The following is a 72,089-nucleotide window of genomic DNA, read 5'->3' as shown; positions in this document are numbered from 1 at the left end:
CGGTGTAAGTGCGAAGTTGATGAAGAATTCGATATTCATGTTTCACTTCCACTTTACCGTCCGAAGAATACTGCATGAGATGGGTGTTATTGCGCTGCCGGGAGATGCCGCGTTTTATCCAAGAGATAACAAATACAGCGTGCCGGCTTATGATAGACTTTGTAAGGAGTTTGGTGTTGTAGGGAAGGATTTCCGATGCACTGCGGGCGCTAACAATGGTTTGGGACATATTTGGGCTTATTGGGGGATTGGTGGGCACGAGCTAAGCAACAGGGAAGTTCATGCGCTGCAGTTGCGATGGGACACGGGATATCACAAAGAAACTCACGACAGTAGCACCTTCTTCGAGCCAAATGCCAAAACCACTAAGGAAGTCTGGGATGGGCCTCTATTCAAAGACGAGGGCGGTAAGTATGGTGGAGCTAACCCGCTGATTATCAAGATTACCAACGACGAGCAAACGAAGCAATATCTTAATTTCATACCCCCAGAAGGTAAAGGGTTAACCAAAGCCGGCCTTGCCCGTTTGAACCGCAGCATAGAAGCTTACGTGTATTCCATTTTGGGAGCTCAGGTAAACACCCGATCCAGCATAATTGGAAATACCGGCGCCGCAGAAGAGACGCGAGCCGAAGCTTTGATTCTATTCGAAAGTTCAATCTTGGAGGGCGACATTAGCAAGGGCGTACAGCGTTACCAACTAGCCATACAAAATTCTAAGGCGAGGTTGGACTATGCAGTAGCCCCGGGTTGTTGGTTAATGCCTAGTAATTTATCTATAAATACTGGTTCTGTAGTAGGATACAACAACAAACTGCAGCGAGCTACTAAGGATATGAAGTTTGGGGTGAATGACGTGAACTCTGACACTCTTAGAAGGCACTTTGTTGAACAGCCTAAAAAAGTGCACCATACGCGACCACCCAAGAAAGTGCAGCTAACAAAAGAAGTATACCGAGCGCCTAAAAAAGAAGAGGAATATGACCATAACTTACTAAAAGCCGGCCTAGCAGTCGCGGGTGTTGGTTTGAGCTATTATATATGGCGATGAACAACCCCTACGTAGCTGGAGTAGATTGTGTCTATACGACTTACACAGGCGAGAAAAAATATACCCTACCATCTTGGGTCGATGTCACGGGCATGTCCGTGAATTTGAACTACTCGGGAAAGAAGTTAATCCTTTGTAGTATTTGCATGGGTACAAACAGTCATGTAAACGTGGGCTTTAGGTTCCTGGATGAGAATGGCGTACTGCAGCCTATGCGTACGAAAACAAACAACAGGGAGCCAGTTCATTTTTCCACAGAACCAAACGCTAACAGCTTTGAAAATTTATCGGTTTGGACTTTTCACATGATCGCCGATTGTCACAGAAAGGTAAAGCTGCAAATGCGCGTAGATGACGGCGGGACGGCTACCGTGAATAGTATATACGATCAAAGGGATAATGATTACAATCACGCAACCATTAGCACTTTGACGGTGCTTAGCCTGTGAGAATCTGTGATTCTTAAATTATATGAATCCACACTTAATAGAAACACGCAATGTTTACTATTTAGGCCAAAAGGAGTATAGAAAAGGGGGTGGGTGGTCTGACGTTGGAATGTGGGTTGAAGTTGGGGGCTTGGGCTTGATAATGTGTACCATTAGCATTGGCGCTTTATATGGTGCGAACGTAGGGTTTAGGCTCGTTGACGAGAATGACCACCCACTACTACCTTATAGGAAAAGTGATAATAATAGAACCCCGGTCCATTTTTCGTTGGAGCCCCCTGCAGTGAGTGGAGAAGACTTAACGCCGGTTACTTTTCACATGATAGTCAATTGTCGACATGTCAAGCTACAAATTATCGCCCACGATGGTAATGCGCTGATAAACCATGCCATCAGTACAGACGCGATTTGGAATCATAAACCCATTAGCACTATGACTGCCATACCGCTAGTTCCGCATTATCAAGGCGGCGCGAATACTATCTTTACTTATCCCCAGTTGAGGACGCCTCGTGCACCCAACGACGATTATAAGCCGCCAGTAATACATAAGGACAAGATTAACCCCGCATCTTCTTCAGGAGTACCACCCCAATAGCGACGACCAAGATCCAAATGTTGTTACCCACGAACTTCAACAGTTCGCCGCCGGCCCTAAGTGCCAAGGAAACAACCGAACCCAGCAGCCCAGGAAGACCGGCTGCCATCTTTTTTCCCAAGTCCGTTAGTCCATTGCCTAATTTCTTTACGCCCGCGCCTGTAGCCTTAAGCGCGGATAGGATAACTCCTACTACGCTCGAAATAGCAACCGCAAACGCCAGCGGAATACCATACTTCACCAGAGCTCTTTTTACCTTTTCCTTGGTGGTAAGCCCCAGCTCCTTTTCCATTTTTTCCTTTTCCGCCTGTAATTCCGCAAGGCGTACCTCGAGGGCCTCCACTTCCTTTTGAGCTGCCTCCCTTTCCTCTTCGGGACGAGTCTGGTCCGCAACTACTTCTCGCTGCCGCTCTATTTGCCCCTCCAGGTCTTCAATAGCCTGATCTCTTTGACGGATTTGCTCCTCTTTAGTGTTGATTTCGGTAACCAACTGCCGCCGTTCCTCCAAAGAGCCGGCTATGGTGATATGCAAGTTTTTAGCTTCTTCCTTGCTCATATCCAGGTCTCGTAGGGCAAGATCGAAGGCCTTTTGGGCCTGGTCTCTATTACGTAGGGCATTGTCTCTTTGTTCTCTCATCTGTACTATTAACTGATTTTTGTCGTCAAGTTCTCTCTTTTGAGCATCGAGAAGTAGTCGGTTTTGTCTCATGTAATCTGCTTCCCTTTCTTCCAACGTTTCTTGTAGCCTCTCGGCGCGTTTTTCTAGTGCGACCCTTTCATTCAGGGCTCCCAACCTTTCTAACGCACTTCTGGTAGCTAGTTGAAAGCCTCTTAATCTTGCCACGTTAACCTTGACCGAACCATTTTCGTCGAAGAGGATTTGTGGTTTGGTCCAGCGGTTTTTGTCGGGATATCTCATGTCTTGGACGCTTATGAGGACTTTGTTTCCGCGTTCTGTGAGCCTTACGTCGTCGGCCTCGAAGTGGGAATAGCGCATTCGTAGCTCTTGCGTTGCCCACTCTACGGTTTCCCGCGCGGTTGCTCCCTGCTCACCCATGTTTCGAAGTTCCATGTACTCGGGGGCGGACTTACCTGGGTTCTTTTTGTGCCACATGCGATTTAAGGAGGTCTTGAAGCTTTTCCACCTACTACCGTACGTGTTTTCTAGGGCCATGTCGTAGATTAGGGGGTCGGTATCCGCGCCTTTAGTCCATGCGTCGTATTCTTCGTCGTTAATATCCATTTGACCTTCTTCGGTAAGGGGATCCAATTCGGGATCTATTCCTTCTACTTCCATTATATATGATAAGCTCAAAGTTAAACCCCAACGTATTACCTTAAGCAGGTTGGCGGACTGAAAGCAGAACGCACCTTTCACCGGGTCACCTTTACCCCCAGCAGCGCAAAACCAGGGGAAACCCTGTACGTAGGCGTACCCCGCCTAACGGATAACCTAGTATTGGTCCCTGGTACCTTGGCGTTAAGGTTTGACCTAGCAATACAACCAAACACAAAATTCGAAACTTACGTCGTCAATAACGCAGGCCGCAACTTGGTCTCTAAGATGAGGATTAAGTTCGCCGGGGAATCCTTGCTGGACATAAATAGGTACGATCTGTATACCACCTATAAGGACCTATGGTTAACGGCCTTCGACCGCGCACAAAGAATAGAGCAAGGAATTGGAAGCGTTATCTTACGTAAGGTTCGCAGTGATACTAAGACGCAGCCTACGGATTCTGGTGACGCAACGGTAGTAGCAGACGCAAAGCGAATAAAGACCGCCTATGGTATTAAGTATGTCATACCGCTGGACTTTGAAGTGATTACGAATCATGGCGCGTATTATCCCAGACAGCTATCCGAGTTACAGTTTGAAATAACCCTAGCGGATACCACAAACATCTTGCAGATGGACGCATCTGGAACAGCACTTACCGGAAGTATTCATCCCTATTCCGTTACCAACTTAGAGCTACAGTACGAAACGGTATACAGCGAAGAGCTGGCACGTAGCGCCGGCATGGAATATAGCGCTGGAAAGGCATTCCTTTACGACCACGTAGTAATGTACAAGACGTTCAGCTTCTTGGATAAGACGGATGAGGTTATCAACCAAAGCATTAACCTCCCCCGAAGAAGTCTCACGGGGTTGATGTTGGCGTTTGCCAAACCCTACGAGGCTGGTAAGCGCGACTCCGAAGCCTTTCACAACCCCAACATTACTAACGTCGGCGTGAATATCAACGGCGTTCCAAACAAGGTTTACTCCCAGGGGATAAAGCCCGCAGACGTGTACAGGGAGGCAATGCGCAAGTTTGGCGACCAAATTAGCCCTGAGGAATTCTTTAAGGACAAATATGCGTTATGGATTGACATGCGCACCATTAACGACGAAGACCTACATGGCCAGGGTTTACGTCTAGTAAATACGCAGGATGGTATAACATTGGAGATCAAGCGCACCAAGAACGCCAGTGCCGGCGACGGCGATAAGATAAACTGCTATATCTTCGTCGTGTCTGACGCGCAACTGAGCGTAGAAATGAATCAGCTAAAGAGCGTTGCCTATTGATAAAAAAATATCGTTGGTATATAATGCTTCGCGTATTTGAAAACAACGAAACCAAACTGCATTGCATAGTGCAAGGCGATAAACTTTATTTCAAAGCAAAGGAGGTTGCGCTGGCGTTAAACTATGAAAACACCAGGAAGGCGATTAGAGATCACGTTTCTGAAAAGTACCAGAAAAGGTGGGAAGATCTAAAAGGGGGAACGAATCGTTCCTCACAACCAAATGCTGTGTTTATCTCCGAACCTGGTTTGTACGAACTGATATTTAGCTCTAAGCTACCTAAAGCCGTGGAGTTTCGTGATTGGGTGTTTGAAGAGGTGCTGCCTACGCTAAGGAAAACGGGTAAGTATGAAATAGAAAGGCGGTTCGATAGTCCTAACAAGTTAGTCTTCAAAATGGAAAATGAGTTTGACCTGCATAAGAAAGTCGTGGACTACATACGCCGCTTCTACCCACAGATGCTCATAGCGCCCGGCTTAGGGGAATTGCAGGATTCTGACAGCAAACGCATAAAATGCTGGCAGAAGGGTTATCAAAGGGGTCAACCCGACCTCTTAATACTGAACGCGCATTTAAGGTATGAAGGGCTTTGCATCGAATTAAAGACGCCGAAAGGAAATGGCATACTCTCCGCAGACCAACGCAAGATAATTTCGCAGTATGACGGGAATGGCTACCTGACCATGGTTAGCAACGATTATGACGTCATCTGTCGTGCCCTTAGCAACTACGCGGAAGGCATGCGTATTCCCTGTCGGTGGTGCTGCAAACGCTTCAAGACTACGGAGACAAGTGCAGCGCATTTAAGAATATTTCATAGATATAATGATCGTCAACCAAATACACTGGCGCGACCTGATTTGCGGTAAAGCATACGAAATAAAAAATTACGTCGTCTTCGAAGACATCGACCGTTTACGGTTAGTCCTCAAAGACTTAGAAGGCAAGGAATATTCCCTTTGGGCGCCGGATTGCGTGCGGTACGTAATTCAGGGCGAGGAATTCACCCACTTACGCAGCTATGGTAAGGTAAATGGCCGATGGAAGTTTGACATTGAAATAAGAGTCACTCCATCTCCTCTTTGTAGTTAAGCGCCCGCTGCGCTTTAGGATCCGCGGAGCACCAATGCCCCACAAAGGATCCTTCGGAGAATACCCTGTCGCAATGAGGGCAGGTGTATTTTTTACGCGGCTTACAAGGGGTAATGCAGTCGGCAGGTGGTTCGCATGTAATACAGTCCATATATTGAAAGGGCGATTAGAATGCCTCCCAAAAAGGCGGCTGCGTAGGCTAGCATATATTACAAGGCCTTTTAAAAGGGGTTCTTATTTTTATTTATTATTATTGAGCATCCTTAATTATTCTTAATAATAATAAATAAATATAAGAATGGGATTTGAGGCTCTTTGCACAAACCCTACTTTACTATTTTAAGCTGCCTAGTAACCCTTTCGAGCTTTCCTTACGGCCTCATTGCTGGCATGCCAAGCTTCGAAGCGATCTAAGTACTCCTTAAAGCCGCCTTGACCGTCGTAGAGGCACTGCCAAATATGCTGGTCACTTCTTTGACAGCCGCAGCGCTCACAAGTTGCCTCCCAATGTTCCCTGTTCTCCCACCTTACGCCTTCTACGAGGTCAAACTCCGCAAAGCGCTTGTCGATTTCCTTCTTCCGGTGCGTTAACTTCCTTTGGGTTTCCTTTGGGCAACATCGAGCGGCAACGTCGCCGTGCTCCTCGCAAGCCACGCCCATTAAGTCATAATTACCGCGGCATCGATGTCGGTGCCATTCATCGTTCTTATCCTCCTCACATCGCTCACAAACATTTTTTAGACAGACACGGTTTCCTACGTGATAATCCAACATTTGCGCGCTGCTAAAGTGTCGATTACATTCCTTGCAACGCCTTTCGCGTGCCTCCTTAGCGCACACCTTCTTTTCAACGTGGTATTTTAACATTTGCTTGCTGCTGAACTCCTTGTTACACCGCTTGCACTCCATATATAATAAGGATTTAATAAGCCTTATAAGGGATACTTAATAAAGTCCTGCACGCTTTCTTTTACCCAACCGGCCATCGTCAAAAGCGCACCAAACCGTTCTGCACGCTTCAGACCGCACATTTCATCGTACAACTCCTGCACGCGCTCTTTCAACCGGTCTATCTCCTCCCTTTGCATTTCTATGGTGTCTCTTTTATCTTTTACGTCGGCGACAATTCTTTGTACTGCTTCCACTGGCTCCATCGTATATATAATGAATCCGAACCATATTCCCTGCAATGCTCTGATAGTAGGACCCACCGGCTGCGGAAAGACCCAGTTCATAGTGGAGGAACTATTAGGACCCTTTAGATACCGTTTCGATTATATCGTGCTACTCTGCCCCACCTACGTGAATAACCGCACCTGGACGGGTATAGGAGCGAAAGACGACGACTTCTTTGTAGATATCTTAGATCCTAACGAGTTATCCAGCCATCTTAAGTTCTGGCACAAGCAATTCCCTAAAGATACACAGACGCTCCTCATATTGGATGACATTGCCTGTGGGGACGACGTAAAAAGACGCACTTCCGAGCTCGTTAAACTCGCCTTCAGCGGTAGGCATGACAATATCAGCGTTTGGTTGCTTTCCCAGCAGCTTACCAGTGTCTCTAAACCCTTCAGGGAAAACATAGGCTCTCTCGTAGTATTTTATACTCCCAGTAAGTCTGACCTGGAAACCATCCTCTCTGACTACGGTGGTGAGATATCCAAAGAACAGCTGCACGAATACATGCGGCATCTAAAGACACACCAACATTCCAAAATGATCTTCTCTTTGAGGTTTCCGTACGCGGTTGGAATCTATGATTCCTAATGTATATGGACATTGAGCAGCTCTTAGATGAAGTCCCCGCGCAGTTAGACGAAAGTAACCTTAAGGAACAACTCAACATCCTCGTATCATCTGGGAAGTGCAAAGAAATGATAGGCAAGGAACTTACCCATGAGCAGGTAAATAAGTTGTCGGAAGAGGAAGTCAAGAAGTTCCATAAAAGGTACGAGGCCGCCCTTGCAAGTAAGACCACGGACGCCGTAGCAGACTCCGCTATCCGACTTGCCACTAAATTGCTTGGACTTGCGCTGCCCATAGACGACGTGGAGCAACTACAGAAGGACATAAGCGAGGACTATGTCATTGCTCAAGAACTTAAGATAACCTGCGGGTGGTTGTCGTTTAAGTGTGGTAAGTTAATGGCAGTCGCCTCTGCGGCTTTGCACGTAGCTCAGCATGTCGACTTGAAGGAGGTACTGGTGTCTAGGAAGGACTTCAAGAAGGACAGAGAAGTCGAAAAGGTCTTCCAGGCGGCACTTGCTGATGATCAAGTCGCCTCAAGTACTTAGTCAAGTCATTCGCGGGAATTACCCAGGTCGCCTTAAGTACTTACTTAAGTCATTCTCAAGTACTTAGTCAAGTCATTCGCGGGAATTACCCAGGTCGCCTCAAGTACTTACTTAAGTCATTCTCAAGTACTTAGTCAAGTCATTCGTAAGTACTTAGTCAGGTCGTTCGTAAGTCGTAACCAAGTTACTTGTCAAGTCCTTCAAGTCCCTTAATATAAGATGAGTGGCACCGAAGAACAACCAGAAAAGGCTCCCGTAGAAGATACCAAGATTACCAAGGCTAAATCTCCAGGCAGAGTCGCTGCCGGAAAGAAGCTCGCGGAGATGAATAAAAAGAACAAAGCCAAAAAAGAAGAAAAGGTGGAGGAAGAGGAATCCTTCATTAATCCTGGGTACGTCATTGGCGCGTTAGGAGTTGCTATAGCAGCAGGCAGCCTTTACTTACAATGGTGGGCTGCGAAAAAGGTAGAACCACCAACATATCACACACCTGTGGAACCAGCTGTTAGAAAAAGTAAGATCCCTGAAATGGAGTAGATTTATCACCCGTGGCGACCTAGATTTTCCTTCTCGCTTTGTAATATAATGTCGACCGCGTTGTTGAAAACTGTTGAAGAAGCAGCCATCATTACTTCCATTGTTGCGGGTATTGGTTGGGTAGGTAAGAAAGTGCTCAAAGAAGGCTTTACTGAAGACCCAAGCAAGAGCTTCGCTAATTTTGCTAAGATGACCGCCGCCGTAGGCGGGGCTATCATGGTAAAGGATTACCTACGGAAGGAAAAGTACCTACCTACGGTGTGATTTTCTAATATATAATGGCTAGTTTAGTCGCAGGTGGAGTTATTGCAGCTTTAGCATTCACTGGAGCTAATTATGGTGGTCAGTATTTGGATAGATTAGTTAGAGGTGATCGCAGCGGAGATTTAGCCGCTGAAAGGAAGAGACACGACTTGGCGCTGGAGAAATATCAGCGAGACGTGGCGTCTTGGAATGAAAAAAGACAAGCTTACAGGAATTGGTTGGACAAGAACTACCAAGATAAAATGCAGGCGGATAAGAACTTCGAAAATACGGACTACGCCTTTAAACTTTATGCGCAGGCGCACCCCGCGGTATTAACGGGGTCGAAAAAGCCTCAGTTTAAGAATTACTACCAGCCTTCTAAGAAACAAAAAGACAATGAATTGGTCTTCGTAGGAGTCGCAGGGCTGGCGGGAGGCGTAGCTTTGGCGTATCTGCTCTGAGCTGCGCTCAGATCACTAGAAGGGGACTTGTCCCCTGTAATATATGATCGTCCTTTTGGAAAGCAATAAGAATAACTTTACCACTTATCTGAATCCTCCCATCCGCGCGGAAAGGGTTCGGTTGGTTAGTTGCTCTTTGTACAATTCTTGGTATAATTTAATTAATGGCTTTGTCATCGGAACTTCCGGCACCAAGCCAAAGTTACCAGATTCCCTTTACACCCCTATAACACTGGCTAAGGAGCTAGCAAAGCATGGATATGCTCTTACCACAGGATTACCCCATGAAATGAAGTTCAAGAAAAATAGTGGAAGCGCTAATTTGAAGGACAGTTCATTGGTAGACCTCCTGGGTCTTACTAGCACCACGATAAATAGCGGCAGTACATATGATGTGAAATGGAAAGTCGCATCCTCTTACGAAGTCTATTGCGACTTGGTTCATAGTTACAACAATGGAGAAAAGTCTTCTCTTATGTCCAAGTTTCTGCCCAAAGGTAATCCATTTGACCCAGTAGAATACACTCCCATTTCTTTAAGCTATGACTTGTCTCATTTGGTAGAAAGCATAAACATCGCCATTAAGGTGGACGGAAAGACGGTGGATTTTAACGGACGTAAGATCAATCTCGTTTTGGAATTCATATAATGGGCCGCGTAGAGGACAAACTCAAAAGGATTTACTATGGACCTGAAGGCTATTGGAGAGGAGCGTCAGCTATTAAAAAACTCGCGACCGCGGCCAGGGTATCAGAAGAAACGGCTAAGAACTGGTTGAAAAAACAAACCCTCTGGCAGGTTTATCTTCCCGTGCCCAAGTACATTCCCAGGCCCAGCTTTACCGTAAATACCCCTAATGAAGTTCATCAGGCGGATTTGCTTTTCTTACCGCACGACAAGGTAAGAAGAAAGACCTATAGGTACGCTTTGACCGTAGTTGATATCGCAAGCAGATATAAGGACGCCGAACCCATAACCAGCAAGGATTCTGGGGAAGTCGCAGAAGCCCTGGGTAGGGTTTATAAGCGCGTCTTGAAATGGCCTAAGCTGCTGCAAGTGGATGCGGGGACGGAGTTCATGGGCGTGGTTACTAAGACCCTGAAGGACCACGACACTAAGATTAGGAGAGCCGAAGCTGAGTACCACAGGGGTCAGAGCATTGTCGAAAGATTCAATAAGACCTTGGCCGAGCGTCTCTTTGGGTACCAGTATTGGAAAGAGCTGGAAGATCCCTCCAAACGCAACAGGGAATGGACACAGAGGCTCCCCCAAGTCGTCGCGGCTTTGAACAACGAGGCGGCCAGGGCTACGGGAATGAAACCTAAGGATGCCATAAAAAAGAAACACGTGGAACATAAGTCCTACGTCAGAAGTTCGAGGGCGGTCTTCCCTCAGGAAAAAAGATTAGGTGATGTCACGGTCCGATATCTCTATAAGCCGGGTGAATTAGAAGGAGGATCCAAAAGAGCTACGGATCCTAATTGGTCTTTGGAAACTTACCAGATCCGAAGTGCGATAGCTAAGAAGGGTCAGCCCATCTTGTATTATCTCCATGATGGTCCCACGCGTGGGTTCTTCAAAGAAGAACTGCTTATCGTGTGATGTCCGAATGCTATCGTATGGATACCATCATCACACATCCACCTCTTACCGTCAAATGCAGACAGTGACACCTTCTCCTGTGTAACGTTGTGTATTTGATGTCCGTAGCTGCGCAGGCTGTTCATTTTATGTCGCTGTTCCTTACGCGTACGCAGGACCTTTAAGTATGAATCGTGGGTTATGTCCTTCTTAACCACGTATTTTTTTACACCTTTAGCTTTCTTTTCTACACCATCCAGCTTTAGCACGCTGTACATCTTGGGTTTCAGGCCCACGTATTCCACGATGGGTTTTCCTTTCATCTCATCCTTCATTTTCCCGATTACTTTCTTGTTTTTAGGGGAGTAAAGAAAGTGGTCGCGTGGGTAATCGCTGGTGTCGTATTCGTTGATGTCGGGAACACAGTCTTCGTAAATGTCTTCCGTCTGCACCTCTAGTATCAAGGAATCGGTGTCGGTGTATAAAAGGCAGCACTTATCACCGTATTTCAGTTTTAGCTTGTCGTAGTAAAACTCATACATGAGCAGCTTTGATAGGTCCAGCACTGTAAACCCCGTGTATACGGGTTTATTCAGAAACAGGTTCGCTTTCTTCATGTGAATCACGTAGAAGTTTAACATTTCTACGTAGCGGACGAACCCGGGCTGTGACACGTATGCTTCTGCTTCCTCTCTGGTGCTGGCTATCTTTATGCTTACGCGCTTGCGGATGTTCTCCATTGTCTTACCAAATACGCTATTGTTCATTAGTTTAAACAGATTCTTTTCGAAGTCATTCTTTGCCTGCGTACGCTTTTGTGTGTTAAAGTCAATGTAGGAGCGCATCCATGGTTCCTGTGTGAACTTCAAAACGCGGTGAATCTTCTTCACGCGTAAGCCGTGGCGCACATAGAACTGCAGGTTGCGGTAATGCACCACGTACTTTCGCTTGTCCATCAGGTTCATCGTTAGCTTCCTGTAGGGCTTGTAGCCAGGGCACATTTCCCTCTGCAGCGGACTCAGCTGCTTAAATGGTATTTCTATTGCTTCTGGTGCTAATGGGAACTCATTGTGCGCGTCGTGCAATTGCTCTGGGTATTCCAGGTCCACCTCCAGCACGTAACCTTTGTCGTCTTCTTTACCTACATTTAGGTAAAACTCTATGGGCTTTATGTTGTCCCATTCGAAGTCGCGTACAGGTAAGTACTGCGACATTGCCCAACCGTAGAGGTTGTTTGCGTCTAAGTAGAAGATGTATGTGGTTGGCTTCTCCGGGTCGTACTCCCCCGTGGGATTGTTCGCTTTTGCGTATCGTCTGCTGGGTCTGCAAACACCGCCGCGGATACCGTCTTCCATAAAGCGGTACATGTCGTATTCCGTTAGGAGATCCAGTTGCGCGTTTGTCTTCTTTAGAAGCGCACTCCAACTAAACCCAGGAGCCGTGTAGAAGTTCGCTGGATCCAACCCGTAGTATTCCATTGCCATCTTTCGAAAGCTTTGGAAAACATCTGCGAGCAGCACTACGTCTGAACGTAGGTAGATGTCGTGGTATTCTCCCATATTCTCACAGGAGTACTTTTCCCACACATCTAACGCATGCTGGTACTCCTCGTCCTTTATACCGGACTCGTTTAGGGTGCTGTAGAATCTCTCTTTGGGTGGTAGGGGTTCTTCGAATCGCTCCCAGGAATCCATGTATTCGTATGGGTAGACTCCTTTCCTTTCCGCGCCGTATTGACTGGAAATGGGGAACTCCGTGTTGTATTTAACCAAGTTTGCTAAGGAGTCCGCCATGAACTGCTGCGAGTCTAAGAACTTCAGCTTGCCCACAGTTACGGACATGTACCTTTCTTTGTTGTTGGGTATGCACTTTACTTCGGAGCCGTCTGTTCCTTGTAAGAGTAAGTGACTGTCGTAACCCCTTAAATTGTGAAAGAATACGGGTATTTCCATTTCTGGGTCTACTTTGAAGTTTATATTGCATTTCCAATGAGCCGCTCCTCTGTATTTACCCGTAATGTGGCAGTGATCTCTAACCTTATCCACATAGAAATCCTCAACGAATGCTTTATGACAATGAATGCAGTGGGTGGAAGGCTTGTTGGGCTTTTCCCCCTTCCTTGCATACCTGCCACATTTGAAATGAGCTTCTCCTAGATACTTTCCATCTTCGTCCCACGCTTTCTTGGCCCGTCTTCCAAACTGGAGAAGCGTATGTTGGCAAATGTGGCATTTCTTTGCCTTGGTAAAAGCCTCCTGGTTCTCTTTGCTAAATACCATCTTCTTTGGGCGTCTTAATTGTTCTCTTATCTCTTCCTCCTCTTCTCGCAATGCTTCTAGAAACTCATTAGCTGCGTTCTTACCTCGGTAAATTACAGGAGGGTCGGCCTTACCATCTGATCTGACTACTATGTAACCAAAGGAGCAGATCTCGTGTAATCCCACCTTATTCGTGGCACCACTTTTCTGCTCTTCCTTAGTTATCAACGCTTCAAAGTCTGCATATATCACGTAAGGCACCTGCATCTGCTTTTGATGGTCTGAGTACAATAGGTTCTTATCTGTGGGCATCTGGATCCGTTGCGCCACTTCTTCGACTCCGCGACATATTTCGTCGTGATCCTTTAGAGCTTTAACGCTGGTAAAGGATAACAAACAACAGTCGCAGAAGTATTTCTTACCTTTGTGCTTGGTGTGTCTGTAAAACAGTCTGCTAACATGTTTAACCCACGAATAATGTCCGCCGTGGTAGAAAAGGTGTATTCGTTCTCCTTTACTCTTTGACAACACTAGTGGTACTATCGTTTGGTCTCTGACTCCGTAAACGTTAATGGCTAGGTCATTTTCCTGCTCGAATATCGGTATGTCTGTCAGCTGCATTGGGAACTCTACGCCATCCCACTCCAAATCATCTGTTGGGTACTTGCTTGGTCTACATGGATCCTTATCTACTGGATACAGTGCGGATCGTATTGCCCACATAAAGCAGCGGTTGTCGTCATTCTTTACGTTAACGATTGCCTTCTTCCTTTCTACCCACACCGGCAGGGGCACGTAACTTCCTCCTCGTATTGGCACGTACCTTGCCATGCTAACCTCCATACCTTCTACCTCCTCCACTGTCCAACCTGATCCTTCTTTCGTGTAGTTAGACAGCGACTCCATTATTGCTTCTAAGGCTTCGCTGAGTGACCTATCCAGATTCGTGGACTCTAATATAACCAGTGACTTTGATCGCAGCATTGCTGTCGTCGTTGCCTCATCTTTTGATAAACTTACTTCTACCATTATACTCGCTTTCAGGGCTCCTAATTCTTCTATACCTTTTCGAAGCGTTCTCTTGACCTTCCTTTCTGACTGACGCCAAAACTGTCTAACATCAATCTCACCGTTACCGGGTATTAACACCGTTTCGAAATTGCTTTGGGATTCCATCTATATAATAGGAAATATCTTATACCTAATTCCAGACCCTTTTCAGATCGTCGTAGTCATACTCACAATCCTGACAATGCCAAAACAATTTAACCTTAGTCTCAAACTTCTTACCACATCCACAATTATAGCTGCTCATACATTTCGTCTTCATCTTCAAATGCTTCTTCAAGTCCACTTCTTTCTTAAAAGTTCTCTTACAATCTTCGCACTCCATATATAGACTAACATATTTAACTACATAAACACGGGATGCGGGTAATCGCGGTACGAATCGAGGAATTCACTTTAGACGGGTAATCCTCCGGTGGTCGTTGCGCTGGAACCCCCATCCCCTATACTACTTTACAGCTTTCTTGTATACCCCTTTTCACTATTACTATATTTATTTTACATACTCTAAAATCAAACCTACAAAAATAACCCAGTCTTCTAAAATGAAGGTTATAACCGGGACACTTTTCTCTTATGTTAGGATATGTTTAAGGCATCATTGAATACCAATGTCTGTGTTGGTTATTTGATTCTCAAACAAAATGTAAAATTCTGCTGTTTCCGCTGGGGCTCGAACCCAGGATCTTGTGCGTGTTAGGCACACGTGATAAACACTACACTACGGAAACAGATGATGTTTAAAAGTTAAAAAGTTAATTTGATAAAAATAATCATCACTGATTGTTTTGTTTTATATTCGAAGCTAAGACGACGACGAATAAATATAATAAAAATAAGAAAGTAAAGGAAATGTGAATTGAAAAGATGAAGGATGAAAGTGTAATAAGAGTATGAATACCTAAGCTGAATCTTTTAGCAGAAATTATTTCATGTCATTAATTGATGGTTTTTACGGCGGCCATGTTGGAGTAACTTAACAAAAGAATTGTCAATGAATTCTTTTGTTATATCCTCCTTATGACCGCCGTGTCTTTTGTTATTTTCTTGATTTTAGATCCACTGCTGACTTTTTAAAGCTATTGTTTTGGATAAAACAAAAAAGTCTGAAAATTTATATTGTTTTGAAATTACTATTTTAAAACGTTGTCATATTAAACAATCAGTGTCGTTTTCGCGGGCTTCCTGTGGTAAACCGCCTATTAAACAACGGTCACCCTGTGTCTCTTCTCCAGTCTTAGAAAGAGAACTTAAGCCTGACTTATTTGCACACTGCTATTAATTGCAACTGGCTCTACAGCTCTAGTGGCTGCCTTATTACTTTGATTCAATTGTGCACAATTCACTTAGGATTTATGCACAGGATTTTTTTAGTTTCACTTGAGTCGAACAAGGCTATTGAAATTTAGCGTTAAAAGATTCACAACCCAAGATTCAATTAGTCTACTTAACTTTTAGAATTACAAAAGAAAGTTTTCAAATCCAAATATTTACAACGTGTAGTTGAGGAAAATTTTTGCAAGCCAAAATGGTTTCACGTTTTGAATTGGCAGACGACGAAACAACAAGAAAACTAAAAAGTTCTAACGAAAGTAAGAACACTAGAAAGAGTACAGGTGTTTGGATATATTTTTTCCGTAATTGGGCCTCAGAAAGACCACTCAAGTAGTCCCAAATGTGTAAAACTTCACCAGCTCCAAATGTGACTTTGAAAGCCATCGCTGGAAATAATTCATTCACAATCATCTTGGTCTGGACTTAATCAGTCACAACGCCACTTTAATCGGCTTCTTCCTTTGGATTCTGATTTGGATTTAGAACTTATTTGGTAGGAATCCAGTCTTATGCATGTTTTTATGGGGTTTGATGTGTATTTTACATTTGCCATTCTTTCGGTTGAAGCACTTTTTTCAAGATTTTTAAAAAGTCTATATATATCATGGAAAAAAAAATTGTGTAAACAGTGTAGTAGCATGGTTGCAGTATTTTTGTGTGGACTTCTTTTTTTAAGAGATATAAACCTTTGAAATAACAATATGCAAATGAGATGACGTAAATTCAAGACTAATTTATTATACAAAAATGCTGTTGTGGAAAGTACTGCTGTTTTTTTTTTTTTTTTAATCATTTGCAAATTATCCCTATAACTGAAATGTATGGTTTTGTACACTTTTAGGTCATTTCAAAACTTTGAAAACACTCGTGAAATTAAACGTTACTTTACTCAGCCCCATACGATTACCTATAAAAAACAAAGGCGCGCGAGAAAAATTTAGTACAGTTTTGGTTCATTTTGTTTGTCGATTGCGTTATGGAGGTTACAGCTGTCTAGGCCTCCAATATAAAACAGTTCATAAAAATATTCATATTCAGTTCAGATTTTACTTTTAACTTTAACCTTTGTCTACGTTGGGCTCCCTGTGGTTATACGCATGGTAATTTACATTATGATGTCACAGCTCAATAGAAGTTTTCTAATTTTGGCATACATTATACATTAAAGTTATTCAATTGTGCTCAATAGTTCATCGAAAGACGGAAGTCAATGTTTTGCAACGAAAGTCAAAGCTTCCTCTAAAAGTGTCAAAGAAATATATTCTATGGTAAGAAAAAAAACCTTTTAACTAACGCAAGACACTATTTCTATAAATAAACTGAAAACTATTTTTTTCAGGCATTGCCTGATCGACTAAGGTCTACAAGGCAGAGGAGCCTTCAAAGAAAAGAAGATGATTCCTCCTAGATTCTCATCATCCTGGGATTTGTACTTCAAATCATTTTATATGTACCCAGACGTATCCTGTCAGGTGTCGATAAGTCTATCACACATACACATTGAAAATACAAAATACCTTTACAAAACCTACTGACAGATCTCTCTGGCGAACTCACAGTTCGAACCCTGAAACAACCTCCGGGCTGATTAAAGTCAGGGCATGGCTAAAACGCAGATAAAATTGAAATTGAAACTATGAAGAGACAGACATGCATATATTTTTCTTTTCCGGTCTCCCTTATTGAAGATGTTATTATCTTTTGGTCGTTGGTTCTGCCATCTCTCAGTAATGTTGTTCCTGCAGTCATGATCATCTTGAGACTTGTAGTGTACCTTGTTTTATTTGTACCGAGACTCATTTGTACAGTTATAGGTAAGACAAGCAACTTGTCTATAATGTTATTCACTTTTTACCAAGAGAAATAATTGAAACCATGGAGATACTGAAGCTGCAATCAAATGATTATTGAAATGCGATGAAATGAAGCACGGGTAGAGTGCGGTAATGATGCACTATGTCGTATCGCTGTGCATGGTCCTGGCTTTAATCTTCGGACCCTCTGTCATATTTGAGTTATTGTGTTGGTGTCTCCAGTGCTTGAAGGGTGTCTAGCAACCTTCTTTGCTTTTCCTATCTCAAAAAAATCCTGACAAAGAAAACGCTGCTCAATCACGTGACCAAGTGGGAGTGGCAGCGTCCGGGAAAACGGCATGCGAGAAAGCTCCTGAACAACATCAACCAACTGCTGCCAAGAAACATGCTGCACCTAAACAAGATCGCGTCACGACCCAAGGAATCCTGATTGGTTGCTGTCTTGCTGACCAACCAATAGTAGAATAGGTGAATGATGAAAAAGCAGAGAAGAAGCCAAGAAGAAGACGCAAGAACAGAGCAGCAAAATCAGCAGGAAAACAAAGCACAGCTGTTGTAATTGAGATGGAGCATACCAGTTCAGTTGCGGTGAAACAAGATGAAGTAGTATCGACAAAAACAGGTATTATGAATGGGAATACCATGAAACTATTCAAATCAATCTTCCATTAATGTACTAAAGCGTCCTTCCATTTCATTTAACCCTGATACAACCTATGGGCTGGTCTAGGTCAGAGAATGGCTTGTTCATGTAGTTTAAATCCTGAAACACCACGCCGCTGGGCTGACTAAAGCCAGGGCGCCATGCTAACTTACAGAGAGAATCATGGCACGGCTAAATCACAGCTAATCGAATCTTGAGACAACCTTTGTGACAACCTTTCATCGGGATTTAGCGTGATGGATATATGATGGGTATTCAGGAAGCTAAACATCGAAGAACCTGGTAGAGAAAAACCTCCAATCAAGGGTCGAGAGACCTAACAATCACAAAATATACTGAGGTCCCAGGGTTGGGAGGTGAATGCACTAAATAAAACAGGAGTAATAGCGTTATCTATATTTTCCGGCTTATTTTCAGAAAGATGTCCACTGAAGAACACCACATGTCCAGCAACAGCAGCTCCAACGCAATGCAACACCTACCATGCTTCTACTAGAAGACGAACCCGTCGCAGTTACAACTTGGGATCCTACATAACGTACGAACAAAAGAAACAATTGTTTGCTAAAAAGAAACAACGCAAATAGACTGACTGACAAGGTTTCATCCACGACATGGTTCCTCTGGCTTTTGTTTCCATCATATCTATCTTATTTGAATGTTTCGTCTTTCAGGGGTGGGTCGTCTGTAGGGTAATTCAGGTCGATTCGCCCCAGGCCTCCTCATAAACGGCAATCGAACCCTCTAAGTTTCAACTGCGAACCCTCTATTTAGAAAATTTCCCGATACAAAATATTTTTCTTGTTTTTAACTAAAAGTTTCAGTTTTAATTGAATAAACACTCCTATCGGCTGTTCGAAGAACAATTAGCAAAAATCTTAGATCTGCACCTGGTCTTCTATTGTCATCCATGCATCAGAAGAAGAATGCTTGTTCGGGTGTTTTTTATATATACATTAACAATTCAATCAAATCAAAAGAGTGACCTCGGGTTTTGAATAAAGCGCATTTATTATTTTGTGGTTGTGATCTTATATTTTTATTTTCATAATTCGATAAAGTTGCTCTTGTAATACATATACGATAAGAAAACAAGCTTTCGGACTAAACTTCCTTTATTAAGTGATAAAAGGAAATTTATTGAATGATGTGTTGTTCGTAATGATTCTCTATAAAGTTTTTAAGTGTGACGTCATGGGGTAACGGACTACCAGTGTCCGAACCGAAAAGTGAGTTCTATAAAGATATTTCTTAACAGGATTTTTTCTCCAAAATTCGAATTGTCTATTGTGGAGGTTCTAGAACCTTTTCGCCTTATTTTAGCCCGGAAATACGTCACAACTTTACAACAGCCCTGTAAGTCAGATAGCATGTGCATATTAACTTAGAAGTCTGGGTGGGGTAATTCGACGCTAAATAACTTCTGGACCATATCGCGAATCAACGAATAGTTATCAGATTTCTTGAATTTTACTAAAATTTATCAGAGAAGACTTCCTTTGGAATATGACATACAATTTGAACTTTTCATGCCAACCGTTTTTCTTAAGGAATATTTACTCAAATGTCGAGCAAGTATTTAGTAACAAAATGTGCTTGATATTAGATCTAGATCATTACCATTTTCCGCATTTTTCACCCTTTTGCTAGCTTGTTCGTATCAAAAGTTGAGAAAAAACGTGGAATGGTCAGATTGACGTAGATCTTAACATTACGACGGCACAGCAGTCAGGGTGTTTTTTTCTCACAACTTTACGTTTTTGAATGAGAAGCTTTGACTGCGAGGGTTCTTACCTTTCCCTCCAGACTGGGTAAAAGTGAGTGTTTTGGGATTCCTATGAGAAGCACATCTAAAAAGCAATTGAATTAGTCGTTGCTAGTTGGAACAATATGCGAAATACCAAAACTTCACATGAATCATTTGAAAATCGCCCCGCCATGCTTTATGAATGTTGCACGGGTACGATCAGCATCACACAAGTTAGAACAATATGCGAAATACCAAGCATATCCCGATATACATATACCGATCAGTATCACACAATTCATTCAAGAGTGCCCCAAAAATTTAGTAATCACTATTTCAGGAAAGCGACTGTTTTTGGTAATTAGTTTATTTCTGAATTTAATAGGACCATACTTCCAGAACCAGTGCTGAAGCGCAGTATGGCAGCGCGAAGCATTTACGGCTATGCCGGAGATTTCGGCCCCGACACCGCTATCCGAGGATATACAGACTGATCAGGAAGCTCGGCCGAAGCCTAAGGGAGAGGTTAGTCGGCCCCTAGACCGTAGTTGATTAACCCCATGCTATGACCAGCTGACCCAAAGTTCCACCTGTGCCGCTGAAGGCTATGAACCTTCAAAACATCCTTCCCATGTGGGATGCATAAATTATGGCCTAGCTGATTTTTTTTTAAAAAAAGAAAGAAAAAAAAAGTCAAGAATTATTAAATGATCAATCATTTCACAGGCAGATGATGTTTGGTTTCAAAGGGAAACCTGATACCATATAATATATCTCTCATCAATTCAGTCAGCTAGGCTGTTGCTAGGCTATTAGCATAGAGTAAACACAACTCGTGCACTAGCTCGAAGCTGTGCTGACTCAACCCATGAAAACTGTTCATGACGTCACGAATTACCTTATGATGTCACAGCTTATTATCGTTTTCAATTTTTGCGAAATGTAGATTTTTTCACACTGATTTCATTATTCATTTATATAACTTATAGCGCTATCTTAAATGCGCGCGCTGATTGCATGGCTTGAGATGACGTATACAAGCGGGTATTTCACTGAAAAACCAGAGGGGGCGGGGCATCACATGAAATTGCTAAAATATTGGGGGGGGGGGGGGGGGGGGGGAGGGGACTCAAAGTAAAATCACTAATTTGACGGAGGGGGGCCTTAAGTTTTAAGGGGCCTTCGAAAAGTATATAAGAAGTCGACCGACAGCTTCCATGTGTGCAAATTCAAGCAGATATTTGCTTCTGGTAGGTTAACCTCATCCAAAGTGAATGAAATGCAGAAGGTGTGCCAGAAATTGATGGTTGATGAAACCACTCTCAAACGCTTTGTGCAACATCTTGAGTTTCTTGAATTGAAAGCTCAATAAAGAAAAGCTGAACGAAACATCCTTCCAAACATTAACTAGAAAGATGAATACGAAGTCAAAGCTCTGACAGCAAAACAACTAAAGATCTACCTCAAGCAGAACAATCTAAACATATTAACAGGAAATAAAGCTGCGCTAGTAGCACGTGTCCTTAATTGTGCTCTTGCTGAAACACCTAGGGATGAAATAATTAATTCCAGCGATAGTAGTACAGTATTCCCGTCCAGTGATTCCGAATGCGACTCTGATTCTTCTGAAAACAGCTCTGATGTGGAATCAGATGACTCTGAAATGGACGATTTTGTTAAACATTCTTCTGATATACTATTTGTTGCAGACGAGGACATCGAACAAGTAAGCACAGGCTTGCAATAGCATGACAACAGGTATTCACATAAAGACATTTCTAATTGAAGGATGGTAATCATTGGGATAGGAGGATTCAACGTTATTTTTAACAAAACAGAGGGAGGGAGTAAGAACTAAAAATTTTAAGGGGGGGGGGGGGGGGGAACTGCCTAATCGTTTGCTTGATATATCTCATTTTTCAGCCCCCCTCCTGATAATTATTGCACATTCCCTAACTAAGCATGCACATACAAACTAAATATATCAAGGTTATTACTTAGTTTTTATTGATCTGGATTACAATGTTTTTGTTAACCATTGATAACATTACAGCTTTCTTGGATGCCCTTCTTCACTATTACTTATTATTTTCCGTACTAAAAAGTAGCCCAGTGTTCTAAAATGTAAGTTATAGCCAGGACACGTTTCTCTTATGTTATGATATAGTTAAAGGGGCACTGGGATGAAAGCGCCCCAATTTTCCAAAGTCCGAATAATTGAAGTATTAATCTTGAGGATAATTTGACTCAATTATGATTATGTAAACCAGATTAGTGAAAAGTTTCGCCTGGGAGCCTGTTGCAATTAAGAAATTTTGGGTTAAAAGAGAAAAGAACAATAGGGTTGAGTAAATGACGTCATTTACTCAAAATTTCTATGCTAAATATAATTGATAATTTTTACTGTGAAGAAAATGTGTAGCTTGGCTACGATTGGGGCCATATTGATACGTTTAATTAAGTTTAAAATCATTTCCAATTTTCATCCAAGTGCCCCTTTAATGCATCATTGAGTACCAATATCTGTGTTGGTTATTTGATTCTCAAACAAAATGTAAAATTATGAGGTTTCCGCTAGGGCTCGAACCCAGGACCTTATACGTGTTAGGCACACTTGACAACTACTACGTGGGGATCGGGCTCGTGCAATTTTGAACTTTTTGAAAACCCGTTCGTGCAAATTTATTCCAAAGTGCACTCGAAACCATGCGATTTCTTGTTAGTAATATAGATGCAAAAATTTCGAACCAAAAAACCTGTTGGAAAAAATGCACGAAGCGAAGAACTCGTTTGTTTTTGTCAAAAATCGGTTTACAAAACAATATTTTATTTACAAAACAGGAAAGAAATATGAATAACAATGATTACTTTTGATCTTTAAAAAGTAAAAACATGTTTTTTTAAAAGGAAAGTTGAATAAGCTGCTTTCTTTGTACAGAAGTATTATGTACCTCTTTACGGATAAAGTAGGCGAAAGCTCTTGAAGTTTCAACATCAAGTTTCAACGTCTCTCGCTTCAACTTTCGCGTCAAGTGACCTTGAACAGCTGTAAAATGGCCCAACTGATGTTTTCTTTCCTTCTTAATTCAATAATAACAAGCAGTGAGTCCTCCTTTTGCCATTCTCAACCTTTTTTGCTGGTTTTCAACTGATGAAACTTGACGTTTTTAGCATTTTTGAATCATTTTTAAGATGAAAATCCGCCATCTTGAATTTTCTGTGAACTTCCAGAGAGGGAAGGCTGTTCTGTTGCTATGACAACTGCTTGGATCTGATTAGCTAGTTTGAATTTCTTTTGTCTTTACAACAAATCACTGAAAGGTTTTTCACATTTTTGCACTGGTGTATCATATTTTTGCACTGGTGTTTCAGGAAAACAGCACTGCTCTCAACCAATCAGAAGTGAGAAATTTTTGCATCATTATTATTAACTACGGAAACAGATGCTGTATAAAAGTTCAAATATTAATTGGATAAAAAGCTTCATCGCTGATTGTTTTATTTCATATTCAAAGTTAAGACGACTACGAATGAATATAAGAAAAATAAGAAAGTGAAGGAAATGTGAATTGAAAAGATGAAAGATGAAAGTGTAATAAGAGTATGAATACCTAAGCTGAATCTTTTAGCATGTGTTATTTCGTGTCATTAATACATATTTGTTGGACTGACCATGGTTCATTAATAACTGACAAAAGGTGGTTATGGCTGATATTTTGGTAAGTTTCAATTGTGTGCATGGCGTAAATTTATTAAAGAGAAACAATAAAGTTCTACTTTCTTGATTTTAGATCCACTGCTGACTTTTTAAAGCTATTGTTTTGGATAAAACAAAAAAGACCAGTGTAAAAAATCATATAAAAGGAGCATGTCTTTCTACACTGAAGAAGCATTTAAAGAAAAGCCATGCATTAATAAGATTTCAATAATTTCAGTAATGATTTCAGTACTCAAATAAAAATAGTTGAACATTTATATTGTTTTGAAATAACTATTTTGAGGCGTTGGCTCAGAAAGAGAACTTAAGCCTGACCTATTTGTACGCTGATAAATTGCAACTGGCTCTACAGCCGTTTGCCTTATTACTTTGATTGATGCATTGGAGTCAAACAAGGCTTTCAAAATTTAGCGTTAAAAGATTCACAACCCAAGATTATATTAGTCTACTTAGCTTTTAGAACTATTACAAAAGTATTCTCTAAGATACACGTTGTCTAAACGTTGTCATCGCCAAAGGCGAGTAGGCGATAGGTCATTCCGACTTGGAAATGGTTTCGTTTGAATACAAAGAACATGCATTGAATCAGTCATTCCAGCTATTCTTGCAGTGGATCTTGTAATGACCTATCTCCTATTGCTTTTCGCCTATTGACTATCGCCTTTGGTGATGACAACCTTTTACGAAATAAATATATATTGACTTTGTTTCAGGCTAAGGTGACTAAATTTAATTGGGAGTAAATTAACACCCAGATATTTCTGAATTTAGCACAAGTAGTGGCTCAAACATTTAGGCTTTTAACGGTGTATTTGAAATATCATTTTTGAGTTATGTTTACCGCCGTACGGGCCGATTTTCTAACAGTGGTTTTTCACAATATTGTCCTCCTGCTCGCTTAAAACAACAACAACAACAACAACAACAACAACAACGACAACAACATAAGCACATTATTATTTTCTTGAATGATAGATTGTACAGAATAATTGGTCGGCAAACCGTAACTAGTTTTAAGAACTATTCAACTTCAGATCTGATCTTGGTAAATAGATATTCATAATTCTGTCTGTCGAGTCTCAAAAATGGAGTCTTGGGCGCAAGTAGTTGTGCGACATAATAGGACGTAAAATAGTGGACTTTCGTATCCAGTTTTCACTGATTTTACAGAGTCTACTCAGGAGAGGGGTGCAAGGGGTGTGCAACCCCTCCTCCTCCCGCAGATGGGACGAAATGTACTTTTTTTGTTGTGCTTGAATTTATGTTTGTCGATAGACAAAAATGGAACTCCCCTCCCCTCCTAAAATTGACTACTTAGTGTGTGTAAGTGTGTGTAAGTGTGTGTAAGTGTGTGTAAGTGTGTGTAAGTGTGTGTAAGTGTGTGTAAGTGTGTAAGTGTGTGTAAGTGTGTAAGTGTGTGTAAGTGTGTGTAAGTGTGTGTAAGTGTGTGTAAGTGTGTGTAAGTGTGTGTAAGTGTGTGTAAGTGTGTGTAAGTGTGTGTAAGTGTGTGTAAGTGTGTGTAAGTGTGTGTAAGTGTGTGTAAGTGTGTGTAAGTGTGTGTAAGTGTGTGTAAGTGTGTGTAAGTGTGTGTAAGTGTGTGTAAGTGTGTGTAAGTGTGTGTAAGTGTGTGTAAGTGTGTGTAAGTGTGTGTAAGTGTGTGTAAGTGTGTGTAAGTGTGTGTAAGTGTGTGTAAGTGTGTGTAAGTGTGTGTAAGTGTGTGTAAGTGTGTGTAAGTGTGTGTAAGTGTGTGTAAGTGTGTGTAAGTGTGTGTAAGTGTGTGTAAGTGTGTGTAAGTGTGTGTAAGTGTGTGTAAGTGTGTATAATTTTGTGCAAATGTGTGTAAATGTGTGTAATTGTGTGTAATTGTTTTTAAGTGTGTGTATGTGTGTGTAAGTTTGTGTGTAACTGTGTGTGGGTGTAAGCGTTTGTAAGCACCTGTTAATGTCTGTAAGTGGAAGTGTATGTGTGTCTATGTTTGTGTAAATGTTTGTTAGTGTATCGAAGTGTTAGTAAATGTGTGTTAATGTGCTTAAATGTGTGTGTACGTGTGTGTAAGTGTGTTTAATTGTGTGTGTATGTGTGTATAAGTGTGTGTAAATGTGTGTAAATGTGTTTAAGTGTGAATAATTTTGTGTGTAATTGTTTGTAAGTGTTTGTAAGTATGTGTAAGTACATGTAAATGCGGTTAACTGTCTTTGTATGTGTTTGTAATTTTGTAAAAATGTGTGTAAGTGAGTTTATGTGTTAGAAAATATGTGTAAATGGGCGTAAGTGTGTTTGTATGTGTGTGTGAGTGTGTGTAAGTGTGTGGGTTAGTGCGTGTAAGTATGTGTAAGGGTTCGTAAGTGTATGTAATTGTTTATAAATGTGTGTGTAAGTGTGTATAAATGTGTATTATTGTTTATAAATGTGCGTGTAAGTGTGTGTAATTGTATGTAAGTGTTTATAAATGTGTGTGTGTGTGTAAGTGTAATGTGTAAGTGTGTGTAAGTGTGTATAAGTGTGTAAAAATGTGTGTGTAAGTGTGTATAAGTGTTATGACATAACTTGTTACCAGTCCCCCTCCCCCCCCACATGTATACATACGGGATATTCACCCAGATACGTTATTGAGTAAAGCATGGCGGACGATCACCAAATGTTTTAATTGTTTGAAGTATATTTTAGCCTTTCATCGGTCACAACATTGGCGACGAGGAAAACAAACCGGAAGAAAACAAAGGTAAATTATTCTTCTCGACATCCTAACAGTTAGATTCGACGAAAACAAAAGAAAAAAAATCGCTCGTAAAGCAACGAAAGAGTGTATACAGCGAAGACAACGAGACTACAAATGGCCGATGAAGCACATGGAGCCCAAGCTATCGCCCAAGCACCGACGATACACGTCGTTACCGAGACAAGGAACCTTAAAACTCAACCTTTTATCGCCCCAGAAGAAGCCAATGCAATCGGAAGAGAGTGGGAAGACTGGCTAGAAGACATAGAAAGAGAGATTAGATTCTTCAAAATAACTGACCCAGTCGACAAAAAAGATGTACTTATCATATATGGAGGTAAGCAAATCGCAAGATTAGAAAAGAGCCTTCCTGATCCAGATGACGGAAATTGCTACGATAAATTGAAAACAAAGCTCAATAACCATTTTGTGCCGAAACAAAACAATCACCATGCCAGATATCAATTCCTCAAGATGAAACCTACAACCCACGAGTCCATAACAGCCTACACAGCTCGACTCAGAGAGAAAGCCCAGAAATGCGAGTTTGGAGAAGTGCAGGATGAGAGAATACTAGAGCACATCATCCAAACAATCGACGATAAAACTCTGATACAGAAAACTATCAGTAAAAAATGGAATTTAACCCAATTCCTACAAGAAGCAAGCCAGATAGAGGACGTGAACCGTCAGGTAAGAGAAATGAAAACAGAACAGAGAGCAGGAGAGAACATCGCCAAAGTGGAGAGCAGGAAACCTTCCAACTACAGACCACAGCGAACCAGACCAAACAACCGGGAACAGAACCAGCCTAAAGAAAAGAGCGGACAGAGTAAATGTCGAAATTGTGGATACGAACACAACAAACAGGATCACTGCCCCGCCTTCGGAAAACGATGCAACAAGTGTAACAAATGGAACCATTTCGCCACAGTGTGCCAATCTTCCAGTAACAAGACACATTACCAACCCAAACAAAGAAACCATGGGAAGGAGTATACCAGCAAGAAGAGGATAAAAAGGACAGAAGAAAAAGAAGAATCAACCAGTTCAGATGACGAATATTTTGAGAAAGCTGTTAAGTCAAGCCTGACTGCGAGAAAGGTCAGCGACACAGAAAATAACAAGAAAACAATCACAGTAAGACTAGATGACGTGGACATGAAAGCAGAACCAGATAGTGGAGCAGACGTTAATCTGATGGACGAACACCAGTTCAAAACTCTCACCAACAGAACCAAGAACAAGATAACACTGAAACCCAGCAAAGCTAAACTCAATACATTGCAGCACGAGCTCAAGGTAAAAGGGGAATTTCAAACAATTATCAGAAACCAAACCTGTGAGAAAGAAGCAAGATTTATCGTCGTGTATGGACGAATACACTCACCCCCTCTTTTATGTAGAGACACTCTGATACAGCTTGGAATGATGAAGATCCAACAAGATGGAGGACTAACGGCATCAAATGACATGAGGATACCAGATGGCAACCAATGCATAGGAACAGTGAAACAGCAGAAAGAAGAGAAGGAAATGATGGACATTGTAGACAAGTATAACCATATATTCGAAGGTATTGGAAAGATATATGACCACAAGAACAACAGGGAGATACATGGGAGATTTAACATGAGACCAGAAGCAGTCCCAATAGCACAGAAACCGCGTCAAGTCCCTTACTACCTACAGAAACCCTTCAAAGATTGGCTGGACCAAGGTGTAGAAGAGGACATCTTTGAAAGAGTCCCAGAGAACGAGCCAATAACTTGGTGTTCCCCAGTAGTGGTCCAACCTAAACCAAGCTTCAATAACACTGCAAAAGAGGAACTAAAACCTCAAATGATACGTGCTAGTGTAGACCTGCGAGTGCCAAATAGGTACATGGAGCGAAACAGGATAACACAGCCACCCATAGTTGAAGATTTCATACACCGATTCCATGATTGCACCATCTGGACCAAGTTAGACCTGCGGCAAGGATATCATCAGCTAGAACTTGACCCAGAATCTAGATCAGTTGCTACTTTCAGTACACCATGGGGTAACTACAGACCCAAACGACTGGTATTCGGAGCGAAGGCATCCCAAGACCTATTCGACGACACAATGCAGAAAGTCTTCGGAGACATACCAGGATGCTTGAACCAGAGAGATGATATACTTCTAGGAGCAAGAGACTGGACGACACATAACCAGATTTTAGAAACTGTACTGTAGAGAGTTAGTGACTTCGGAATCACACTAAACCGACAGAAGTGTAAGTTCGGGAAAAGAGAGATCCAGTTCTATGGGTACAAATTTAGTAGAGAAGGACTCCACCCAGCAGATGAGAAGGTGCGAGCGGTCAAGGAATGTGCCAGACCAGAATCTAAGTCGGAAGTGAGGAGCTTCCTGGGCATGACAGGTTACCTTTCCAAGTTTATCCCCAGGTATGCATCTTTGACAAAGCCACTGAGAGATCTGATGCTGAAGGAAACTAAGTTCCACTGGAATGAAGAGAAAGAAAGTGCCTTCCAGCTGCTTAAAGACAGCATTTCAAGTAAAGATGTAATCGCATTTTTTAATTCAAGGCTACCAATGATGGTAAGAACAGAGGCCAGCTACAACGAAGGATTGTCAGCCGGATTGTTTCAGAAGACAGAGAAGGGATGGCAACCAATCCACTTCATAAGCAGAACTCTAACCAACACAGAGAAGTTCTACAGCCAAACGGAGAAAGATGCTCTATGCGTGAAATGGGCCAAAGAGAGATTCAGCATTTATCTCCTTGGTGCCCCAGGATTCACCATAGTGACAGCACACAAACCACTGCTAACGCTTTTCAACAAAGCCACTGCAAAACTCCCACCACGCATTGAAAAGTGGGTAATGGCTATGCAAGACGTTGACTTCGAAATGAAGTACCAACCAGGGAAAGATGAAGCTGACCCCCTCGATTTTCTGTCACGGCACCCACTGCCAGACATTGAAGAAGACGACACGGAATACACAGTAAAAGCTATCATAGACAAGGAACCAACGGTACTCATTGACAAGATCAGATTAGAAACAAGCAAAGATGAAACACTCCAGAAAGTAAGAGACATCATCACGAAAGGAAATTGGGAAAAGCACAAGAAAGAACCTGATATCACACCATATTACTCAGTGAAGGAGGAACTGTTCATAGCAGAGGATCTAGTGTTCCGAAACGACAGGATAGTCCTACCAGCCAAGTTACAGACCAAGGTTATCGCAATCGCGCACGAATTAGGACACTTGGGATCGACCAAGACCAAGCAAATGGTAAGAGCCAAATACTGGTTCCCATACATGAACGCGATGATAGAGCACACTGTAGGACAGTGCTATGAATGCAAAATCACAACGAGACAAGCAAAAGAAGAACCAATAAAACCATCAGTGATTCCAGAGAAACCATGGGAAACAGTAGCCACAGACTTTGGAGGACCATACCCGGATGGTCACTACAATCTTGTGGTGGTGGACAAACGAACCAGATACCCAGAGGTGGAAACGACATACTCAACAGGATTCAAGCCCACCAAAGAGAAACTAAAGAAGATGTTTGGACATCACGGAATACCAAAGAGACTGGAATCAGACAATGGACCCCCATTTAACTCGAAAGAATTTGCTGACTTTGCAGAGGAAGAAGGCTTTGAACACCATCGTGTCACACCATTACACCCGAGAGCAAATGGCGAAGCAGAAAGATTTATGCAACTATTAAACAAGACAGAGCAAATTGCCCACATCCAAGGCAAAGACAAAGCAGGAAGAAACATTGCTATACAAGAAATGTTGATGGCCTACAGGGACACACCACATCCAGCAACCGGCGTGTCACCATACCAAGCTATGACAAACAGACTAATCCGCACCAAACTAGATTACACTCCACCAATCAAGGAGAAGCCAAGTCAGCCAGACAAGATCATCAACGAAAGAGATAAACGATACAAAGCTAAGATGAACAAGAGGAAAAGTATCAAGGAACATTCATTAATCAAAGGTGACTACGTGCTAGTGAAGCAAAGAAAGGTCAACAAATGGTCAACACCATATGATCCAACGTTCTATATTGTAACCCAAATTGAGGGATCGACAGTGACAGCCAGACGCATACATGATGGACGAACACTAACACGAGATGCAAGCCATTTCAAACTTGGCAACACAGTAATGCAGAACAACGATAATACGGACAGAGAGGAAGAGGAAGCAGAGTTAGAACATGATAATAAAGATTGGAGGGAAGAGATACTGCGGAATACTACTGAGATAGATGAACCAAAGCAAGAGAAGCAACCACAGAACCCTACAACAGATAGAGGAGACAAAAACGCAACACAGAACAGAGCAGCCGACAAAGGACCACATCCACAAAGCCCCCACCCAAGAGCTGAACGACCCAAAAGACAGACCAGAAGACCAGCGTATCTGCAAGACTACGTCCCAAGATAAGAACATTAATTAAGAGTTATGAACTATTGAGTTACAAAATGTTGAAAGAACATTTGTTGTTTTCAAATTTTTATTGTGATTTATTTTCTTTTAAATTATACATCTGTAAGAAGAGGAGATGTTATGACATAACTTGTTACCAGTCCCCCCCCCCCCATGTATACATACGGGATATTCACCCAGATACGTTATTGAGTAAAGCATGGCGGACGATCACCAAATGTTTGAATTGTTTGAAGTATATTTTAGCCTTTCATCGGTCACAACAATAAGCACCTTTAAATGTGTGTAAGTGTGTGTGTATGTGTGTCTATGTTTGTGTAAATGTGTGTAAGTGTTTGTAAGTGCTAGTAAATGTGTGTAAAAGGGTTTAAGTGTGTTTGTATGTATGCCTAAGTGTGTGTAAGTTTGTGTAAGTGTGTGTAAATGTGTATAAATTTGTGTGTAATTGTGTGTAAGTGTGTGTAAGTGTCTGTGTTTGTAAATGTGTGTAAGAGTTTGTAAGTGTGTTTATGTGTGTATGTATATGCGTGTAAGTGTATGTAAGCGTGTGTAAGTTAGTGTAAATGGGTGTAAGTGTTCGTAAGTGTGTGTAAGTGTGTGTAAATGTGTGTAAGTGTGTGTAAGTGTGTGTAAGTGTGTGTAAGTGTGTGTAAGTGTGTGTAAGTGTGTGTAAGTGTGTGTAAGTGTGTGTAAGTGTGTGTAAGTGTGTGTAAGTGTGTGTAAGTGTGTGTAAGTGTGTGTAAGTGTGTGTAAGTGTGTGTAAGTGTGTGTAAGTGTGTGTAAGTGTTGTGTTAAGTGTGTTTAAGTGTGTGTAAGTGTGTTGTAAGTGTGTGTAAGTGTGTGTAAGTGTGTGTAAGTGTGTGTAAGTGTGTGTAAGTGTGTGTAAGTGTGTGTAAGTGTGTGTAAGTGTGTGTAAGTGTTGTGTAAGTGTGTGTAAGTGTGTGTAGTGTGTGTAAGTTGTAAGGGTGTGTAGTATGTAGTTGTAAGTGTGTGTTAATGTGTGTAAGTGTGTGTAAGTGTGTGTAAGTGTGTGTAAATGTGTGTAAGTGTGTGTAAGTGTGTGTAAGTGTGTGTGTAAGTTTGTAAAAATGATACCCTACCCCAGAGTACGCGTATAGCAAATATAAGGGAGTACCCCCCCCCCCCCCCCCTTCCCCGGGAAAATTTGACAGATTTGATAGCTATTAGGCTTAAGCACAGAGATTATACACTAGTAATATAGTAAAATTCATAAACTTCAGTGAGTTCAGAGTTATTAATTATATAATGTAAAAACGATCCATGAAATGCTTGCAGACTGTTTATGCATGAGGACTTCTGAACTTATATAGTATATATCTTATTTGAGTACTGTTTGTTATAATAAAGGTTGTTTTATATGATTTCAAGCTAGTTGCTCTATTTGATAATGTAGCTGCTTTAGTTTCGGTTATGGGGGATAGAATCACTAGCTATAGAAACAAAGTAGTCTAAAAGGAATAAAGTATAATGATGTAGTATGAATAAAATATTTAGTGCATTTGATAGATTTGATAGCTATTGGACGAGTCTTTTTGGGTTGAGACAAAAAACTATGTTTGTTTTGATGTTTTTATTGGACCCTCGACGTTTTACCCTCGACCCTCGACTTTTTACCCTCGACCCTCGACTTTTTACCCTCGACCCTCGACTTCTACCTACACTCTTTTTCTTTCTGACTGATAGCAAAAATCTGGACAAATACGAGTCGAGTTCTTGAGGGGAAATCTCTTGGTCGAGTCTCCTCAGTTGTGAGAAAGAACAGAATGAGCGACAGGTCGTTCTTTGTCTATTTGTTGGTGTTTGCATTTTCCTCCTCCTCGATAAAATCTATGACGTTTTGTAAATCAAATGTGACAAACCTTTCAGCCATGTTTTTGAACTTAATTTTCGATAATCTTAACAAAATTATCGATCCAGTGAGCAATCGTCGCAACCACATACAAGACAAAGCTGCCGACCGTTGTGATTTTCCCGCGCCTGTGAGAGCAATGACGTCACAGGATACTGAAAACTGATTGGTTATAATTTTACATGTTAAAATTATCGTATTTTTACATGTGTTGAAATACGAAATTTCTCAGTTGTAGAAATCTTTGTAAACAACTATAGTTTATATAATAAAATCATAAAGAGCGGTACCTTGTCTTTCACTTTTAAAAGCTAAGAAAATATTAAAAAACATTTCCAAATGCCAGTATACTGACAAAGAAAATTATATTTTGTATTTGCATTGCATTTTGCGTTATTTTCTATTTTGCCTCAGTTGTTCTTGTCAAGTATAAATGAATGTAAACTCATTAGTTTTTCAAAAACTTTTGTTTTTTAACAAGATGAAAACAGGTAATTAAAATTGAATTTTCAAAATCTAGTAAGCTTATGTTTTCAAGCTTCTCGAAAAATAGTTAAGACTTTTGTGAATGAAAATACGGTTCTTGTAAAAACATAAAACTTTTGATGTGGATAATTAACCAAACATCATTGTAAAAGAAGTAAAAGTAAGCTTATGTATTTTGCTCACCATCGCGTTATTTTCTATTTTGCCTCAGTTGTTCTTGTCAAGTATAAATGAATGTAAACTCATTAGTTTTTCAAAAACTTTTGTTTTTTAACAAGATGAAAACAGGTAATTAAAATTGAATTTTCAAAATCTAGTAAGCTTATGTTTTCAAGCTTCTCGAAAAATAGTTAAGACTTTTGTGAATGAAAATACGGTTCTTGTAAAAACATAAAACTTTTGATGTGGATAATTAACCAAACATCATTGTAAAAGAAGTAAAAGTAAGCTTATGTATTTTGCTCACCATTTTTTTAAACAGTTTTCAAGTCTGTTGTTCATAGTCTTGATTTGTCCATAAGTTCGGAAATCTCCAAAATTTCGATTTCAGTAAAAGAGAACCTTGGTCAATTTCACTAAACCTGATATTGTATTGGATAATTTGTAGTTATCTTTCGTTTTATAAGTAAAATTAACCAGGAATTCAAAGCTTAAAAAATGTCGGCCATGGAAAACTTTGTCAAAGAATCTTCCAAGAAAAAAACTAGCCCCTGGGGGGGTTGGTGGTGAGTTGTGTACAAAATTCATATAAGTGGGAGAGTATTCTCGCGCAAAGAAAACGATGTAGTGCATTTTGATTCGTTTTCAGTGCATGTTTTTTTATTATGGGAGACATTGTCTTAATATTGAATTAAAAGATTGACGATTTTTTTCCGATCTTAATTTTATCTTCCACATTCATTCAAATTGGGCTCCCTGTGACTTGCGTATCGGGAGCTCCGCTATTAGGCATTGCCTAAATATATTTAATAATACGGAAAACAATAAGTAATAGTGAAGAAGGGTATCCAAGAAAGCTGTAATGTTATCAATGATTATCAAGAACATAGCAATCTAGATCAATGAAAACTAAGGAAAAACCTTGATATATTTAGTCTCTATGTGCATGTTTAGTTATTGAAGACATTAAAAATGCATTATCTGTTGGAAAAATACTTTTCGCTGGGGTTCGAACCCAGGACCTTGCGCGTGTGAAGCGCAAGTGATAACCACTACACTACGGAAACATCTTACATCATAAAATTTGTCATTGCCAAAGGTGATAGGCAATAGAGCCCATTCGAATTCCAAATTACCGCTGTGTTTCTTGATTACAGACTCATTTGCGCAGGGTTAGCCTCGAGTTTGTGCAGAATATTCACGTGTTCCAGTCAAGTCCATCGATTTTCAAAATGTTTGTATTGTTGAAGTTGTGCATTCTTTACTTTTCTGTTGGTATTTGTGAATATTTAAACACTGATACGAGGCTAACCCTGTGCAGATGAGTCTGTAGTCAAGAAACACAGCGGTAATTTGGAATACGAAACTGGTCTATAGGCGATAGGCGAAAAGCGATAGGAGATAGGTCATCCCAAGATCCAAGAATAACTGGAATGACTTGTGTTTCTGCTTCTTCTCGTCAACAGCCAACATAGACCTTAGTATTGATACTGATTCAATGTTCTTTGTATTCAACGATCACCTTTGGCGACGACAACGTTTACGAAAATATATATATTGCATAACAGAAATAGGGCGCGTCCAAAATGGAAAAAATGACGATATAGTGACGTCATCAATAATATAACGATATATCTGACTTATTTCTTTTGTTCTTAGATTTATTGTTAATTTTTTCTGGAACATATCTTTTATTTTATCACGCAAGTAGTCTTTCTTTATTTCTTCATTAGGTAGTTGTCAAGTTTATTTGCTGTTTGATGGGTTGAAGAATGAACAAAAGTTAACTTTAAAGCAAAATTTAACGTGGGATCCCTGATTTTTCATGCCATTCCTCTTCTTGTATACATAATCTCTAGCCAATCAGCGCACATGGTATTTATGATCAGCTATGGGATTCCATAAACTATTTAGCTTAATAATGTAATGACTGAAAAACCTACGTTTTTCAAAAATTGAAAACGATAATAAGCTGTGACATCATAAGGTATGTCATGACGTCAGTTTCCATGGCTTGAGTGCGCGAGTTGTGTTTACTCAATGCTAACAGCGTAGCAACAGCCTAGCTGCGAGATATATTATATCGTAAGAGTTTTCTTTGAAACCAAAAGTTAGCTGTCTGTTTCATTTATCAGGATTCTTTATTTTATTAAAATTTTATTTAGTTATTTAATTATTTATTCTTTTTTAATTCAGGTCATAGTTCATGCATCCCACATGGAAAGGAGTTCTTTTAGGGTTAATAGCCTCCAGCGACATAATTGGTACTTTGGGTCAGCTGGTCATAGCATGGGGTTAATCAACTACGGTCTAGGGGCCGACTAACCTCTCCCTTAGGCTTCGGCCGAGCTTCTTGATCAGTCTGTATATCCTCGGATAGCGGTGTCGGGGCCGAAATCTCCGGCATAGCCGTAAATGCTTTGCGCTGCCATACTGCGCTTCAGCACTGGTTCTGGAGGTATGGTCCTATTAAAATCAAGAAACAAACACAAACTAGTTACAGAAAACATTCGCCCTAGCAAATCAACTTCTTAAACAAAAGGAAGCTTATATGCTTATATGCCCCCCCCCCCTCCCCTCCTCCCTACATACTTTTAAATAGTCCCAATTATTATATGGCGAGGTAATTTCACGCGATATGATTGGTCAATTTGCGGTCCATAACTTACGGTACGGACCGAAAAATGAAATGAATTCAAATCTCCATTTAAAAAATATATTTCTGGATGAAAATCGTCGGGAAACGTAACCTTCAATAAATAAGTAAAGATAAATGAAAGTCACTGGCATTTAATGTAAAACTTATCAAACCAGCGACAACTCTTTCACACAAGGGATGACTCTTTCGATCAAGGCTCTACACGGCAGTAGTTGAGCGATTTTGTACGACTAAAAAAAATAGAAAAACTAACTATGCTAAAACTAAAACTAAAACTATGTTAAACTACGAACTAAAGGGTGGTGAATAGCGGCTAATTCAGTAAATGAAATAAAGATAGGTTTACAAGTAGAATTAACGTAAAATTGTTATTTCAGTAAGCCTACAACGTCAACTTTTCTGAATCTGAAGAAGCCAGTAGTTTCTTTCGTTAACGTTTTAGCAGTTTTCTAGGCTCATCCGCTCTTGAAGTATTTCCATATTTCAGGAGACAGAGACAGGAGAGTTGGCAGTATCTTTTTTAATTGAGTCAAAAGTGTGAATTCTTCATGACTTCAGCCATTGTGCATATGGCGGCCTGCTTCAAACAGTCAAAACGTTGAAAATTGACGAAAACTATCCATGTTCAGCGAGCCGTAATTTTCCAAAGCTTCTCATTCATTTCTGGAGGGAGTTTTTGAGTTTTTTCCCAATAAAAGGCAGGAAAACAAACGGAAGGCTGTAGTTTTTTTCATCTTGGTTGTGAATATCTTGAAGCTTGAAGTACGACAGTTTTCTTCTCAATCTCATGTTGAGTTCTTGAGGTCTTCTTTTGATGCCTTTTTTGCTTTGCGTTTACACGTTTTGCAAAAGAAAGCCTCACTTTTGTTAACTAGTATTTCAGAAAACTTTAAACTATAGCTAAATGGTCAGCGGTCAGCGCATCATGATGGCGGTTTTTTCCCCGCTCTTCAAATTGAAACCTAAACTTGTTTAAATTTGCTATATCTGTTTCATCGTATACTTCTTTTTCATACTCAATCGTTACTTTATTCATTGTGTTCGTGATGGAGGAAAAATTAATCATTAATCTGATCGACAAGAAGTTAAAACCATTTTTTGAGAAAGTCGATTTAATGGAGCAATCCATGAAATTCTTAAGTGACAGTTATGAAGATCTGTTAACGAAAGTCAATCGGGGCGAGTCCGACAAAGATGATCTGGAAAAGGAAATTTTATTCCAGAAAGCTGAAATTACTCGATCTACAAACGAAATATGCATGATGAAGGACATTCTAAATGATCATGAGCAGTATTCTAGAAGGGAATGCCTTGAGATACGAGGAGTACCAATGCATCGTGTCGAAGATACCAACAAGATTATTAAAGACGTTGGCAAATTGATAGGAGTTGAAATCAAGGACACTGATCTCTCCATAAGCCATAGACTCGCGGCTCCGGGTCCCAATTTCAAGCAACCTCCAGCAATAATTGTCAAGTTTGCTAGACGAGATGTACGCAATAATCTGTATGCTGCCAAAAAGAATCTCCGTAACAAGTCTTCAGAGACATTGGCTACGTAAGGGAAAATCCACAGAAGCTTTTTATTTCAGAGAGTTTGACACAGCGAAACAGGAAATTATTTAACAAATGTCTACAAGCAAAAAAATATTTGAAATTCAAGTTTCTTTGGACAATTTATGGCAAGATTCTTGCAAGGAAGGACGAATTGAATCCGTCTGTACACATCTCCAACGAGAAAGATTTAAAGAAATTCACTGAGCAGCTAAGGTCCAGCAAAAGTAGTAAAGATAAGTAGACTTATTGTTTACATACCAGTACGATAACTTGAACTAATCTTAGTATCTTTATTAATCTTTATTACACCTTGATCTACCCTTTTCTGACCTATGGACTTTTAGTATGGGGCAACACCTATCACTCCACTATCAACCCCATCTTCATCTTACAAAAAAAAGCTCTCCGTACACTAACATTCTCTCACTACAGGGACCACTCCAATCCTCTTTTCATTAAGTATAACATAATTAAGTTCCATGATCTTGTCTTTTATCACAATGCAATATTTGTTTATAATTTCAAAGCAGGTAACCAACCTAGGTTATTCAATAATTTCTTTGAATCTGTTAGCAAAAGACATAATTATAATACCAGACTTGCCTCCAAAGTGTCACTTTCTCTTCCCAAAATTATAACAAATTACGGAAAATTTAATATTAGATTTGCTGGTGTTAAAGCTTGGAACTCATTGGACGAGGAAATTAAAAAAGCCTCCAGCATTTCAAAATTCAAAGAGTTATTAAAAGACTCAATTATCAAATCTTATAGTACATAACGTTAATTCTCCAATATTCTTCATCCTATATTTTTCTATAACTTAAATTTATGACACAATAATGTTCGTTAATCTTATATCCCATATATTTTTCTTGTATTGTTTACTTTCGATTACATTTTTTCATTGCACTATTACATTATACAATTATTTAACTTAAGTATATTTATTGTTTTATTTTTTGCATACTTACATTATATATATATATTTTTTTTTTCTTGTGTTTTGTCTCTTCCTATTTAATTTAGATGTAAATGACCTAAATACTTGCTATTATCTAAGATAGTATTGTTTACTTTCGATTACATTTTTTCATTGCACTATTACATTATACAATTATTTAACTTAAGTATATTTATTGTTTTATTTTTTGCATACTTACATTATATATGTATATATTTTTTTTTTCTTGTGTTTTGTCTCTTCCTATTTAATTTAGATGTAAATGACCTAAATACTTGCTATTATCTTAGATAGTATTGTTTACTTTCGATTACATTTTTTCATTGCACTATTACATTATACAATTATTTAACTTAAGTATATTTATTGTTTTATTTTTTGCATACTTACATTATATATGTATATATATTTTTTTCTTGTGTTTTGTCTCTTCCTATTAAATTTAGATGTAAATGACCTAAATACTTGCTATTATCTAAGATAGTATTGTTTACTTTCGATTACATTTTTTCATTGCACTATTACATTATACAATTATTTAACTTAAGTATATTTATTGTTTTATTTTTTGCATACTTACATTATATATATATATATTTTTTTTTTCTTGTGTTTTGTCTCTTCCTATTTAATTTAGATGTAAATGACCTAAATACTTGCTATTATCTAAGATAGTATTGTTTACTTTCGATTACATTTTTTCATTGCACTATTACATTATACAATTATTTAACTTAAGTATATTTATTGTTTTATTTTTTGCTTACTTACATTATATATATATATATATATTTTTTTTTTTCTTGTGTTTTGTCTCTTCCTATTTAATTTAGATGTAAATGACCTAAATACTTGTTATTATCTAAGATAGTAAAGCTAACTGGCCTAGTATAGCCCATATAGGTTAATTCCAGTTAGCTTGCACCTAAATATATGGCAATTTATCTCTTTGTCCTAACTTATCTTATTTGATATTTATGGTGCTAAATAAAAATAAAAGATTGTCAAATTCTTTCAAAGTAAACTAAAACTTCTCTTTTTGTGCGACTCAAACACTACATGACTTTTGGCACGTTCAGGAAGCCCTTCCAATGCAGTTCTCGTTTGACATGCGCTGTCAATTTTACTTTTTAGCTCGTGAAGAGCTATCGAGGTGGCTAGATTTCGCAATTTTCGGATAACGCTTCTCAACCAATCGTTTTGGGTAATTACCGTAACCATGGAATCTATTGTATTCGCCAAGTGACGTCACTGGAAGAATCCACGCACGTTGTTTGCAGAGGAAGCCATTTTGGATTTTCGATCACTTTATAATCAAAAGCATATTTTGAGTATAATTAATTTACTTTATGCTCTTTTTATTGGACCTTGAGATATGAGATTGCCGTAATTATCGTCAAGTTGGAAGAAGAATCCGAAAACAGCCTGGTTTGTTATATATTGGATCGATTAGACTCGGTCCAAATAATCTCAACCGTAGAAAAATTTCGTAACCAAAAATCGGAAAAGAAAGGATTGTAGCCAATCAGAATCCAATAATTTAATTGATAAAGACAACAGTTTGTTTGCACAAAACATAACTCCGACTATCGACGTACTCGGGTCACAATACCCTCAATGAAATGAGTCACCCAAGTGTCATTTGTTATCATCTTAGTTCATTGGTACTCAAAAAGCTTCACGAGCATACCATGTGTTACCTTTGATTGTTGCTTTTCGCCTCTTTTTAATTTCAAATCCTTGCCATATAATAAATAGATAATTATCCTCGTTTGCTTGGTCCGTACCGAAAGTTATGGATCCTCGTTTTTTCACACTTTTTTATGGCCCGCGCGCTACGCGCTTGTGACATAAGGCAGTGGAAAAAACTCGGTCCATAACTTACGGTACGGACCTCGTACTCGGTTAATATTATTTATAAGTTATTTATAATCTATTTACTGTAATGGAGGCCATCTTGAATAGCAGATATTATGGATGTATGCCAATGAGATGCAAATGAGACAACGAGCACTATATCGACCCTATAGCCTTACTTGTATGATTCTTAAAACAAAAGAATATCTCATTGCGAGGTCATCTTTAATGACAGCTATTCTATTTTTTTACATAAAACATTATGGGATGCCGAAGGGCCACTATGGAAGTTTAGTATATTCTCCAAAGTCCGAAGAAATGATTGGTTTTCCTTATAAAATGATTACAATGGTTTGATATCCCACAGCAAGCTTTCCTGAAATATTGATAAATGATTAAAAGCCAGGTACCTCATCACCCTGCCTATATTTCATAGTTCACGTCGTTAATTTTCAATCAGACCTTTCTACTCTTTGATACGGCGGCCATTATTAATTATGGGATGCTGAGGGCCCGAGGTGAACACGTACAACATTCATAAAGCTTGGCGGGGATGCGTTTACAAATGATTCCTGTGAAGTCTTGGTATTTCGCATATTGCTCCAACTACCAACAAATTCGATTGCTTTATATGTGCTTCTCATTGAAGCAGCTGTGCATTCGTTTGCCACGTCCATCGCACCTTTCACCGTTTTTTCCAACTTTTGATATGAGCAAGTTATGTAGCAAAAATAGATCAACACCAATGAACAGTAAGAGCAAACTTGTCAGAGCAATCAATTTAGAGGGTGATATGTTAATTGGAAAATGGCAACCCTCTAGCTCCGTAAAGACAAGAAAGTTTACAGACGTTTGTATGGTGGGGGAAGGGGGGGGGGGGGGGGGGGGGGGGGGGGGGGGGGGGGGGCGCAAACTCTTGGCCTGTTTCCAATCAGACTAACTTTCATATGCTTTTTCAGCATTATTGATGGATTTTTGCTAACTTTGTCCATGGTAGCCTGTAACCAACTTAGTTTGGTTGGATTCGTTAATACAATAATTTAGATCAAGGTAAATGATTTACATTCGTTTGAACGAAGTTAATTAGAATGTAATGGATCTTATCTGAAGAGATTGACACGTGATCTAATGTGGGAAGACATTACGCCCTATAAAGGTAAGGATAAAAGGGTAAAAAAAATCACCTCAGGTGGGACTCGAACCCACAACCTTTGAATTAGAAGTCCAACGCGCTAATCCATTGCGCCACGGAGGCTGTGATTGATAAGATTACGTGCTTGAAGATTTCCAATAAATCCAATGCATAAATCAAAGTAATAAGGCAAACGGCTGTAGAGCCAGTTGCAATATATCAGTGTGCAATTATCATGAGGTGACAGGGCTGGTCAGGCTTAAGTTCTCTTCTGAGACAAGCTTTTTTCATTTGAAAAAAATATGTATTTATAACTTGAAATAATTTCTGCTGAAAGATTCAGCTTAAGTATTCATACTCTTATTACACTTTCATTCCTTTTTTTCTTATATTCATTCGTCGTCGTCTTAACTTCGAATATAAAACAAAACAATCAGCGATGATGCTTTTTAGCAAATTAATATTTTTAATTTTTTAGATCTGATGTTTCCGTAGTGTAGTGGTTATCACGTGTGCCTAACACGCACAAGGTCCTGGGTTCGAGCCCCAGCGGATACAGCAGATTTTTGCATTTTGCTTGTGAATCAAATAACCAACACAGCCATTGGAATTAATCGATGCCTTAATTATATCGATAATAATGCTCTGGAAATTCTATTGTTTGCTAATGATCATAACATCAAATTCTTTCGTACCATGCACGGTCTCATCTCGCATGGCTGCTTTCCGATTTACTCACGAAGTATAGTAATAAACATTAAAGGAGATAAAATATGCTCGAGATAAGTCACACAATTTTTATTTGAGGCATTCTATTCACCGATTCTATTCACTCACACTGACAAAGTACATCATGTCAAACGTCCCACGTTTGGATAAAAAAAGCCTGTTTATTACCAAACTTCGGGAGTAAGTCGGAAAGCAGCCAAGCGAGATGAGACCGTGCATAGTGCGAATCAATGTTTTCTGTATTTCTCGTTCGCTTTAGATCGCTTCAAATAAGTTCAATAGTCTTGCAATTTTGTGTAATATTAGTTTAAGTTCTAATTTGTATCCTGACGTAGTTTTGAGAGAAATTATCAGCGGATTTTAGAATAATGGAAGATCTAGTAAGATTGACTGGAAAACTGCGATGAAAAGTGCGCATCAAATGTTTACCCCGTCTTATGCATTATACGTTTTCACAAAATCGCATGAGTCGATTACCTTCAAAATGTTCCTTTTAAAACTAGATACAGAGTAAGACTAAATGAGCAATGACTTTTTTGAATATATAGCTCTGAAATTTTAATCTCGGCCGTATCAAATCCATTGTTTAGTTTTGAAGTAAATTATGCACTATATTTAAAGAATCTCAAATATCTCATAATTAGCTAGATAGATTTTTTCAAAAATTCCAACAAATGGAGGCATCTAGTAAATGATTATGTGACACGAAGCATTTAAGTGTTGAACACTCTGCAAGGCTAAAAGTGTTCTATAAACGAAAACAAATTTTTCATCATAATGACGTGTTATGACGTCTGATCTCGTTAAAAACTGCATCAAACATTAATTCAATCTTTATGTGACTTACGTGCAAAAAAGATTTGCAATCGAGTTATTTTACTTTCAGCCCCCCCCCCCCCCCTTCCCCCACTATCTTAGCATCAATTTTATGCGATGCCCTCCCCCACCCCCCCCCCCCCCCAACCTTCCTCTCTTGTTTTCAGTGAAATACCCGCTTGTATACGTCATCTCTAGCCATGCAATCAGCGCGCGCATTTAAGATAGCGCTATAAGTTATGAAATCAGCGTGAAAAAATCTACATTTCGCAAAAATTGAAAACTATAATAAGCTGTGACATTATAAGGTAATTCGTTACGTCATGGTCAGTTTTCATGGGTTGAGTCAGCACAGGTTGGAGCTAGTGCGCGAGTTGTGTTTTACTCAATGCTAACAGGCAAGCAACAGCCTAGCTGACTGAATTGATGGGAGATATATTGTATGGTAAGAGTTTCCTTTGAAATCAAACATCATCTGTTTATAACTGATTGGTCATTGATTATTATTATTATTATTGTTTAATTCAGCTAGGTTATAATTTATGTATCCCACATGGGAAGGATTTTTTGAAGGTTCATAGCCTTCAGCGACACAGGTGGAACTTTGGGTCAGCTGGTCATAGCAAGTGGTTAATCAACTACGGTCTAGGGGCCGACTAACCTTTCCCTTAGGCTTCGGCCGAGCTTCCTTATTAGTCTGTAAATCCTCGGATAGCGGTGTCGGGGCCGAAATCTCCGGCGTAGCTGGTTCTGAAGGTATGGTCCTATTAAATTCAGAAATAAACTAATTACCAAAAACAGTCGCTTTCCTGGAATAGTGATAACTAAATTTTTGGCAGCCCTCTTGAATTAATTATGTGATGCTGGTCGTGCCCGGGGCGAGCACGTACAACATTCATAAAGCATGGCGGGGCGGTTTTCAAATGATTCATGTGAAGTCTTGGTGTATTTCTCATATTGTTCCAACTACCAACAACTAATTCAATTGCTTTTTTAGATGTGCTTCTCACAGGAATTCCAATAGACTCATTTTTACTCAGTCTGAAAACGTAAGAGCGCTCGCAGTCAAGCTTCTCATTCAAAAACGTAAAGTTCTAGTAAAAAATACACCCTTATTGCTGTGCCGAACCAGCTAGCAAAAGGGTGAAAAATGGATGGAAAATGGTAATGATCTAGATCTAATATTAAGCACATTTTGTTACTAAATACATGCTAAATTTAACACAGCAATCAAAACATGCACGACATTTAAGTAAAGATTCCTTCGAAAAACGGTTGCCATGAAAAGTTCAATTTGCATGTCATATTCCAAAGGAAGTCTTCTCTGATAAACTTTAGTAAAATTCAGAAATCAGGTAACTTCGTTGATTCGCGATCGGGTCCAGAAGTTAATTAGCGTCGAATTACCCCCACCCAGACTTCTAAGTTAATTTGTGCATGCTATCTGACTTGCAGGGCTGTTGTAAAGTTGTGACGTATTTCCGGGCTAAAATAAGGCGAAAAGGTTCTGGAGCCTCCACCTGAAACAATTCGAATTTTGGAGAACAAATCCTGTTACGGAGAAAAAGTAAGAAAAATCTTAGAACTCACTTTTCGTTTCGGACACTGGTAGTCCGTTACCCCATGACGTCACACTTAAAAGCTTTATAGAGAATCATTACGAACAACACATCATTCAATACGTTTCATTTTATCACTTAATAATGGAAGTTTAGTCAATAAAAGAGCAGGTGCAGATCCAAGATTTTTGCTAATTGTTCTTTGAACAGCCGATAGGGGTCTTTATCATATAATTATCCATAAAATACCTATATTTCTCCTTTTCGAAAAACTGATATTTTTACATGTGAAAATACATGATATTTTGGTATTTAAGCTATTAGTTTATAAATAAAAACGTTTTATAATAATAAAAAGCTTGTTAAGTTGATTTTATGGATAAGTATATAATAAACAGAATATTACATGGGCGCTTGGAGATACGAAATTTATCTTCTCGTGTTGAAAATATCTCACGAGTGAGCGCAGCGATCTTTTCAACACTCGAAGGTAAATTTCGTATGTCCGCGCGCCCATGTAATATCCTCTATTTATGCAATCAAAACTGAAACTTTTAGGTAAAAACAAGAAAAATATTTTGTATTGGATATTTTGTAAATAGAGGGTTCGCAGTTGCCACTTAGGGGGCTCGATTGCTGTTTATGAGGAGGTCTGGGGCGAATCGACCTGGATCACCCTATAGATGACCCACCTCTAAAAGACGTATCATTCAAATGAAATCGATATGATGGAAACGAAAGCCAGTTGAACCATTTCGTGGATGAAACCTTGTCAGTCAGTCTATTTGTGTTGTTTCTTTTTAGCAAACAATTGTTTCTTTTGTTCGTACGTTATGTAGGATCCCAAGTTGTAACTGCGACGGGTTCGTCTTCTAGTAGAAGCATGGTGCGTGTTGCTTTGCGTTGGAGCTGCTGTCGCTGTACATGTGGTGTTCTTCAGTGGACAACTTTCTGAAAAGAAGTCGAAAAATATAGATTACGTTATTACTCCTGTTTTATTTAGAGCATTCACCTCCCAACCCTGGGGCCTTGGGGTATTTTGTGTTTGTCCACAATTGATTGGAGGAATTCTCTCCTCCAGGTATACTTCGATTTTCGGTTTCCTCACAAAACCCATCATACGATCAGTGAGAATGACCTGACTTAGATCAGCCCAAAGGTTGAGTCAGGCATTCAAGTTGTGAGTTAGCCACGTCCTTACTTAGATCAGCCCAGAGGTTGCTTCAAGGTTCAATCTGTGAGTTAGCCGTGCCCTGACTTTGATCAGTCCCAGAGCGTTGTTTCAGGGTTAAATAAAATTTAAGGACGCTTTTAAAAATAGATTCCTGGATGATTGATTTAATTACTTTCATGGTATTCCCATTCATAATACCTGTTTTTGTCGATACTACTTCATCTTGTTTCACTGCAACTGAACTGGTCTGCTCCATCTCAGTTACAACAGTTGTGGTTTGTTTCCCTGCTGATTTTGCTGCTTTGTTCTTGCGTCTTCTTCTTGGCTTCTTCTTTGCTTTTTCATCATTCACCTTTTCTACTATTGGTTGGTCAGCAAGACAGCAACCAATCAGGATTCCTTGGGTAGTGACGCGATCTTGTTTAGTTACAGCATGTTTCTTGGAAGCAGTTGCTGGATGTTGTTCAGGAGCTTTCTCGCATGCCGTTTTCCTGGACGCTGCCACGCTCAGCTGGTCACGTGATTGAGCAGCGTTTTCTTTGTCAGGATTTCTTTTCTCTTTTCCTTTTTCTCTTTGTTCCTTGCATTCAGTTTTATTGTCTTTTCCAGTGATCCATATATTTCCATTTCTATTGTTCTCTCTGGTATTTCCTGTGACAACTTGGTCGTTAGTCGCAATTAGTGACAAAAAACACTTTACATCATCATAAAGCGTTCCTGGAAAAAGAAACATTGCTTGATTTTAAGCACTGCATTTATTAGCTTCTGCCATGATGATATAGATAGGTGAAATATAGGTGGATGCCTTATTTAGTAAACTTGAAACTTGCAGCCAAAGGTCTAGGCTGAATTATCTTAACCTATAAAAAATTAACAAAAAATATTATGCGTACTGAGCGCGTTTCTGGAGACGTTCTAGGTCTTCACTAAGGATTAAGCTGCCAACTGGACTTGCAGGGTTTGAGCTGCAGTTAGCTATACCCTAATTTGAAGTTTTTTGAAAGTATTTTGTATTTTCAGTGTAAATTTGATAGACTTACCGACACCTGACAGGATACGCCTGGGTACATATAAAATGATTTGAAGTACAAATCCCAGGATGATGAGAATCCAGGACGAATCATCTTCTTTTCTTTGAAGGCTCCTCTGCCTGGTAGACCTTAGTCGATCAGGCAATGCCTGTAAAAAAATAGTTTTCAGTTTATTTATAGAAACAGTGTCTTGCGTTATTTAAAAGGTGTTTTTTTTTACCATGTCTTTGACACTTTCAGAGGAAGCTCTAACTTTCGTTGAAAATTTGTCTGTTTCGTACAATAGAATATTGAGCAGAATTGAATATCTTTAAATGTATGGAAATTTTACTTTTGCAAAAATTAGAAAACTTTAATTGAGCTGTGACATCATGATGACGTCAGTTATCATGCGTATAACCACAGGGAGCCCACAGTAGACAGTAGACACAAGTGAAAGTTAAACGTAAATTAAAATATGGGAAAAAACCAATTTTATGGACTGTTTCGTACTCAAGGTCAAGAAAGTCTCCTCCATAACACAAGCGCCAAAGAAAATGAATCAAAACTGGCGTAAAATATTCAGTTTCTCGCGCGCCTTTTATTTCCGACATAATTTTCCAAAGGTCTAGCCTCTTTTGCAGCCGTTCTACGACCCTAAGAACGGCTGCAAGGGAGAGGCTACCAAAGGTTCAGCCAGTCACTCACAATGAAGAAAGTACTCCTAAATTCGACTTCAAAATTTGTCGAGCTTAATGAAAATAAATAATAAATAAAGTTGACTAAATTTCTCAATATTTCTCCAAATATTTTGATGTATTCGTATTGTGAAGGTACGACATGCATAGTTTAAGTTTTGTAAAAAAGCTACATTTAACGGTTACTGATGGTTACTTTCGCATCAGTGAAGATCAGTTTTCGTTTTTATTTTTTTGTTTTTTTTTCCATCAAAAACGTGTTAAGACGCTTGTGTTTAATCGTTAATATCTCGATAACAAAAACTTTTTCATTTTCTTCTTTTTTTTCTTACTTATAGTACGAATGTATTGCTTGGCATACAGCTACTTAAAAACGTGTTTACTAGCCTTACCGTCCTTAATTAATGTAGTATTGTTATTTGTATATCAGCGGGCTACTTTTGAATGAAAGTTCAGTTAGCATCGCAAGGTAAATTGTCAGGATCAGTGCTGCTTAAATCATCAAAATATGATGTACTATCATATAACCCGTATCTGCCCGGGCGCGCGCTCTACTCTTAGAAAAACCATCGGAAAAAGGACGTGAGCAGGGCCGTACTGCTTTGAGCGAGCAGGGCCGTACGAATCCGTACGGCCCTGCTCGAAACCTGCGACCGTATTGATATAATTTGCAACTTTTAAAATATCCTTTTTATTTATGGTCATATGATAAAATGCCTATTGACTGAGTTAGGTCGGGCCTTACGGGTAAAGATTTTTATCTCGGTCATTTGTACGGCATCACCTGGAGCCAAATATTTCCCCGTACGTCCCTACCTAAATCAGTCAATAAGTACATAGTATCATCAAGAGAATTTGAATCTGGAGTATTGTGGAGAATTGAGGAAGTGCGTCTTTTTAATTCTTTATCATATAGTTAACATTTCATACATTGTTATTATAACATGTTTTTCAGCATGTACCACTCCAGCTATCTCTGCAAGGTCTAATGGTTTCACAGGTTTCCAACAACTTCCATCATTCTCCATCCTCTGTTTTTCTTGTATATTGCACTGTAAAAATGGACTGGTTGAAACGGCCAATATTAATGGTTATTACCATTTAAAATTGGTTGGAACTACCAATGACAATTGGTTATTTTTGGTTCGTGGAAGCATACCAAAATCAAATGGTTGAAACTGTTCAATCAATATGCTTGTCTGGAAGCTGAAGGCTTAGTAGTCTGGAATTGCCCTCAAACAGAAATTCAAATGCCACTTTAACCCACTTTTATAGCTAGCTACTATTTTATTATTAATGCAAGCTGCTATAGCCTAATGAACATTGTCAGTTTTGAAATTATAGTCCTGTGATGGTTTTCAGTTAAAATTCTTAGTGGTACTGAATAATTGTAATTTCTTTGGATAACTGCCTTTAAGAAAAGAATTTAAATAAAACTTTTTTGAGTTAGCCATTTTTGGTTTGATGTATTAATAATTGTTAATTTAACCATGGCGAGAAATGATTATTTCTACCAATTGTTTTTAAAGTGCTAGTCTTACGAAAAAATTAATGACGCAAAAAAATCCCCGATTTTGTATATGCTTAAATAGGTTATAATTTTCACCAATAAACAATAATTGGTTCGAAAAAGAAACTTTCCCCGTCTGAATTCTACTTCCGTAAATTGTTAAAAGCTCGTCCGCCATTTCTATGAGCAGCGATTTCTAATTTATGTGTGGCGTCATATGCGCAACTGGCATCCTTTTTATCCACACTGACTCTAATGCACTCTCTGTAAGAAAACATGATTTGGTTTAAGGCCTGTTTTTAAATCAAAAATAGTCGAAATTTGGTTGCAATTACACATTGTGAATAGCCGGGAATTTTGAAGGTGGCGCGTATGACGTGACTTTCTTCGAATCACTAAAAGTTACCAGGAACGCAATCGCTTAATGGCGGACTCAAACGGGCAAACTTTACCGGCTAAATGCACCATCTTCCCAGTCTCGTATCAAAAAAGAATTTGGATAGTAAGCTATATTACATATCTAGTTTTATATGCTACAATTTCCAGAGATGGTGTCATTTTCGTAAGACTAGCACTTTAACCATTTAACAATGGTTGAAACAAAATAAGTTGGTTTGATGTATTAATTATTGTCAATTTAACCATTCGAGAAATGGTTATTTCTAACAATGGTTTTTAACCATTTAACAATGGTTGAATTAACACAGTTTAACCATTCTAAATTGATTACCACAGATCCACCCATGATACAATTTTAAATAGGTTAAATAACCTATTATGATGTGTAGTAGTAATAAATTATGCGTTCGGTGTGTATATAATGAAGTAGAGAGAGTAAGAGAAAAATATCAAATGCCCTTGGCAGGATTCGAACCCACGTCTTCGGTATTCTAGTCCGATGTGTTAACCACTACACTACAAGGACCAACCACGCTGGTAACGCAGCCAGAATATGAAATGTAGGGTATTCGTGAGGATCCCAGAGCGATATTAACTAACACTTAAGCACACATACACACAGTTACACATACATACACACACACTTACAAATACATACACAAACTTACGAACATTTACACTATACCTACACTAACTTACATACGATTACACACACTTACAAGCACATACACACAGAATTAAACATACTTACACACACTTACACACCCTTACACACAAACCTACACACTTACACACACTTACACACACTACACACAAACATACACACTTACACACACTTACACACGTTTATACATACAAACACACAGTTAAACATACATACACACACTTACGAACAATTACACGCACTTAACCTAACTTACAGACGTTTACACACACTTACACGCACTTACACACACACTTTAACACACTTACACACTCCTTACACACACTTACACACACTTACACACACTTACACACACTTACACACATTTACGAACACTTACACATACATACACACACACTTACACACATTTACATATACTTAAACCCACTTACACACTTATACACACACACTTACACGCAAATACACACACACCTATAAACACACATTTATAAACACTTACACATACCTACACAAAACTTACACTCACTTACACTTACACACATATACAGACACTTACACACACTTACAAACACTTACACACACTTACACACACAGTTACACAGATTTTAACACACTCACACAAACTTACACACTTATACACTCACATTTACACGCAAATACAAACACACTTAAACACAAACACTCTTCCACACACTTACACACACATACACAATTAAACCCACATACACTTATACACACACACTTACACGCAAATACACACACACTTAAACACGCACACACTTACACACACTTACACACACATACACACTTAAACCCACATACACTTATACACACACACTTACACACAAATACACACACATCTAAACACACTAAACCACACTTACGAACACTTACACCCACCTACACACATTTACACACACATACACACATACACACACACTTACACACACTTACACACACTTACACACACTTACACACACTTGCACACACTTGCACACACTTGCACACACTTGCACACACTTGCACACACTTGCACACACTTGCACACTTTTCCACCCACTTATACACACTTACACATGCTTACACACACTCACACAAACTTACACACATATACACACACATTTACACGCAAATACAAACACAACTTAAACACAACAACACTTCCACACACTTACACACCTACACCACTTAAACCACTTACACCACTTACACAACACGACACCCCAATTACACACACCCATTACACACACTTACACACACTTACACACACTTACACACACACTTACAACACACTTACACCCCTTACCCACAAACACTTACACACACTTACAACTTACCACACTTACACACACTTACACACACTTACAACACCTTACACACACTTAACACACACTTACAGCACACTTTACAACAACCCACTTAAACCCACTAAACACACGTACACACACTTACACACACTTACACACACTTACACACACTTACACACACTTACACACACTTACACACACTTAAACAGCACCTACAACACACTTACAACACACACTACACACACTTAACACCACTTCCATCCTTTACACACACTTACACACACTTACAAGAACACACTTACACACACTTACACACAACTTACACACACTTACACACACTTACACACACTTACACACACTTACACACTTTACACACACTTACACACACTTACACCACTCTTACACACACTTACACACACTTACACACACTTACACACACTTACACACACTTACACACACTTACACACACTTACACACACTTACACACACTTACACACACTTACACACACTTACACACACTTACACACACTTACACACACTTACACACACTTACACACACTTACACCACACTTACACACACTTACACACACTTACACACACTTACACACACCTTACACACACTTACACACACTTACACACACTTACACACACTTACACACACTTACACACACTTACACACACTTACACACCAATTACAACACACTTACACACACTTACACACACTTACACACACTTACACACACTTACACACACTTACACACACTTACCCCACACTTACACACAAGTACACACACGTCACCACGTACACACACTTACACACACTTACACAACCGGAACACACTTACACACACTTACACACACTTACACACACGTACACATCACGTACACACACTGTACACACAGACACAGACACACACGACAACACAGCACACACGGACACACACGACCACACACGCACACACGAACACACACTTACACACACCACCCACCCACACAAAAAGCACTCACACACACACGACACACACACGGAACACACACTTCAACCACACCCCACCCACACACACGACACACAACTTACACCACACACACACTACACACACACATACACACACTTACACACACTTACACACACTTACACACACTACACACACTTACACACACTTACACACACTTACACACAATTACACACACTTACACACAATTACACAGAATTACACACAATTACACACAATTACACACACTTACTGACAGTTACACACACTGACACACACTTGCACACACTTACACACACTTACACACATTTACACACATTTTCACCAACACTTACACCATTAACTACTTACTATTTAGAACACTGGGTTATTTCCGTAGGTTTGATTTTTGAATATGTAAAAAAAATATAGTAATGAAGGAAAAGAGTATACAAGAAAGGTGTAATGTTATCAATGATGATCAGAAACATAGTAATGCAGATTTAAAAAAACTAAAAAAAAACTTCGATATATCTAGTTTGTATGAACATTTTTAGTTATTAAAGAGATTAAAAATGCATTATCTGTTGAAAAAATATTTCCGCTTGGATTCGAACCCAGGACCTTGGGCGTGTAAAGCGCACGTGATAACCACTACACTACGGAAACATCTTATAGCACTGAAACGTTGTCATTGTCAAAGGTGATAGGCGATAGGTAAAAAGCGATAGGAAATAAGCGATCGATAGGCGAGAAGTGATAATAGATAGGTAGTTCCAAGATCCAAGAATAGCTGGGTTTCTGCTTCTTATTCTCGTCAACAACATGAGACAATATTCAACATTGATATTGATCAATGTGTATTCAATATTCTTTGTATTCAACGAAACCACTTTCATGTCTGAATGATCTGCTTTCGCCTATCGCCTTTGGCGTAGACGTTTTTAAAAAAATTGGCACAAAATTGGCCTCTGGTGAAAATCACCACAAACTCGACCCGATAGCCTCACTCCGATGTATGATCATTTATTACGTTACCTCTGAGACGCTGACGTATTTGCAAGCTATTGCTGGCACACATGGGAAGATAAAGAAATTTTCAAGGGACGCGTCCAAAATAGAAAAAAAGTGGCGATATAGTGACGTCATAAATAATAGTTATATATCTGACTTATTTAATTTGTTCTTTGATTTATTTTTAAAGTTTATTTTCAGCTATGGGATTCTATAAATTATTTAGCTGAATAATGTAATGATGTAATTGAAAACGATAATAAGCTGTGACATCATAAGGTATTTCATGACGTCAGTTTCCATGGGTTGAGCACGCGCACAGCTTCCATGGGTTGAGTGCGCGAGTTGTGTTTACTGAACGCTAACAGCGTAGTAACAGCCTAGCTGGTAGATTTTTTGTATGGTAAGAGTTTTCTTTGAAACCAAACATCATCTGTCAGTTTCATCGATCAGGATTTTTTCTTTAAATTGTTTTTTCTTTTTTCTGTTTGTGGGGGGGCGGGGGGTGTGGTGGGGTGGGGGGTCGTTTTGGGGGGTGTTGGTCTTTGTTGCTTTTTATGTGTTTTTGTGTTGTTTGTTCTTGTTCTGTTTTTTTTTGTGTTCGTTGTGTTCTTTTTCTTTTTCTTTTTCTTTTTCTTTTTTCTTTTTCTTTTTTTTTTCTTTTTCCTTTTTTTCTTTTTTCTTTTTTCTTTTTTCTTTTTTCTTTTTTCTTTCTTCTCTTTTTTTATTATTTTATTATTTTTTATTTTTGATTAATTTTTTTTAAATTCAGGTCATAGTTCATGCATCCCACATGGAAAGGAGTTTTTTTAAGGTCCATAGCCTCCAGTAAGACAGGTGGAACTTTGGGTCAGCTGGTCATAGCAAGGGGTTAATCATCTACGGCCTAGGGGCCGACTAACTTCTCCCTTAGGCTTCGACAGAGCTTCCTGTTCAGTCTGTGCATCCTCGGATAGCGGTGTCGGGGCCGAAATCTCCGGTATAGCCGTAAATGCTTCGCGCTGCCATACTGCGCTTCAGCACTGGTTCTGGAGGTATGGTCCTATTAAAATCAAGAAACAAACACAAACTAGTTACAGAAAGCATATCGGCCTAGCAAATCAACTTCTTAAACAAAAGGAATCTTATGTCCGTATATAATCCCCCTCCTTCCATACTTTTAAATAGTCCCGATATACAGTCAATGTCATTAACGTTGTCTATCGAAAAAAGACATTTACACATTTACACATTTAAACTAAAAGATATATCACGTGTTTTATTACACCTTTTGCTGTTCATTAACCGCAAAGGAATATTTATTGAAGCGAAGAAGCATTGTCATTAGAGCGAACAGGCATACAATAAGGCGAACGGACTCTCAATAGTGCGATGGAACGTTCATTAAGAAATTTAGCATTGAATTTGACAATCATGAATATGTTTGCGTGGATTCATCAACGTTTTTGAACTTTCATTAGCGTTTTGGTGCAGACAATAAACCACAACACATATTCAATACAGTGTTTTGGACATTTATTTACGCAATACAATATAAGTATATTGTGCTTTTACGATTGTAGATTTTCAAAAACCAAAAAGTGAATTTATCCTTGAATGTGTTCTCTATTTAAACATCTTGGACGATATGTTTACATGTGGTTGTACCATTGTATGCATTTCTGTGGATCTTCATAGGCACTCAAAAGACGCTAGTCTGACTCATTTGGAATTTGGTTTATTTGTTGAACCATTGCAATATCCAAAAAAGAGGGATTAAAAAACTCAGAACTGACTGATATTTATACCTAACGGCGCTTTGTTTGTACGAAATCATATTCACGGCTTGTAAAAAAAATGAAAAGACAGTTAAAATCCTAAAATTCCTAGTGGAAAATATACTTATATTGTATTGCGTAAATAAATGTCCAAAACTCTGTATTGAATGTGTGTTGTGGTTTATTGTCTGCACCAAAACGCTAATGAAAGTTTGAAAACGTTAATGAACTTACGCAAACATATTCATGATTGTCAAATTCAATGCTAATTTTCTTAATGAAAGTTCCATCGCACTATTGAGACTCTGTTCGCCTTATTGTATGCCTGTTCGCTCTAATGACAATGCTTCTTCGCTCCAATGAATATTCCTTTGCGGTTAATGAACGGCAAAAGGTGTATGTATTCTTTGCCTCGTGTGCGTCAGCCTGAACTTTAACGGTAAAATTCAACTCGTGAATTGAAAATCCAGAATGCCCTGACCATTTAGTAAGGATTTAAGATGGAGAATGGTATTTCAGCATTTGTTTTATGCCAGAACCTTCGAGGAATTACTTGATATTTCTTTTAGTCGAAATGTGTAACTGTGTAACTGTGTAACTGTGTAACTGTGTAACTGTGTAACTGTGTAACTGTGTAACTGTGTAACTGTGTAACTGTGTAACTGTGTAACTGTGTAACTGTGTAACTGTGTAACTGTGTAACTGTGTAACTGTGTAACTGTGTAACTGTGTAACTGTGTAACTGTGTAACTGTGTAACTGTGTAACTGTGTAACTGTGTAACTGTGTAACTGTGTAACTGTGTAACTGTGTAACTGTGTAACTGTGTAACTGTGTAACTGTGTAACTTTGTAACTGTGTAACTGTGTAACTGTGTAACTGTGTAACTGTGTAACTGTGTAACTGTGTAACTGTGTAACTGTGTAACTGTGTAACTGTGTAACTGTGTAACTGTGTAACTGTGTAACTGTGTAACTGTGTAACTGTGTAACTGTGTAACTGTGTAACTGTGTAACTGTGTAACTGTGTAACTGTGTAACTGTGTAACTGTAACTGTGTAACTGTGTAACTGTGTAACTGTGTAACTGTGTAACTGTGTAACTGTGTAACTGTGTAACTGTGTAACTGTGTAACTGTGTAACTGTGTAACTGTGTAACTGTGTAACTGTGTAACTGTGTAACTGTGTAACTGTGTAACTGTGTAACTGTGTAACTGTGTAACTGTGTAACTGTGTAACTGTAACTGTGTAACTGTGTAACTGTGTAACTGTGTAACTGTGTAACTGTGTAACTGTGTAACTGTGTAACTGTGTGTAACTGTGTAACTGTGTAACTGTGTAACTGTGTAACTGTGTAACTGTGTAACTGTGTAACTGTGTAACTGTGTAACTGTGTAACTGTGTAACTGTGTAACTGTGTAACTGTGTAACTGTGTAACTGTGTAACTGTGTAACTGTGTAACTGTGTAACTGTGTAACTGTGTAACTGTGTAACTGTGTAACTGTGTAACTGTGTAAATGTGTAAATGTGTAACTGTGTAAATGTGTAAATGTGTAAATGTGTAAACTGTGTAACTGTGTACTGTGTAAACTGTGTAACTGTGTAACTGTGTACTGTGTAACTGTGTTGTAACTGTGTAACTGTGTACCTGTGTAACTGTGTACTGTGTAACTGTGTAACTGTGTAACGTGTGTAACTGTGTACTGTGTAACTGTGTAACTGTGTTAACTTGTACTGTGTAACTGTGTAACTGTAACTGTAACTGTGTAACTGTTGTAACTGTGTAACTGTGTACTGTGTAACTGTTGTAACTGTGTAACTGTGTAACATGTGTAAATGTGTAAAATGTGTAATGTGTAAATGTGTAAATGTTGTAAATGTGTAAATGTGTAAATGTGTAAAATGTGTAAATGTGTAAATGTGTAGGTGTGTAGGTGTGTAGATGTGTAAATGTGTAGATGTGTAAATGTGTAAATGTGTAAATGTGTAAATGTGTAAATGTGTAAATGTGTAAATGTGTAAATGTGTAAATGTGTAAATGTGTAAATGTCTTTTTTGGGTGGATAACGTTAATGACATTGACTGTATCTATTCATATGCCCCCTCCCCCCTCCCTCCATACTTTTAAATAGTCCCCATATATCTATTTACTGATACGGAGGCTATCTTGAATAGCAGATATTATGGATGTATGCCAATGAGATGCAACTGAGACAACGGGCATTGTATCGACCCTATAGCCTCACTTGTATTATTCTTAAAATAAAAGAATATCTTATTGCGAGCTCATCTGTGATAACAGCTATTCTATGGCTTTAAATAAGACATTATGGAATGCCGAGGGGCCATTATGGAAGTTTAGTATATTCTCCAAAGTCCAAAGAAATGATTGGTTTTCCTTGTAAAATGATTACAATGGTTTGATATCCCACAGCAAGCTTTCCTGAAATATTGATAAATGATTAAAAGCCAGGTACCTCATCACCCTGCCTATATTTCATAGTTCACGTCGTTAATTTTCAATCAGACCTTTCTACTCATTGATACGTCGGCCATTTTTAATTATGGGATGCTGAGGGCCCGGGGTGAACACGTAAAGCTTGGCGGGGATGCGTTTACAAATGATTCATGTGAAGTCTTGGTATTTCGCATATTGTTCCAACTACCAACAAATTCGATTGCTTTTTAGATGAGCTTCTCATTGAAGCAGCTGTGCATTCGTTTGCCACGTCCATCGCATCATTTCCCGTTTTTCCAACCTTTGATATGAGCAAGTTATATAGCAAAACTCGACCAACACCAATTGAGAGTAAGAGCAAACTTGTCAGAGCAATCAATTTAGAGGGTGATAGGTTAATTGGAAAATGGCATCCCTCTAGCTTCGCAAAGACAAGAAAGTTTACAGACGTTTGTATGGTGGGGGAAGGGGGGGGGGGGGGGGGCGCAAACTCTTGGCCTGTTTCCAATCAGACTAACTTTCATATGCTTTTTCAGCACTATTGATGGATTTTTGCTAACTTTGTCCATGGTAGCCTGTAACCAACTTAGTTTGGTTGGATTCGTTAATACAATAATTTAGATCAAGGTAAATGATTTACATTCGTTTGAACGAAGTTAATTAGAATGTAATGGATCTTATCTGAAGAGATTGACACGTGATCTAAAGTGGGAAGATATTATGCCCTATAAAGGTAAGGATAAAAGGGTAAAATAATATCACCTCCGGTGGGACTCGAACCTGCTCGGAACTCGGAACTGCTTGAAGATGTCCAATAAATCCAATGCATAAATCAAAGTAATAAGGCAAACGACTGTAAAGCCAGTTGCAATTTATCAGTGTGCAATTATCATGAGGCGACGGGGATGGTCAGGCTTAAGTTCTCTTCTGAGACAAGCTTTTTTCATTTCAAAAAAAAAATGTATCTATAACTTGAAATAATTTCTGCTGAAAGATTCAGCTTAAGTATTCATACTCTTATTACACTTTCATTCCTTTTTTTCTTATGTTCCTTGGTCGTCGTCGTCTTAACTTCGAATATAAAAAATATTTTCACTTGTGCCTAACACGCACAAGGTCCTGGGTTCGAGCCCCAGCGGAAACAGCAGATTTTTGCATTTTGCTTGAGAATCAAATAACAAACACAGACATTGGAATTAAGCGATGCCTTTACTATATCGATAATAATGCTTTGCCTCCATACATGTCCAAAATAGACGATCTGATACGGACGGTAAAAGTATTTTACCGACGGTACAGATGGTGAAGTTAATTTATATGCAAAATTCACGAATTAATTATCAAACTCATTAAAATCAAACACACCCGTTGATAAGTAGAATTGGTCACCCTTTGGTAAAGCGTGCGTCTTCATAATAATAGAATTGGTCACCCTTTGGTAAACATGAATATTTATCAGATGCAATCACCGAACACATCCCACTTTGGTTTACCGATGGTACCGATGGTACCGATGGTACTAATTCTTTGCTAATATTATGTCATAATAACTTTGGTCGAATTCCCTACTAATTCATGAGCATCCTGAGCGACAATAAGTATAAGACGGATCTATCCATCGATCCCGTGTACTTCGATTTCATCTACGTAAGTTTGAAAAGTAAATAATCATTGGAAAATAATCGACTCTTATGTGATGCATCTTTTTAAACTTGCTAAGACGGATCTATCCATCGATCTCATGTACTTCGATTTCATCTACGTAAGTTTGAAAAGTAAATAATCATTGGAAAATAATCGACTCTTATGTGATGCATCGTTTTGAACTTGCTAAGACGGATCTATCCATCGATCTCATGTACTTCGATTTCATCTACGTATAAATTCAATAAAGTAAAATTCAACTATGATTAATGAAATCCATATATAATATACATATATTTTTAACATTAACAGTTTTTCTTTGCATAACTAATAGTAACATCTTTGCAAAAGGGTGTATAGTCACTTTTTTATTTTCAATTATTAAATTTTAAACTATATCCTTATCTATTATGAATATCAGTAGGATATCATATATTCCCTATTTTAAACTTAGGGAAATATGGATATGGAATTGTACCCCCAAACTATTTTGCCAAAAATTAAAAATGACCATCCCCCCCTCCCCCCCAATCATATCCAGTCTGTTTTGAAAAACGTGTACCCCTATCTAAAAACCGCCCATGCCCTCCTGATGATAATTAAAGAACAGATTGATAGATTACAGAATAGAGCTTGCAAGTTTGGGTGTATTGACCATGTCACTCCCATTGAGCAGATCATCTGACTTGATCAATACACCCAAACTTACACTCAAGGACCTTTTACCTCCAAAGAAAACATGCAATCTCAGAAAGAGAAATCATGAATTTTTACTACCTAAAGTTAAACCGTAACATTTATGAATTGTTTTGTAAATAGGTGTCTTTTCAAATAGGTGCATGCAATTATTCTTTGAGAATATAGTTTTCTGTTTTGTAAAAATTCTGCCTTGTGCACTTTATAACATTCATGCTGCTTCAAGATCTTGATGTTCGTATACAATAAATAACAGGTAATAATAGGTGGGAATTTTAGTGTACCAGACCCTATAATAATAATAATATAATCAATTAAAATAAAACTATATCCATCTATTCATGCCAGTAAGTATTGATAGTAAAGATTGAACTACAAGACTTTGTGAATGAGAATGGCATTTTGAGGATATATTTTTGTAACATGTCGTTGTATCCTTTCTACTCTTGATTGATATCACCAATAAAGCATGGTTCCCATATTTTTGATGCATATTCAAAGTGACCAACATCAAGAATGAGTTATAGCATTCACCTCAAAAATACACTCTGAATGTAGTAAGTGTTTTCTTTTAAACCTATAATTCTATTATCACAAGTTGTTTACTTCAGCACCTTTATGTTTCTACTGTAGTTAACTTGTTGAAGCCCCAGACACACAAATCTTAATAGTCTTGTGAGAAGCATGGGTGCCGTATCGGTGAGAGCACTCGCCTCTCACCGATGAGACCTGGGTTTGAGTCCAGCTGGTCTCAGTGTCGTATGTGAGTAGAGTTGTTTGTTGGTTCTCTCATGTGCTTTGAGGGTTTTCTGGGTTCTCCGGCTTTCCTCCCTCAGCAAAAATCAACTCCTAAATTCCAGTTGGAATTACAGTGCATGATTAGCTACTCTGTAGAAATACCACTGCTAGATCCCATTTATTTTATTTATTTAATAATTAATATACAGTAGTGACAACTAAAGTAACACAGTAATTTTTATTACTCTATGAATATGGCCCTGTAGTTCACTGTGCAATGAACTAAGCAAATAAATTGTCTCAGAATCTCTTATCATTTCATTGATTAGTAAGGCCCATGTGGGTATTACAGAAGGTAAATGGATAGTGGGTTACATAAAGACCCATCTACATTTTTTTCAAATTTTGATATGAGCGATTTAGCAAAATTCTATTAAAATGTTGGAAAAAGCACCTCAAATTTAGCACATTTGCCAAGTTTGAGGGTAGTTTTTTATGTTATATTAATACAAGAAAACTTGTAATGATAAAACAATTAACAAGTGAAATAATATAAATCCCCGATAAGATGCGATTGAAAAACTATGAGCATCTGTTATGTGCTTAAGCAAATAAGAACTTTTTACTAGGACTAAATTTTTTCTTTTAATTAATTCTTTCCTAAGACTTATTACCAACAGGCCCTTATGTATTAATGTCACATAGTATTTCTTTAACATGCTTGTCATAACTGTTATTTGACTGTAATGTTATTCCAATAAGCTCCTTACATTGTGGTATCTGTTCAATACAGTTGTTGTAATCATCATTGTCACCCTTCTTTCTAAAGATAACCTCTTTACAATTTGATGTATTAAATTTGTCCAGTTAAGATACTCTTTAACGTAAACATGAGAGTTGTCAAAAATATTGCAATTGTGATGCCTTACAGGTGATACAATAGTTGTGTCATAAGCACATTTTATAATAACTGATTTGTTGATGCATGTGTTATCACTAATTTTCAAATCATTTATATACAATAAATAAGTTGAACAGGTAAGGCCCAGACACTTCCTTGGGTGGTAGCCCTATTAACCCACTTCCAGTCAGCTATATTCCCTTTTGAAATAACCTGTGTTGACGGCCAGAAATTCAACTGTGATACCAATTTCATATGTAATTAATTAGTAAGGGTCTATATTGATCAAAAGTACAATAGCTATCAAGATGTCATACTATTGATAATTTACTTTTTTGTAATATGATTTACTCTCACTCCCAATATTCTGGGGTTTTTTTCATGATTGATAAACAATTCCAAGACTTTTATTAGTGCCGAGCATTTAAACTAAAAAGTATACCCGGGAAGTATAGCAATCAGGCAACTTTCCAAAGCCATCATTATCTGCCCAAGTTATCTGGTAAATTGCTTAATCTGTTTAACAAAAGCTTAAAATATTATTTATTAACCTTTCATAAAATTATAAAAGTCCGTTTCCAGAGTAAAAGTAGGTCGTAAATTACCACATTATTTCGTTGACCTATTATTCTTTATAGTTTCGCTGTAATTCAAATTTCCTTCAATCAAATTCTAATCTCACGAAACGAAGCAAACATTAATTTAGTCTAAGTACTCACACTCAGAATAAAATCTTATTCGATATTTCGTTCGCTAGAAAATATTATAAGCGATTAGTACATATAACACTCATTGCTCTATGAGTGCGTATGTACTGACCTCATATTTTCGAGAAGACGAGATCAACTTCAGTCCAAAAAGTCATACATTGTATAACAAAATTAAATTCCTTTTTCATAACTTGATCTGTCAAAATAGGTTAGACATTCAGGTATTTACCCACATGAAAAAATTACGGTCAAAATACGCACTGATTGGCCTCCAGATAAGTAAAAACTTTCATATTTCAGCAGTACTCCGATATTTATAGCATCCGCCATTTTCTTTTCCAAAATTTACACGCTCATCTTTACCACAGCAAAACCAATTCTATATTTCACCAAATGTACCATCGGTACCATCGGTATTACATTTGGTGAGGGGACCTATGCTAAGTCCGTACCGCAGGAATACCAATTCTATATTTCACCAAGTGTACCATCGGTACCATCGGTATTACAATGGTAAAGGGGACCTATACCAAGTCCGCTGCGTTTTTTTTGAAGTACTTAAACTTCAAGTACTACTTAATTCATTTAAAAACGTTACGTAACAACCAAATTTGTTAATTATATGCGCATTTCTTGCATATAAATTACTTTCACCATCTGTACCGTCGGTAAAATACTTTAACCGTCCGTATTAGATCATCTATTTTGGACAACCCTCGTCCACAAGCTTTACATGTAAACCTGATGCACCGAGTAGCTGTCAACCAGTCACACCAAAGTTGTTTTTCAAGTCTCCCTGAGAGAAATATATTGATAACCTAAAAGAAAACTTGCGAGATGCTAAAGAAAGGGAACGAAGAGTCTCCGAGTGGCTGCAAGAACGCTCTGAAAAGAATAAACAAAGTCAAATTCAACGTGAGGGACCGATGTGTAGCAATTGTCACCGCAGGGAAGGACATAATCGCCTGAATTGCCCATACCAGAAGTGTGATACTTTCTTTCATTGTAGAGAACTGACTAAACACCCTGAAGTAAAATCAGAAGTAAAAGAGGTAGAGCGACAGCAGCGAGACCTGGTCAAAGAGATTTCATCCATTGAAAATGATTTGAAAGTAAAACAGGCAGCTTCTGCTTCGATCAAAGAACGGTATATTTACAAAGTCAGGACTTGTCTCATTGAGAGCGATCCTACCAAATACTTAAACGTCGGTGCCGATGGAACACAGGTGGAGAATTGGCTTCAGTTGAACAAAGATTCCAAAAAAACTTGAAAACATTTTTAAAGGCAAAATTCCACCTCCTGGGTTTGATATACAAAAGGCGCTGAATGAAACTGACCCAACTTTGAATCAGTCTGTCCTTCAAAGCGGGAAAACAAGCGTACGAAATCCATATCGAAGGCTTGGGGAGGATCGAGGTGTTAACTGGCCGACTGCTACTAGTACAAGTACTAATACTACTGCGGGATCTGATGATTACCAGCTGGCCCTTGGGATTCAAAGAAGTTTAAATGAATGAACTTTTTGGCATATGCTGATGTTGACTATGTTATATGCTGTTGACTGATGATGACTGTAAAATTATACTTACTTTAAATGTTATGTTGGTCATAATGAGTTAATACCGTTGACTTTCACTATGGTATATACATACCGAATTCTAGTTGAATTATTTACTATGTCATGATATTTTCACGAATTGTTTTGCAAGAAATCTACTATACTGCGACGAACAAAATGCCGCGTCGCGCCATAGTTAATTACAAGCCAAAGTGGCCAAGGGTAATTTTGTCCTTTTTAGGGATATTTTGAATTCACCAGCATGCCTGTGACTTAGTTATTGTTAAGTTTTTCTCAAACATTGCGTCAAGAAAGTTGTCATGTAAATAAAATGCAATGATAAAAAACTACGTGCATTTAATCTCCATTCACACATGTTCACACGCATATTTCGAGCAAAGAGTCGATGAGATAAGAAATAAAATGAAAAATGTAATAAAGTACAATTCAAAGTCATTTATTTGCTATTATCTATTAATCAAAATAAGAATATATTTTGATAACAAAGCTCTCACAAGTTTAGAAATCACAGGAAAGCTGAGTGAATGAATTCGTACATGAGACGGGAAATTGGTTTGCATCTTATAGTTCACATCGCGATGTAGCCAGTGTATCTATAAAAATTAACACAGTCATTTACACTTACGTATTCTAGTGATTCGTAAATCCCTTCATGAACATTTCGACAAAAATTTGCTTTTATATCGTCCCTTTTAGCTATACATTTCAATTTATTAAAAAGAAGTTCGCACGGGTTCAGCTCTGGAGAGTAAACTGGTAAATAAACAACATCTACACCTCTTTCTAAAAGCCACTGCGATAACGCATAACCTCCAGCAGAGTGGTGAATGGCACAGTTATCAAGGATTATGATGTCCCCGTATTGTAAAATACTTTGTCCGTTCCTCATTGAACTCTGGCCTACTTCTCCCCAAAAATTAAGAAACGACGCAGTGTCACTTGTACCGTCCTCAGTATTAGCATACAATACTCCTTCGATTCCCATTAGCAAGTTTAAAGTTACGTTTGGAGAGCTCAGATATCGTCCTACTTCCACACAAGAGATATTCACTAAGGAAAGGCCGTAGTTTGGTCTACTGGTATCCGGGAGTCTAAATCCAGCTTCATCAAAGCACTTTATTCTGTGTGGGTTAATTGTGTTCATGAAGTTCAAAAAATCTTGACAGTAATCTACATTTTCTGGAGTAAATTTTTCAGCTTTTGCTCGGGACAGTCTTTTCCATGTCCAAGTTTCCCAATTATTTAAGCGACTTTGAACTGCTCTTGCGACAGCAGACTTGGAAGTTCCGGTTGGTATATTGCAATGTGTATTGACAGCATCGTAGATTTTAGCATAGGGGAAAGATGGTCTAGCTGTCTTTAAAGCTTAAATGAAATCAAGATCTTGTTGTTGTAGCCGAGGGGGATTGTTGCCACCTTTCCGCTGATGAGTAATATCACCTTGTTCGCAACATTGTTTCCATAGCTTTTGAACGACCATTCGACTCAAATTGAAGTGTTTAGCAACTTCTGTAAATGATTCTTGAAAATATCCCGTAATTACATCTCCACCTCTTTTAACAATATGATCAATGATACTAGTTCGAAGTTCCATACCTAGCGCTTTTCCCGAAGCATAACTGCGGCCACTCTTCGATTTAATCATGTTTTACGATTAGAAATGAACTGTTGTAGAAGTTAAAATTCTCTGGTTCAAATAAAAAAACGGCGGCAATTGAGCAGGAACGATATCACGTGATGTGAAATTTGTGTCCACGTGGTAAGTAAAAAAGCTATAACGTGACAGATTCCGGTAAGTGACAGAGCGACTAAAAAAAGACTGGGTGCCGCGGTCTACTGATTTTAATAGTACGTCTATCTAGTAGTTTTCATCTCCTCCGGCCCCTCCCCCCAGCGCTGGTTCTGTGTACCAAAACATGACTGTGTATGCTCTATACTCCACATTACATTGTGCCTTTAAACTCTTTTATCATTCACGTTAGCACACACCAAACTACATTGTCTTGTAGCCATAGCTCCAAAGTCGTTGTTTTTTATTATTTGGGGGCAGCACCTAATGTACCGGCTGAGAAATTAAGGATTTTCTTGGGGAAATCCTTGCTAATTCAGCAAAAGGCTCTTATAAGCAAATGTATGTGAACGGAACAGGAACTTTGCCAATTCCTTTGGCAACGTCATTTCGTTTGGAAAACCGAATGTTCTTGACCGTATTCGATTGGGGAATCATGTTCAACAGCAAATGTCCAGCTAAAATACGTCTATCTAGTACTTTTCACCTCACCCGGCCCCTCCACCCAGCGCTGGTTCTGTGTACCAAAACATGGCTGTGGATGCTCTATACTCCACATTACATTGTGCATTTAAACTCTTCGATCCTTCACGTTAGCACACACCAATCTACATTGTCTTGTAGCCAGAGCTCCAAAGTCGTTGCTTTTTTTGATTTGGGGGCTGCAGTTAATGTACCGGCGGAGAATTTAAGGATTTTCTTGGGGGAGTCCTTGCTAATTCAGCAAAATGCTCTTATAAGCAAATGTATGTGAACACAACAGGAACTTTGCCAATACCTTTGGCAACGTCATTGCGTTTGGAAAACCGAATTTTCTTGACCGTTATCGATAGGGGAATCATGTTCAACAGCAAATTTCCAGCTAAAATGCGTCTATCTAGTAGTTTTCACCTCCCCCGGCCACTTCCCCCAGCGCTGTTTCTGTGTACCAAAACATGGCTGTGGATGCTCTATACTCCACATTACATTGTGCCTTTAAACTCTTCCATCCTTCACGTTAGCACACACCAAACTACATTGTCTTGTAGCCAGACCTCCAAAGTCGTTGCTTTTTTTGATTTGGGGGCTGCAGTTAATGTACAGGCGGAGAATTTAAGGATTTTCTTGGTGGAGTCCTTGCTAATTCAGCAAAAGGCTCTTATACGCAAATGTATGTGAAGGGAACAGGAACTCTGCCAATTCCTTTGGCAACGTCATTTCGTTTGGAAAACCAAATGTTCTTGACCGTATTCGATTGGGGAATCATGTTCAACAGCAAATTTCCAGTTAAAATACTGTTACAGCCCAATACGTTAGGAAAGGAGGACGAGTGGTACGAAGCCCCAAGAGACTAGGATATTAGTAGCCTCCCTGGGTGAGGAATAAATTGTAACCCCTTAAGGAATAGAATTTCGTGCTGACATGTTTGTAATGAAGTCAACGTCTCAAGTAAAGTTGTTGAGTTGTAAAAGACGTTTTCTGCCGTCAGTTCCACAACATTTGGTCTTTCGAGCCGGATTTTGCATCGTAACACTAAAAGGAAGTAATTTGTAAAGCGATTGAAAGCTGTGGGTTGACTAAAGTTCGAATTCCAAGGTCAACATTCATCAGTCGTCATACATGTTCGCCGCCATGATGGCCGATCAAGAAGAAGATTATTTTAGTCGCATGTCTTTTGAAAAACTCCGTGCCATTTTGCAATCAAAGGGTTTGTCGACGAGTGGAAAGAAGAAAACTTTAATCCAAAGGTTAGAAACACATGAATTTTCTCTGAAATCGTATCAACACAAAACACTCGACAACAATGATGCAGAATCTTTGCCGACACATAAAGAAAATAAACAAAGCGCCGCTCTAACGAAAGTTGAGCCACATTTAGAAGAATTCGAGCAACTTAAACGTAAATTGAAGATATTGCAAGGAGATGTCGAATCTCTAACCCTTGCTGTCACCGAATTAAGTAAAAGTTCAACAAATAAGATCAAAATGCAAATGAGATTGCAAAGATTGAATGAGTGTCGTATTTCATGTCTCGATTTAAGAGAGCAGTTCGTATCCCTCACTGCTGAAGATGATGTTGAACTTCGTAATTGCAACGAAATTTTGAATGTAATAGACAGAGCTATCGATATCGCTCAAGAGTATATCGAAACAGCAATTTGTAAATCAGCTGAAAGAGTATCGTCTAAAGAAACCCGCCAAAACCTAAAATTACCCAAATTAGAATTACCTACGTACGGTAGTGATTTGTTGAAATTCCAGAACTTCTGGGATCAGTTTGAAGCCGCTGTACGTAACAACGACGACTTACCGTACATACAGAAATTCACTTATCTACGCTCAGTACTGAAAGCTAATGCATTGCAAACCGTTGATGGATTCGAAGTCACTGGAGCGAATTATGCGCCCGCAGTAGAAGCATTAAAGCACAGGTATGGTAGAAAACGAATTGTAATTTCATCGCTTATAAAGTCAGCTATCAACTTGGAATCAACGAGGAGTATGTCTGCACGCGCCTTACGTGACCTGCATGACACATTAAAGAACAGGACTAGGGCCCTAGAGGCTCTAGGTGAACAACCAATGGCACATGTTTGTATCTTGCTACCAATGTTTGAGTGTAAACTTCCGCATCAGCTTCTAGAAAAATGGGAGTTAGAGCTCGCAGATATTAAAGATGAAGAGATTGATCTCGAATTATTCTTCAAGTTCCTAAACCGACAACTTGTCTCAAAGGAAGCTGGTGAAAGAAACCAGCAAGCAACTTCTACTTCAGGTACCCACGGTCAAGGTAAAGTTAAAGTTGAACGAAAACCTGCTGCAAACGTCAAACAAGACAGATTAACCACAGCATCTACCCTGTTTAGTGACGCAACCAGTGTAACACCTTGCTGTGTATTCTGCAAATTTAATCATGAGTCAGGGGACTGTCCAGAGTTTAAGAAAAAATCGGTCGAGGAAAGATGGAAGCTAGTCAAGTCAAACAAGCTGTGCTATAACTGTTTGAAGCCTTCTCATGCTAAACATTTCTCCAAGGTGTGTCGTCAGCCTAAATGTTCTGTTGCTGATTGTGGTCGACGTCATCATAACTTACTTCACGAGCAACGTAGTTCAACACAGACACATTAAATGGATTTGCTACAACTGACTTCAAGAAGCCAACAGAAACTTTGTTACCTACAGCGATTGCCAAGTTGTATGCAAATGATCAAAGTATAGTAGCACGTGTACTCCTAGATTCTGGAAGTCAGCGATCATACGTTCGTAAGACCATTGCAGAAGCAGTCGGCCTTAAAGGTCCAACAGAGTCCGTAAGTGTCACAACGTTGGGTGGTGAGACAAGTGAAGCAAAGATACTACAACGAGTAAAGTTTTCTCTCTCTGCGGTCAACGGAAATTCGTCGGAAGCTGTTACGATGGAGGCTCTTACGATCCCAAAGATCTGCAATCCACTGGGTCCCGTAAACTTGAATCTTCATGAGAACGTTCATCTGAAAAACTTGAACTTTGCAGATTCTTATCCACGTGATTCTGTGGAGATAGATGTGCTGATTGGTGCCGACTTCTACTATAGCTTTGTAACTGGAAATTGTGAAAGAGGAAATTCACTAAACTCGCCAACAGCTGTGGAGTCAGTTTTCGGTTGAGTGCTTACAGGCCTAATAGAGGGGACACGCAAGAATACTACTTCTATGATAGCAGTCTTAGAGAACACTGAAATTACTCAGACTTTGAAAAGATTCTGGGAGCTGGAAGCAATTGGAATTTCTAAGGAGGAGAATGCCGTTCGTTCCAAGGAAGAAGAATGTGCAGTTGAAGACTTTAATTGCGAATTAAAGTTTGATGGATCCAACTACGAAGTGCGGCTACCATGGAAACCGAGCCATGCAAATCTGACTGACAACTACAAACAAGCTCTGCAGCGATTGGAAGGAGTTGAAAGAAGACTGAAACGTGACCCAGTAAAGGCAAAGGCTTACATTGATGCGATCGACCAATATACGGAGAAAGGATTCGCAGAGGAAGTTCCCGTCGAAGAGAAACAGTCCACGAACGTTAGATACTTACCGCATCACGCTGTATTTCGTAATGATAAAACAACAACCAAATGTAGAATCGTGTTCGACGCCTCGGCGAAGGACGAACAAGGCGTATCTCTGAACGACTGCATACTTCCTGGTCCTGCCTTACAACCAAATCTAGCATCAGTTCTTACCCGCTTTCGTACTCACAAGATTGGTCTGCTCGCAGATGTAGAAAAGATGTTCCTGCAGATCAAACTTGCAAAACCAGATCAAGACGTGCATCGTTACTTGTGGAGAGAGCTTAACTCCGATGAATTACCACGTGTCTATAGAATGAATAGACTTACGTTCGGCGTGAACTGTAGTCCGTTCCTTGCTATCGCAACAATTCATGCGCACGTTACGGGCTATCTCGAAACTGTTCCAAGAGCTGCCAAGGAACTTTTAGAAAACATGTACGTAGATGATTGCTTGACAGGTGCAGAAACAGATGATGCTGCACTAACATTGACTCAAGAACTATATGAAATCATGAAGAGTGGTGGTTTTAATCTCACAAAGTGGGCAAGCAATTCTCAACAAGTGATGGACAACATTCAGCCTGAACACAGAGCACCGTTGCCAATGGTAGACCTTACATCAGAAGAGTCCCTCAAAGCACTTGGCGTGTCATGGGACTTAAAGTCAGATTGCTTCAGATTCATTCCCCCAAAGGAAGTAGCCACATCTCGCACCTCCGCTACGAAAAGAACTTTGCTTAGCCATGCTTCAAGGATTTTCGATCCTCTTAGATTGATATCACCGTTCACAGTGAGAGTTAAGAACCTCTTCCAGGAACTGTGGAGAAAAGGATTAGAATGGGATGAATCTCTAGACTCAGACACTGAAAGCCAGTGGTCCTCATGGAAAACCGAGCTACAGCAAGTTACGAACATCGCCATACCTCGATGTTTCGGCGAAGGCCTTAACTCGAGATCAACTGTTGAATTGCATGGATTTGGGGATGCTTCCCCAAAGGCATATGGAGCTGCTGTGTACATGGTAGTAAAGGATGAGTCTGAGCAGGCAACAGCACATCTTGTTATGTCAAGGACAAGAGTCGCACCTATTAAAACAGTTTCACTACCAAGACTTGAACTCTTAGCTGCAGTAGTTAACGCTAGACTGTTGAAGTTTGTTGTAGAATCACTTGATGTGAAGACCAACCGTGTTGTATGTTGGACTGATAGCATGGTAACACTACATTGGATAAGAGGACCGAGTTCTAGCTGGAAGCCTTTTGTTGCCAATCGTGTCTTAGAGATACAGTCAACATGGGACCCCGAGAACTGGAAGTACTGTCCCAGTAAGGAGAACCCAGCAGACTTGTTGACACGTGGTTTATCGTGCGGCGACCTTGAATCTAGTGAACTGTGGTGCAACGGGCCCAAGTGGTTAACCTCGCCTGTAGAGGAGCATCCAGCTCAGAGTTTTTCCAAAGAGGAACCCGATGACTGCAAGAAAGAGAGAAGAGCGATACATTCGTGTACATCTGTCCTAACCAAACCTGTACTGATAGTGGATCCAAACCTTTATAGTACGTGGTTGAAGTTGATTCGTGTTACAGCCTACGTTCTTAAGGCTGTAAGATTGTTCAAAGCAAAAACTGTTTCTACTGTGACTGAACTGTCTAGCGAGGAGTTGAAACAAGCAGATATGTATTGCTATAGAACTGTTCAAAGGGAAGTGTATTCAGAAGACTACAAGACACTAAAAGAAGGCAAACAGCTGACAAGTAGCAGCCGTCTCCTTCGACTTGACCCATACTACGACGAAAAGAATCAAGTCTTACGAGTAGGAAGACGACTGCAGTTTGCGGACCTTCCTGAAGAGAACAAGCATCAGATTATCTTACCTCATGGACATATCGTTGTACAAAGACTAGTAAGAGATTTACACGTCCAGCTGTTGCATGCTGGGCCCGAGACTGTTCTGTCGACTTTACGAAACAAAGTTTGGATCACTCAAGGGAGAAGAGAGGTGAAAGGTATCATTAGAAAGTGTGTTGCTTGTCAGAAACTTAGAGTGGGACCTTGTGGAGAGAAGATGGGGCCACTACCCAAAGAGAGAGTTCAATGCTCGCCCTCGTTCACAAATGTCGGCATTGACTTCGCAGGCCCATTGTATGTGAAGGAAGGTACAAGCACCAAGAAAACCTACGTGTGCGTGTTTACATGTGCGTCTTCGCGTATGGTCCATTTGGAATTGACGAACAGTCTCACAACAGACGAGTTTCTACAAGCGCTGAGCCGTATGACAAGCCGACGAGGTTTATGCAGTACGATATGGTCGGATAATGCAAAGACATTTAAGGCTGCAAGTAAGGAGATCCAAAAGTTCTATGGTAATCCTGCAAAGAAGAGTAACGCTACGTGAAGCAAGCTCGACCAAGACCGTATTCAGTCAGAATTGTCGTCCAAAGGAATAACATGGAAATATATCACTGAACGTTCGCCATGGAGAGGTGGTTGGTGGGAAAGGATGTGCAGAGCTGTGAAGGAGCCACTTCGCAAGGTTTTGGGTAAAGCACTTATTAGCTTCAGTGAACTTAACACCCTG

At 39.3% G+C, this 72,089-nt stretch overlaps 3 protein-coding genes and 5 non-coding genes across 8 annotated transcripts; 4 read left to right on the top strand and 4 right to left on the bottom strand.

Annotated features, from left to right (window-relative positions):
• Positions 1 to 14,871: 14,871 nt before the first annotated feature.
• Trnav-aac (transfer RNA valine (anticodon AAC)) lies at positions 14,872 to 14,944 on the bottom strand. The gene has a single exon. It is a non-coding gene; the product is annotated as a tRNA-Val (tRNA).
• Positions 14,945 to 26,324: 11,380 nt separating this feature from the next.
• LOC148904363 (uncharacterized) lies at positions 26,325 to 28,430 on the top strand. The gene has a single exon (XM_089025402.1). The coding sequence runs from the start codon at positions 26,325 to 26,327 to the stop codon at positions 28,428 to 28,430; it is 2,106 nt and encodes a 701-aa protein (XP_088881528.1).
• A 5,762-nt stretch (positions 28,431 to 34,192) lies between these two features.
• Trnav-cac (transfer RNA valine (anticodon CAC)) lies at positions 34,193 to 34,265 on the bottom strand. Its single transcript has one exon. It is a non-coding gene; the product is annotated as a tRNA-Val (tRNA).
• A 7,148-nt stretch (positions 34,266 to 41,413) lies between these two features.
• Positions 41,414 to 41,487, bottom strand: Trnar-ucu (transfer RNA arginine (anticodon UCU)). Its single transcript has one exon. It is a non-coding gene; the product is annotated as a tRNA-Arg (tRNA).
• Positions 41,488 to 41,849: 362 nt separating this feature from the next.
• Positions 41,850 to 41,922, top strand: Trnav-aac (transfer RNA valine (anticodon AAC)). Its single transcript has one exon. It is a non-coding gene; the product is annotated as a tRNA-Val (tRNA).
• Positions 41,923 to 52,797: 10,875 nt separating this feature from the next.
• Trnav-uac (transfer RNA valine (anticodon UAC)) lies at positions 52,798 to 52,870 on the bottom strand. The gene has a single exon. It is a non-coding gene; the product is annotated as a tRNA-Val (tRNA).
• Positions 52,871 to 67,101: 14,231 nt separating this feature from the next.
• LOC148904358 (uncharacterized) lies at positions 67,102 to 69,113 on the top strand. Its single transcript, XM_089025401.1, has 2 exons — positions 67,102 to 68,502; positions 68,622 to 69,113. Exons 1-2 carry the CDS (start codon positions 67,102 to 67,104, stop codon positions 69,111 to 69,113), a joined length of 1,893 nt encoding a protein of 630 aa, XP_088881527.1.
• Positions 69,114 to 69,158: 45 nt separating this feature from the next.
• LOC148904357 (uncharacterized) lies at positions 69,159 to 72,016 on the top strand. The gene has a single exon (XM_089025400.1). The coding sequence runs from the start codon at positions 69,159 to 69,161 to the stop codon at positions 71,904 to 71,906; it is 2,748 nt and encodes a 915-aa protein (XP_088881526.1). The 3' UTR covers positions 71,907 to 72,016.
• The last annotated feature ends 73 nt before the right edge of the window (positions 72,017 to 72,089 follow it).

This window comes from Actinia tenebrosa, unplaced genomic scaffold (assembly GCF_029948245.1).
Source record: "Actinia tenebrosa isolate PJP-AT-01 unplaced genomic scaffold, QUT_ActTen_1.0 utg165__unscaffolded, whole genome shotgun sequence".
NCBI classification, from domain to species: Eukaryota; Metazoa; Cnidaria; class Anthozoa; order Actiniaria; family Actiniidae; genus Actinia; species Actinia tenebrosa.
Note: the sequence above shows the minus strand (reverse complement) of the source record. Positions and strands in the feature narration are given on the sequence as shown.

Coding starts and splice junctions, on each gene's coding strand:
- LOC148904357 (XM_089025400.1), top strand. CDS start 69,159: ATGATAGCAGTCTTAGAGAACACTGAAATTACTCAGACTTTGAAAAGA.
- LOC148904358 (XM_089025401.1), top strand. CDS start 67,102: ATGGCCGATCAAGAAGAAGATTATTTTAGTCGCATGTCTTTTGAAAAA. Junction 68,503..68,621: donor ATGCTAAACATTTCTCCAAG/GTGTGTCGTCAG, acceptor ACTGACTTCAAG/AAGCCAACAGAAACTTTGTT.
- LOC148904363 (XM_089025402.1), top strand. CDS start 26,325: ATGGCCGATGAAGCACATGGAGCCCAAGCTATCGCCCAAGCACCGACG.